We start from the raw sequence: 72,089 nt of genomic DNA, 5'->3' as shown, positions 1-72,089 counted from the left end.
GAAAGTATCCAGAGAGTTGGCCTCCACTGCATTCTGGGGCAGAACATTCCATATATCCACCACTCTCTGGGTGAAGAAGTTTTTCCTCAGCTCTGTTCTAAATGGCCTACCCCTTATTTTTAAACTGTGTTCTCTGGTTCTGGATTCACGCATCTGCAGAAACATGCTTCCTGCCTCCAGAGTGTCCAATTCCTTAATAATCTTATACACCTCAATCAGATCCCCTCTCATCCTTCTAAACTCAAGTCTAAACAAGCCCAGTCGCTCCAATCTTTCAACATATGGTAGTCCTGCCATTCCGGGAATTGACCTTGTGAACCTACGCTGCACTCCCTCAATAGCAAGAATGTTCTTCCTCAAATTTGGAGACCAAAACTCCACACAATACTCCAGTGCGGTCTCACCAGGGCCCTGTACAGCTGCAGAAGGACCTCTCTGCTCCTATATTCAATTCCTCTTGTTATGAAGGCCAACATGCTATTAGCTTTCTTCACTGCCTGCTGTACCTGCATGCTTGCTTTCATTCACTGATGTACAAGAACACCTAGATCTCGTTGTACTTCCCCTTTACCTAACTTGACTCCATTGAGATAGTAATCTGCCTTACTGTTCTTGCCACCAAAGTCGATATACCGCACATTTATCCATATTAAACTGCATCTGTCATGCATCCGTCCACTCAACTAGCCTGTCCAAATCACCCTGTATTCTCATAACATCCTCCTCACATTTCACTCTGCCATCCAACTTTGTGTCATCGGCAAATTTGCTAATATTACTTCTAATGCCGTCGTCTATATCGTTAATATATATCGTAAACAGCTGCAGTCCCAGCACCGAGCATTATGGTACCCCACTGGTCACTGCCTGCCATTCCAAAAGGGATCCGTTTATCACTACTCTTTGCTTCCTGTCAGCCAGCCAATTTTCAATCCAACTCAGTATTTTGCCCCCAATACCATGTGCCCTAATTTTGTTCACCAGTCTCCTATGCAGGACTTTATCAAAGGCTTTCTGAAAGTCCAGGTACACGACATCCACTGGTTCTCCCTTATCCATCTTCATAGATACATCCTCAAAAATTTCCAGAAGATTAGTCAAGCACGATTTCCCCTTCGTAAATCCATGCTGACTGTGACCCATTCTGTTACTGCTATCCAAATGAGTCGTAATTTCATCTTTTATAATTGACTCCAGCATCTTTCCCACCACTGACGTCAGGGTAACCGGTCTATAATTTCCTGTTTTCTCTCTCCCTCCTTTCTTGAAAAGTGGGACAACATTTGCCACCCTCCAATCCGCAGGAACTGACCCAGAATCTATAGAACATTGGAAAATAATTACCAATGCATCCACAATTTCTAGAGCCACCTCCTTAAGTACCCTGGGATGCAGACCATCAGGTCTCGGGGACTTATCGGCCTTCGGTCCTAACAGTCTATCCAACACCATTTCCTGCCTAATATAAATAACCTTCAGTTTGTCCATTCACCTGTTTCTGACTTCAAGGGCCCAATTTTAGTCTTAGCCATTTCCTTTCTTTTCACATACCTAAAAAAGCTTTTACTATCCTCCTTTATATTTTTGGCCAGTTTGCCTTCATAGCTCATTTTTTGTCTGTGTATTGCCTTTTTAGTTATCCTCTGTCTTTAAAAGCTTCCCAGTCCTCCGGCTTCCCACTCATCTTTGCTATGTTATACTTCTCTTTTATCTTTATACAGTCCTTAACTTCCCTTGTCAGCCACGGCTGCCCCCGCCTCCCTTTAGGATCTTTCTTCCTCTTTGGTATGAACTGATCCTGCACCTTCTGTATTATATCCAGAAATACCTGCCATTGTTGTTCCACTGCCATCCCTGCTAGGGTATTGTACCACTGAACTTTGGCCAGCTCCTCCCTCATAGCTCCATAGTTCCCTTTATTCAACTGCAATACTGACACTTCCGATTCTCCCTTCTCCCTCTCAAACTGCAGATTAACAAGGTATACCTGTTTGGGATAAGTTTTCATCTTTTTACAAAGAGGCATTTTTGGAGACATGCACAATATCTCACTACTTTATCATAGTGTGTGAATTGTGAATAGAACAATTTCACACTCCATTTGTCTTGGTTCACTTGAAGGACGACACATTGTTGATCATTTGCTTGGGCCAGGGGAGCAGAGCTGCAGCTGTGTTGATGGCAGGATGCAAAACCCTCCATAAAATCCAGCCCTGTGTTTTCAGATGGTGTCACTGACAGACGGCAGGTAGTTGAGCACTAGATAAGGGCAAAGGGATAAATCCTTGGACGATACCAGGGGTAAGTCCAAGAAGAGTAGCCATTGAAGTGACCCTCTGGCTGTGACCTGATAGGTGAGAATAATACTAGGTAAATTTAGTCCACCCATGTTGAATTTTAGCAGTGAGGTGCTGTAGTCAACTGTGTCAACAGCATCAATTGGAATAATTTTCTATCATAGTCTTGGTATTCCGGAAGAATTTTCATTTAGCTGATGTATTTATGTGAACAAACTATTGTGTATTTGGTGGATTGTGCAAAAATGATTACAATATGCAAAATTAAACCCAGCTATTAGTGGGTATGTTTGGAAAAATAGCATTGTTTACCACTGAAGTATCCATTACATAAATTGCAATACTGAAGAAGGTTTGATCTATTTTCTGTGTGAAGTAACCACTAAGGTACATCTTAATTAGCCCCCAAAAAATAATTTGGGTTATTTTATGCCGTTCATAATATTTAACCATATTTACTAGCATTGTCATAGCCTCCAGGACTATGAGCCAAAAGCAAGAAATTGGGATTAATGTAGTCAGATGATTGTTGACCAGCCCAGATACAAGGAGCCAAAGTTCTCCTGTGCTGCAAAGATCTCGAAGTTTAAATTAATTCCATCTCTTCATAGGTTCAGGGGCAAGAGTCAAACCAGAGTATGTGTAAAATATAAAGTACTTTTCCCTTTATCTTTGGACAGAATGTATCTTATATGTATAGTATATTAATGTTTTCTCTCCCTTCTCCTACCTCTTTCCAGATTTTTTTAGATCCGAATGCCATTACTATACTTCTATGTGCCAGGCACTGCATCTTGATTTCCTGGAATATTTGCACCGTTCTACTAATACCCTCCCCAAAACCATAGAAGTTTTCATTAGTTCTGCTCTCTTTAAATGAGTTGAGTTCAGAGTGTTATAGATTTCTGCCAGTTTTCTCACTGTAGCCACTTCGGCTGAAAAGTAATGACTCAGGTGGGTCCTTGATCACCTGGTACCTGTGTGATTTATGACTCTTGTGATTCTCAGCCATAAAAGATGTGGAGTTTCATCTCTGCAGATTTTATGTGTATATAGGCTTAGACGTTCTACAATCAAAAATAAGTTTTCATTCTGTTCAATTTGAAATAGGGCTTTCAAGGTAAGCACTAAATCATTAAATCAATTTATTTGAACTGTGGATGCACTCAATCCTTAAAAATAATTGATTATGAGAAATTAAAATCTCTATTCTTTCTTGATACTTAAGTTGTGACATACAATGCAAATGCTCTCACGGTTTTTGTTAACTTTGATATAAGAGTACGCAGGATGTTGAAAACTTAAATTACTGATATTGCAGTTTAATTAAATGGTTTGAAAACTCTAAGTGTAAATTGCTGAAAGTGCCAATGACACAAATTTCTCTCAGTGACCAAGTTTGTTACAGTGAAACATTCTGTCAAATGGATCATACCAATATTATTTTGTAGCACCAGTTTGTTGCCACAAATGCAGTCAGCCATTGTTCTTCTAAGAACTTTAACAAGTAGTTATATTTAATGCTCATATGCAAATAACACACAGGAGCTTTGGCATTCCCAGCAGGATGATTGGAGTTTGAAAAGGCATCCTTTGCTCTATTTGTTGCAATTGTGCTATTCCTGGAATATCTGGGGTTAAAAATCTTGCTGAGATCCCATTCCTGTAAACATAAATGTTCAATGCCAGCATTAACCAAAAAGCCTTGATTGATTCCTCCATTTTGCCATTTTGTTTAATATATAGTATTGACATATCCTTTCAAATGTTCCCCATTAAATGTGAATTAAAATGTCACAAACTTATTTTTGATTCTCTTTGTTCACCATTTGTTTGTCATTCCAAGTTATGAGACTGTCTGCAATTAAACCGAGAACTCATTATGCAGTTAGTTGGTACCATCACTCCATGACTGTTCAGTTAATATTTTTGAGAAAGAATAATCCTGTGCTCAATAAAACAAGAAGCATATCTGATAAAATTGTAATGCAATATATCACCAGGTGGAACAAAACAGTGGTTCTGCATTCTCTTAGTGAACTTCTTAAAATGCTATGAATTGGTTGCAAGCTTGGCCTTTCATTTGTGACTACAGTTTAAATTAATTCAATCAAGCTAGAATGCAAATATCCTATTTGATTTCAAATACATTGTGGTGTAATGAAACTGAAAGAAATGAAATTTGCAATTCTTTTACATCAGTTTGTGCCAGTAACAAACTTGATTTGCCCAGATACCCATCAACTATTACATTTCCATTTGAGTTTAATTTTAATTATGATAAAAATTATAAACTCCTGCATCAAATTAGTTAGATCAGTATATCGAGTTCACCCCTTGGCATGGAAAAAGACTTCAGCTCATTTTGGAAAGGATAGTTTGGTAAGTGGGATTCTCAAAGAATTTTAAACCTCTGCCCCGTTACCATGTGAAACAGCATATCTGATTCCCAATGTTGATTCCCTTACTGGAAATCTCTATAAGGTTTAAACAGCGATGTTCCACTCCTATGACGGAGATGAAAGCATTGGATTTCCTGTTCACCATAAAATTTCAAAGTATACAAGTAACCCTGTTTAAAACAAAGAACAGCAGATGCTGGAAATCTGAAACATGGATAGAAATTGCAGGAGAAACTCAGCAGGTCTGGCAGCACCTGTGGAGAGAAAGCAGAGTTAAAATTTTGAGTCCTGTGACCCTTCTTCTGAACCTTTTTGAAGAAGCATCACTGGACCAGAAACGAGGACCTCTGGTTTTGTGCTATTTGCTTTTACTGTTCTTTGTGATACAGTGGTGAACAGAGCACTACTGTTAAGTAATAATTAAAGTTTTACTTTCAAAATTAGTTTCCCACCAGGGTAAACTCACCATTTGAGATAATTTTTGATTTGTTATATGTAATGTAAAGCTACGTTATATGACTGACATCCTTCGGCCTTCATAAAGTCAATCATAACCTTATGCAACATTTTCTTTGTTCAGAACATAAGAATTATTTGTTCATTAAAGTTTTTAAAAAAGAAGACTCTGAACTGCTAAATGTTGCTATTTTTCAATTAATTTCACAACTCACATTATTCACTTTCTTGGCAGTGCACTTTAAAAAAATCCTCAAGCTGTGTTCATGTCAGTGATTTGTAATCTGTGTATTTCACTGAATGTCTGACCTAGACGTTGCATTTACCTGCAGTTGGTTTTAAAGGCAAAAAGCTCATAAAATGTAGCACATTGTATTCCTTATTTCCCTTGATATGTCATTTGATGGCATAGTAAGGTGTGCAGCCCTGCTCATGCCATTATGTTTCTTGTGGCACTGGGTTGGTCCATGCCAATCATGCAGCCTGACCACATTTAATAGGCAGATGTTGGTCACGATGGAAAGGTTTAAGTAATCCCCTGCCACGCCACCACACTAGTCATACACCCCGCTTAATCATCAACAAACCCCACCCCAACCAGCTTCTTCTTACTTTCAGTTGGAACCTGACATTTGGCCCTCACTGACACCCCAGTCTTGCTTCTAGTTGGGCTGGCCTCACCTCCCCTTTTTTGGGGTCTGACATTAGCCCCTGCATTGCTTGTCTCTCAAACCTGCCACTGTTGAAACTGCAGAACTACAGGGCAATTAGATTGGCTGGCAGCTCTCCAAACTGGGACTACCTGCCTGGACAGGTGGCATGTTGGCTCAGTGGTCAGCACTGCTGCCTCACAGTGCCAGGGATGTGGGTTTGGTTCCACCCTCAGGCGACTGACTATGTGGAGTTTATATGTTCTCCCCGTGTCTGTGTGGGTTTCCACTGGGTGCTCTGGTTTCCTCCCACAGTCGAAAGATGTGCAGGTTAGGTGCATTGGCCATGCTAAATTGCCCCTAGTGTCCAGTTATGGATGTGTTGGCCAGTTGGGTTAGCCCTGCGAATTGGAGGTTTACGTGGGTAGAGCATGGCGGTGGGTCTGGATGAGATACTCTTTGGAGGGTCGGAGTAGACTTGATAGGCCAAATGGCAGGATGCAATGATTCTATTCCATGAAGCTAGATGGAGGGTGGAGGGTTGGTGGGGGATGTTTCACTCAGCTAATTAATGCCTGACAAAAGGAGATCAGGCAGCTGGCTTTTTGGTGAGTGGGCAGTTGAGCAACAATGTAATTGGCAGTGAGGAACACAGTACTCAGTAAAATCTAACCCTCCATTTTCAACAGTCTTATGGAAATAATACCTAATACAATCAAGCCTACAATAAGGAAAGTAGCCATTCAGCCCACTAAATTTGCACTGACTCTTCAAAGAGCATCCCTTCTAGACCCATCCCTGTAACCCTGCATTTCCTATGGCTAATCAACATAACCTGGAGAGTGTGATGCTAGGAAGAAAAGATAATTACAGCACAGGAACAGGCCCTTCGGCCCTCCAAGCCTGCGCCGATCTAGATCCTCTATCTAAACCTGTTGCCTATTTTCCAAGGATATGACTCCCTCTGCTCCCTGCCCATTCATGTATCTGTCTAGATACATCTTAAATGATGCTATCTTGCCTGCCTTTACCACCTCCGCTGGCAACGCGTTCCAGGCACCCACCACCCTCTGCGTAAGGAACTTTCCATGCATATGTGCCTTAAACTTTTTTCCCTCTCACTATGAACTCACGACCCCGAGTAATTGAGTCCCCCATTCTGGGAAAAAGCTTCTTGCTATCCACCCTATCTATACCTGTCATGATTTTGTTTACTTCAAACAGGACCTCCTCAATCTCCATCTTTCTAATGAAAATAATCCTAATCTACTCAACCTTTCTTCATAGCTAGCGCCCTCCATACCAGGCAACATCCTGGTGAACCTCCTCTGCACCCTCTCCAAAGCATCCACATCCTTTTGGTAATGTGGCGACCAGAACTGTAAGCAGTATTCCAAATGTGGCTGAACCAAAATCCTGCACAATTGCAACATGACCTGCTAACTCTTGTACTCAACACCCTGTACGATGAATAAAAGCATGCCATATGCCTTCTTGACCACACTATCGATCTGCATTGCCATCTTCAGGGAACAATGGACCTGAACACCCAGAACTCTCTGTGTATCAATTTTTCCCAGGGCTTTTCCATTTACTGTATAGCTCGCTCTTGAATTGCATCTTCAAAATGCATCACATCACATTTGCCTGTATTGAACGCCATCTGCCATTTCTCTGCCCAACTGTCCAATCTGTCTATATTCTGCTGCATTCTCCAACAGTCCCCTTCACTATCTACTACTCCACCAATCTTAGTGTCATTTTCAAACTTACTAATCAGACCATCTATACCTTCCTCCAGATCATTTATGTACATAACAAAAAACAATGGTCCCAACACAGATCCCTGTGGAACACCACTTATCACAGTTCTCCATTTTGAGAAACTGCCTTCCACTACAACTCTCTGTCTCCTGTTGCCCAGCCAGTTCTCTATCCATCCAGCTAGTACACCCTGGACCCCATGCAACTTCACTTTCTCCGTCAACCTACCATAGGGAATCTTATCAAACGCCTTACTGAAGTCCACGTATACGACATTTACAGCCCTTACCTCATCTATCAACTTTGCCTCTTCCTCAAACAATTTAGCTATTTCGCATGGGCAATCCATCTAACCTGTACATCTTTCATCTGAGAGGAAACCAGAGCACTTGACAGAAACCTTTGCAGACACAGGGAGGATGTGCAGACTCTACACAAACAGTCACCTAAGGATGGAATTGAACCCCAGTTCCTGATGCTGCTGAGCCACTATGCCACCCACTTATTGCAATTATTAATACTTACTGCATATGTTTTCGCTGTACATTAATCCTGAACAGTTATTAAAAGTAAACAACCTAAAATGGAAAGGGACCTGGATTATACATTCAATGGCTGACAAAGATTCTATCAGTAGCTTAAGTTATTCAGAGATCTTTTCTCAGTGTGGCATAAGAGGACTTGTTCCATGCATTAGTAAACTAAACACTAGGTATGCTATGCAGGTAATGAGGCAAGTTGAGAAGATAGCATGAGAAAACTCACCAGGCCTCTCAAAAATAAACCCTTTATGGAACTCACCAAAAATGACACTTTGCTGATTTCTGGTGAGATTTAGCTCAATATCTTGAACATGATGCACAGGTTTTGGTTTCCTTTTTTTTAAGGAGACGTGTAAATGAATTGGAGATGGTTCAGAGGAGATTTACTAGATTGATACAAGGACTGACTGGGTTGTCTTAGGAGGCGATGTAGACAAGCTGGGCTTGTTTCCACTGGAATTTAGAAGATGAGAGATGATTTGATTGAAGTATACAAAATCTGGAATAGTCTTGACAAGGTAGACATGGAAAGCAGGTTTCCTCTTTGGGTGAGTCCAGTGGTAAAGGGCACAGTTTTAAAATTAAGGCTAGCTCATTTAACACAGATTAGGAAAAGTTTTGCCTCTCAGAGTTATGTGATTTTAGAACTTACTGCCTCAGAATGCAGTAGAGGTGAGGTCATTAAATAATTTTACTGCAGAGGTGAATAGATTCTTGTGAGGCAAGGGAATCAAAAGTTATCATGGGTAGATGGGAATGTGGTGTTTGTAACACAAACAGATCAATCAAAATGTCAACTCTGCTTTCTCTCCTCTGATGCTGCCAGACCTACTGAGTTTTTCTGGTAATTTCTTTTTTTGCTTCTGATTTCCAGTTCTTCTGTGTTTTTCAATGATCTTACTGAATACAAGATGGGTTGGATGCTCTATTTCTGTTCTTATTCTGTGTGTTTATATGTTTGTATGACTTGCAGCTTTCAGGGTTTTCTTCTTTATGTCTATGTAAAGGCCTATGTAAACAGAAACCAAGAAATAGTAGCTGAGATAACCATCAGCACAAAGGGCCTCATAGTCTTCTCAAAGCTAGCTTTTCCAGCAATTAAGAGCTATAAAGCCTACTTCTTATCTCTGTAGACAGGGTCAAATATCACATGACACTAGATTATAGTCCAATAGGTTTATTTGAAAATGCAAGCTTTTGGAAACAGTGGCATCTCCATATCTTATCTCTGTAAAAAGCTTTCTTTTGTTTTTCCATAGCCATTTGAGCTTCTTGAAAGAACAGTTAGATCACAAAACATGTTACACTATTGACCACATTTTCTAAGAAATCATGTGGTTAAAAACCCTTTTTCCGTGAAGAAACTGTCCAAACAGTTCTGTTGCTTACAATTTTTCAAATCGTCCATAAATATGTATTCCCATCATAATACCATTAGAGGCTATATACAACAATCTGAAATGATGACAAATTTGCAAACATGAGGGAATATTGAACTAATTTGGTTCTTGCCTTCTTCAGCAACATAACTCTACAGGTATTGAGAAATACTAAAAGGTTCTATTTAACTGACTGTTTCAGTTCAGCTTCTGTTTGTGACCAAATTCAAAAGACCTTTTAAAACTTTTTTTTTATTAGCGCATGTAATTTTTGAGTTCTTGCTGGATGCACATTACTAAACGTAGCAGCTGTAGCAATTCAGATTTTATTACAAAATATAAATATTTATAAGTGCCATTTAATTTGTCGCCCAGGTAACATGCTATATTTGACAAATAACCGATTCCTGGAATACGGCAATTATATTGTTTTGCAAGCAAAGTTACGTTGCAAAGAGTCAATCTCTGTCTTTAGGGACATTTTTTAATATTAATCAGGAATATCCTTGTTTTTGATACTTCCTGTAAAAGGTGCAAAGTTTCATCAAGTTAGTCAGAAATAATTTGCAATAAAAAAATTATTTGAAATGTTCAGATTCTTTAATATCATGAATAAAACTGATTAATTTTCTCTGTTAATGACACAAAATTCTTCTTTGTAATTTTATGAAGTATAAAAATATTGCTAAATGCCTCCTAACTATCAGTGATAATCATAAAAATAATCTATCTGGTTCACTTCTGAATTTTAGGGGAGGAAATCTGCCATTCTTAGCTGGGTCTGATCTGTGCTATGGCTCTGGAGTTACATTATGTGGTGCATCTTAACAGATCTCTGAAATGGTCAAGCAAGTGACTATGTTCAAGGGCTATTAGGGATGAACGATAAATGCAGTGGCACAAAGGACCAGAGGGCATAGTCCAAGTAAAAAGTATTGCCAACTTAAGACTGAGATGAGGAACAATTTCTTCTCTCAACGAGCTCTCTTGTTCCATGGAGGGATGTGGGGTTGACAGGCAGAGTCCTTGCCAATATTTAAAGCAGACATAGATTCTTGTTTAGTAGGGGAATCAAGGGTTATGGGGAAAAGGCAGGAAAGTAGATGTGAGCAATGTTGTGTCATCCTATCGAATGAGGAGCTGATCAGCTTGCTTCTTTCCTATTTCTCATGATCTTGCGGATGCCCACAACCTGTCTAAAGACAATGATAAAAACTTTGATGAGAAATAATCACTTAATTTAAAATTAAAATTTGTAATTTGTTGAAATGCAAAAAGAGTAGATTACTTAATTTCAAAGCACATATCAAGGATAATTATGTCTTTTACTGTGAGCAAAAACAACACAAAAAGGACCAAAAGACATTCGAAAATTATCATGGTACAGTGATGTTGGGGAAAGTTTATGTATTCAAATCCACTACTGGAACTTGTTTGGGTTATTAAGTTAATTTTTAAGAAAGACATAGAAAACCTTGGATTTATTGGGAAATTTGGAGAAGTTGCATTCTCAATGATTTGGATTTTACAATGATAGAAAACAGTGATGCTATCAGGACACACTATGTGGTAAATTTAGACAATGACTGTTGGAGACTGTTGGTTTTCAGGTCCTTGTGGAGTCAGGAATGGGATTGGAAATCTCCAAAACCTTTACTTCTAATAATTGAAATTGTACTTAGAGAAATAGATCCGTACCATCTTTCCATATTCAGGAAGAGGTTGAGGTTAGGTTGTGATCTCACATGCACTTCCTCTGAGTTGCAACTGACAACCTCACTATGCATGTTTATATTTCGCATCCCTCTTTACTTTCTTTGATTCAGGTGGTTTTGGAAGGATCCTGAAAAATCTGCCTTGTTTGAGAGTTAGCGAACCTGGGCAGAAAGCTGCTCAGGAGATAGAACATTCCAACTAGGAAGTCTTAAATATTTTGGCAATTCCAAATGCCATTATTAGATGCTGTACTATAAGCTGGAGGTGCTTTTGCTGCAATGGTTTATACATGGAAAGGAGAACAGTACAGCACAGGCATGGGCCCTTTGGTGTACCATGTCTGTGCTGACAGTGTAAATGTCTGTCCTGAAAGTTTTTTGGCATTGCATTGATCAGTGTTGAGATGCATGGTGCAATGAGTCAAGGTTCCTTGCATGCAACCTTCATTGTCTTGCTGTCGCCCATCCCAGCTCTCCACTCCTGAACTATTAACCCTGCTTGACCTTTGTGCTGCCTACTCCATCACTCAGATCACCTTTCCCCACCTTCACTAGCACTAACAGCTATGCCAGAAGCTGTCATCTCACTCAGTCCCTCCTGTTGACCAGTTCAGAAGAAATGAGCTCCCAACAGAGTGGAGAGAGCCAAGATGGGTGGTGGGTTTCAGACATTCTTCTCTTCACTCCCAATGTGTAGAGATTCCTGGGCCTGGCTAAAGAGTAGTGAGATTGCTCATTGGGTAACTCCTCACCAAGTAAGAAGCATTATGCATTTCTTTGCCACTCCTGTATTACTCTGACAGTGAATATATTCTTCACATGGCTGAAAATCTACCCCATGCAGTCTCTCTCTTTTTGCTCCTGCAGGTACAAGTGGTATCTGCAAACTCTATGCACAATGATCTCTGTATCAGCCCAAAGGAGTGGCTCTGCAACACACTTCCTCTGTCTCTGAGGAAGAAACCACAGCTGCTTCAGAGGCAGCACAAGCAAGGCTGCTTCTGACACCGTCCATTATCTCAGATACTGACACCTCAATGCCAAGAGCACATGTTGGCAAGCACAACACTGCTATGCCTCTGCAGTTGTTTGAGAGAGATTTGTCCTAACTTTTTGGCACTTGAAGATCTGTCAGAGGACAGGTACCTGCTCAACACCAGGCATGATATGACTGTATGATGTTGGGAATTCAGAACTTCATAGAAATGCACAAGCAGGCTAAGGACCAGCAGGTAGGTTTTCTGGTTGGGAGTGCTGGGCAAATTAACACAAAGGTTGGAGGACTCCGTGAACCTTATTTGCACTGTGTTGCCTGTAGCATTTGAAGGTGTGGTAGCCACCATGGGAAAGGTTGGCAACTGTCATAGACATCCAGACCCAGCACTCTCAGTTCCTACCAGATCAAGGTGTGGACCTGCATTCCATTACTCTGACCAATTAGTGCTCAGTACCAATGACAAGGCTACAGGGGTCAAGGGATCTTGACCTGACTCCAGGAACCTCTTCCTAACAAAGAGACAGGACAGTGCCATTAGGCTTCTATGTGAAAGAGGAATCATAGACACGCCCTGTCATAGTCTCCTCTCAGGACATTGCTGAGATGTCTGCACCTTCCATCTCAACTGTGCCCACCGCACTCAGCCGTTTGGGATTTTGAGCTGAAGAGCCTCTGGGCAGGACATATTCAGCAAGTCTGGGCACTGTGGAGACAAACAGCCGCTGAGTCACCCAACCAAAACTCATACGGCCAACAGTTTTCTCTTAATGGGAGGCTCCCTCCAGCCTGGCTCTGACCCAGAAATGTTCCAAGATGCAGTTGGAGAGGAAGGTAGAAGAAGATCTTCTGAGAGCACACAGGAAGCATGAGTAAAAACTTGCTCACATTTGTAAATGTTCACTGTTCATCAGCTGTGCAAATGAATGTCAGTCTAGCAACAACTACGAGATCGAAGGTATACAGCCCACTCACCCTTAGCACTGCATGAGGCTTTATGATTTGAGGTGTGAAAATGAACAGCCTTTAAACCATGTACTGACTGTGGGAATTTAGAAGGTGATTGCTTTATCAACTAGGGCTAGTCATTCCAGGCCACAATACATTGTTTGTGTATTGCATTGGGTTTAATTGTCAATTCTGCAAAATGTGGTCAGGAATGCTTGCAGCTTGGATTTGGACACCACACAGAAGGTTAACACCTAAGGTTCACATGTAACTTGTAGCCCTCACTGGGTCTTTCACCTGGGTGTCTGTGAAATGCTGGCACCCTTTGAAAGGTCTCACTCTGTTTAAAAGTGGAACACCTTCTCTCATAGATTGAAAGACTTATCCTGCCCAGTCCAGGTGCATTGGCAGGCATTTTCAGCTCTATTGTGCACTTGCTATTTGCATTATAATGGAAGTAAAAAGTGGTCACAGTGAGTCTCAGACTCAGCCTCTTATCCTTAGTGACGGCCCAGATGTACACATTCCTTTCTTTGTAGATCTCCCCATTCCCCACCCCCTCAATTGACTTTCAACTTCCTCATGATTCCATCCAACCTGCCCATGTTTAATCTTTATCTTCCCTTGCTATCCCCTCAGCCCCAGCTACACTGAGTGGGCATGCTACATATAGTAATGCCTTTTATGCTCCATCATCTCCTCAATTATGTTGTCAGTTGCCTCATTCACAACCATTGTCTCCTCTGCACCCTAGCATGCTCCATTATTGGGTTATCCAGCCTCCCTGCCACAACTGATAACTCCATTGCCTTTTAGTAGTGGACCCCAGGACTGGCCATGGTCCACTTTCTTGATGGACTATCTATTATTACATTCCTAGTTTGCCTTCCTCTCTCAGTATCATTTTTTGGAAGGTTAATAGCTGTAATATTAGCAGAATGGAGCACTGGGACAATATTTAATGAAAGCTGTAGAGATTGTGTCCACTTCTTGGAGAGCTGTTGAGAGTCTCACGTCCCCTCTTTTCAGGATGGCCCACCAAATAGTGCCATTCCAGCAGCTCAGGATTAAGGAGTCTTAACACCTGAAGCCTTGCCTGCTGAGAGCCCCTGGGCAATGAGAGGTTGTGAATTCTTCAACAAGGGCAGTGGATTGTAGCTGGTCTTGTCTTCACATTGACTGATTTGTGGGGAGAAGGGGTTGGCAATAGGTGCAGAGGAGTAGCACCCAGTGTATTTGCCCTTCCTCCCTTGCTATTGCCAGGTCTCTCGATCAGTCAGTGAAAGCCTTCGAAAGGAGGAAGCATCCTCGGAGTCTGCAACAGATTTTGCTGTGTGGACTTTTTGGATGGCAATTTCCTCCCCCACTTATTTGGGGCAGTGGCAGAAAGAAGCTGAGCTTGTCATTTGCCAAACTCTTGCCTAATTAAATGTTCCCTGCCACCAAACCCACAACAGAAAAAGAATTAAATTCCACCTCTAAGGTCGGACATTTCAATCTGAGTTTTCTTTTAGCAGAATGAAATGTTTGAAGTAGCTAAGTATGTTCACGAAAAATGCATAGATTCGATGGTGTCTGTGGTCCGAAACATCTCTGTGGAGAATAGCAGAGTAAGACAGATCTGGAGTGAGGAAAAAGCTGACAATACATATTAAGCATTCATAAGTCTTGATGTTTTTAGCCGTGTTTTTTAAAAAAATTACAATGCTGTGATGGCATCAAATCCATCGGGAAGCAAACAGACGTAAATAAATAGACAAATTGTGGATAAAAATTGGAAAAAAAATTAAAATTTTGAAGAATTAATCCAAATGTAATGTGTTGTTGCAACTACGTTAATGTAGTTTAGATCAATAAAGTATTTGAGATTAATAAAAGACAGATTAGGTTAGCAGAACTGATGAAAAAATATGCATCAAATTATTCAACCTTTTCTGTTGTGTAGAACTGATAACAATTCTTCATTGCATTGCATGCACTGTTTTTAAAGAAAATATTGTTCTGTTTTTTTGATCTGAAGAAGATTAACATTTTTATTGGATGAAGTGACTTCCCTCATTCTATTAATTTTTTCATATAGATATATGATCATGCAATAATTTATCTGGCAAGTTCCTTTGTCGGCTTAAGCATCTGATAACTGCAATGTGAAACTTCAGTTTAAATATGGCAAATACATTAAAGAATTTTAATGGCTGTGCTCCACTCTCTACGTATAGTGATTCAATTTACACAATGAAAAACTTTGTAAGATAAAAGATACTTGTTCAAATGCAGTTTAGCAAAACAGTTGCGTGTTTGCAATATATTTTAATGATTTTTTTTCATCCTATGTTTGAAGTACTTTATTAATAATTTCTAAATCCCCTCAAATGGAATTTTCCAGTCAAAATATAAAGTTTATATCCCACTTAGGTACAGGCTATGATGAAACTTCTGTTGCAATGAAGCAGGTGAAATTAAGGACAACTCCAAGATGCCAACAGTACAATTGTGTTATTTAAATAATAAAGTGACAACTTGTCCTGTGAGCTAGCATGTAACTATTTATATAGAAATAATTTAAATACTGTATAACTGAAGTCTAATGTTTTATAAAACTGTGATCTTACAAAGCACACCTTTGTGTACCAGATCTGCTTAATGTTCGGCATACCATTTTAAAGTTATCTGTATTAGTAGCTAAGTGATTGGCAGGAACTGGAGTCAATCCAGTTCATTTGTTTCAAAATGCATCATGTTGTCCATGATCTCATTTGAGAAACAATTTTATATAGAGCGACCATAAGCTTTTTATGTATTTTTAGATGTGTGTTTGAAAGGATGTATGATTAAACTTTGGAGAATATTTCTTTTATTCCTTTCTTTTGAAAAAAATCCTGCTTCATCCTCTTTTCAGGCTGTTGACCACAAAAGATTATCCTCCAGCCAGGAGACTTGGTTGTCAGCGCCAGTCAGCATGAGAGAAAATTCACACAGGGCACGCCGGATCATTTTGGTTGTTCTTTACCCTTGTGAGTTGCATGGTAGGCAATCTGGACAAGAGCCAGTCAAAATTAACCAATAAAGGTATGTGAAGTTAAGTGGCAAAAATCTTTGGAGCTCAAATCCACAATTTTTAGTCAGGGCGGAAGCATTCCGCTACTTTGGTACTAGAAAGTCCAATTTTCCAGTTTCAAAATGAATGAAATTAATGGATTATTTGGAAAATACCTTACACTGTGCATGTAGATGGCTAATATTTAGTGATGCAGAAATCATTGCCCATAGTACTAACAATGTCATGTCGCTCATGTTGTTAGTTTTCGTATTCTACAGCAAAAAGTTGCTCGGGATCATGATTATGTATAGAGGGAGATGATGAGAATGGCATTGGACTAATAATCTGGAAACTAATCCTAATGCTTTGGAGACATGAGTTGTAATCCCATTGCATTTGGTGGAATTTATATTCAATTAATAAAATCTGGAATTGAAAGTTAGTCTTAGTAGTGACGACCCTGAATCTATTGCCCGTTGTCTTTAAAAAATGTTGTTCACAAATATCCGTCTGTAAATGTGCCATCTTTTCTTGGTGTGGCCTATATGTGATTCCAGATCCACAGGTACATGGTTGACTATTAACTGGGCTCTGAACTGTTCCAGCAAGTCACTGACATCTAGTTTGGGTTCTGCCAGGGCTACTCAGCCTCCTGACCTTGGTTCAAACATGGACAAAAGAGCAGAATCCCAGAGGTGAGGTGGGAGTGACAGCCCCTGACATCAAGGCCACTTTCGACTGAAGGTGGCATCAAGGAGACCTAGCAAAACTGGAATCAATAGGTATCAGGGAGCAAACTCTCTGTGGGTTAGAGTCAAACCTGGCACAAAAGAAGATGTTTTTGTTTGTAGAGGTCAGTCATTTCAGCTCCAGGACATCTCTGCAGGAGTTCTGGCTACTGTCCTAGGCATAACCATCTTCAGCTGCTTAATCAATGACCTTCCCTCCATCATAAGATTAGAAGTGGTGATGTTTGCTAATGATTATACAACGTTTTGCACTGTTCACGACTCCTCAGATACTGAAGCAGTCAATGTTCAAATGAAACAAGATCTGGACAATATCCAGTTTGGGCTAACAAGTGGCAAGTAACATTTGCACCACACAAAAATCAGGTAATGACCATCTCTAATAAGAGAGAATCTAACCACACCTCCTTGACATTCAATAGTGTTACCTTCATTGAATTCCTGCCGTCAAAACTCATGGTGTTACCATTGACCACAAACTCAATTGGACATGCCATATAAACACAGTGGCTCCAAGAGCAGGTCAGACCCTAGAGATACTGTGGCGAGTCATTCATCTCCTGACTCCCCCAAGCAATGTCCATCATCTGCAAGGCACAAGTCAAGAGTGTGCCAGGATACTCCCTTGCCTGGATGGGTGCAGCACCAACAACATTCAGGAAACTTGACCCCATCCAGGACAAAACAGCCCACTTTATTGGCACCATATTTGCAAACATCCACTCCCTCTACCACTGCTGCTGAGTAGCAGCAGTGTGTACCATCTACAAGATGCACTGCAAAGCATCACCAAAGCTCCTCAGACAGCTCCTTTCAAACTCTCAACCTCTTCCATCTAGGAGAGGAGCACCACCCCTAAAAGCTCCTCTCCAGGCAACTCACTATCCTGACTTGGATACATATCACCATTCCTTCACTGTCACTGGGTCCAGTCCTGGAATTCTCTCCGCTAGGGCATTATGGATCAATCTACAGCAGGTGGACTGCAGCAATTCAAGAAGGCAGCTTGCCACCACCTTCTCAAGGGCAACTAGAGACAGGCGGTAAATGCTGGCCCAGCCAGCGATCCCCATATCCCACCAGTGAATTTAAAAAAATGTCACTTTAATTCATGATCAATAACGGACGGTCAATAAATGCTGCCCTTGTCCACAATACCCAGATCCATGAAAGAATTTGAAAACCCCATCTAACTGTATATTTAGGAACTAATATTTCACACATTGAAATGTGTTTTCAGGTTTAAGAAAAAACAAGAAAATGCTGGAAGTATACATTTCTTCATTCCTTAATGGGCTTCATTTTTCACTTTTGGGTATGTGAAAATTTCAGTGCATTTTGAAACTAAAAGCCATTTCCTCAGAAGTATACCATTGAACAAACATTTCACCTTCTTCAATTCAAACTTGAGCACATTTTTTGCATCATCTTTGGAACATAGTATCTTGGATCTCAGTTACCGCACCAAAATGGCACTAAAAATTGATGCACATCTTACCAAAACCAGAATTATATATAAAAAACTCATCATTACATCAAAGAAATATGGAAATCTTTCACTTTTTCTTTTACATATCTCAACTTTTTAAATTGACCTTATTTGGCCCATTTTGCAAGTTTCTTTCAGCAGGCATTCTTGAATTCATGTAAATTGATGATAAAAATATTTTGGATCAGTGTCAGTAAAAGTTAAGCCAATTCTGACTTTGCAAACAGTTCATACTTTAAGATTGTTCACAAACAGTAAGTGCACATGTGTATGACAGATGTTTGGACATAAGCTTGGCATTCTCTACGGGCCACCTAACAGTTACATGGCTATTGGTGGTTCACTTTATTAATACATAAAGGTCAATCACTAAGGGAACTATACTCTACCAAAGAGAGTAGAGAATTTACTTTGAATGCAGTTTTGTGGTTGTTACTTGACTGGTAATGTAGGGAGCATGCTCAAATGTTGTTGCACATTGATCTTTGTATGCCAAGAATCTGCCTGTTAATCTATGCCTGTTATTTAAAAAGTAAACTGATCATTCTTATTTTCTAATTTAAGATGAGAAAGAGGCAACATAATTTATGATGAACATTAAAGAATTTCAGGGTTGTTGGTTTAGTACATCTTCATAAATTGCTGTCATTTACTTTTACAAATAATGGACACAGAGAGAAGTAGATGGGGAAACCAGCTCATCATTTGTGGTGGGCTTGCATTATTCTTTTTAATATTACTGCCTTCAAAGTTATACAAAGAAATCTTTCCTGATGCACATGCTTATAATATTCTAAGGAGCATTAAATATATTCAAAGGTATGTCAGACAAGAATATCAGATTTTGCTTTTTTACAATAACTTTCCTTTGTTCACTGAAACATCAGGCATATTATTGTGCTCAACAGTTCAATTTTTTGGCTTGTCCTATTTTCGGATTTAAAGCAATATCATTTAACAAGACTGTTTGCCCTTTTGCACACAAAGCAAGTAAATGCATCTGACATACAGTGATTTTTAGTAGGTTCCTGGATTAATGTAGTTATAATGATTTTAGCTGTTATCATTGCAATATATTTCATATTGCCTGCTATAATTCAGAAATGGCAGTGAATGGGACTTTGTGTTTACATTTGATCTATTTAGTAATGAAATAAACTTTCATAATAAGAAATAATCAAGTAGGTTTTGTTGCAGTGTTCAGAAAAGCAAGAATAATTGATCAGTAGTAACTCTGACTAGCTGATTTCTGCACTTACAGGATTTAACTTTTATCTTATAAAGCTTTAAACTGTGTGTTCATTCTGTCTGAGAACGGGTCCTTTTTTCACTCCCAGTTATATGTAAGAAAAGTAAAATACATTATTTTACATCGATCTACCTGTTTCGCTCATCTTAACTTTCTCCTCCTTGATAGGATGGAGAAAACCATGTCATCAGAAACACAATACTATTTTACCCATAATTTTTTAATGAATTATTTGTTTCCATTTGGTTTGAATGTTTGGCTAGTCATTAGCCAGTTATTATTTATCATCCAATAGCACTAGATAGCATTGAGTTTTGAGTCAAATAAGTTGACAGCATGAGGATAACAATGAAAAACAAAGGCAATCATAAACAATGGCAAATCCAGAAAAAGAAATGATACTAAAATGTTAACAATATGTTTTGTACAGTGAATAAACCAAATTTGGTCCTTTTCTTGTTTGTGTATGGTGATCAGATTCTGAATGTGATGAAATTCATAAAATCTGTGTTTGGAGTCTATATTCTATCTCAGAAGACGTATGCAACTTTTGTGACTCATTTAAATCTTCCACATCTTTCTTTACACAGTGTTGCAGAAATGAATCATTACACTGGCATTGTTCATTATAAAAGCTGCGAGGAGAGTATGGCACAGTGATTCATTCTGGAATACAATAGGAAAGCAATGCTTCACAAGTATGGCACAAGTAGCTTCCTTCTGTGCTGTATAAACTTCTTTGTTTAGAAATCATTTTCATCTCCTAATAAACAGGAATAATATCAAAATAGGATCCAGCCCATGTAACTCACAAACATTAATCCCTTCTGATGTTGGATATGGACGTCATACTCCATTATTCTCACCATTATCATGAGTCTGTTCATCTTCTTTCGGATTTGTCTCCTCAAACTTCTGCAGTAACATTAGATTTTTAGGATGAATTGGGAAAACCAAACATAATAAAATGTCCACTACATTCTATGACTATATGTTCCTAATAACCATAAACATTTCACCTTAATATATTGCCTATAAAACATTGGATTTCAATGGATGCAAACATTGGATTTCATAATTCAGTTTTGTGAAATCTGCTATTGCCTGAAACTGTAAATCAGACTTGCAAAAGGAGGCATACTCTACTCTCTCAAGGGAAGGATGTGAAATCCCTCATTCACCACTGATCAGTAATGGAAATCCTCGGGCCCATGTCAACAGGGTAAAATAGCAAGCAATGCTTTTTGTACTTAACATCCAGACATTTTTGTTCAAATGTTTAAAGGGCTGGAGTGTTAAATGCCATGGCACTTAAATTTTTTCTTTGGCAGTTGTTTTTTTACAACTTTGACAATTGGTTTCAACAAGTCTATTTGAAGGTCCAATGGATCTTAATGAGTTTATGGACTTTCTACGCGCATTCATACCTACATTTCATAATCCCAGAAAGACACTTTACCCCTTCCAAAGATCAATTCATCCCTGTTAACGGATTAATGACCTTATCCAAAGGCACACTTACCTCTCCATCAAGTCTAATCGATACATGTAATGTATCACATACTTGGGTGACCAAACTCAGAAGTGAGAGAAGTTGATTTATATGGACATGTGAGAAATGTGGCCCAACCTGAAAAAAAAATAGTAAAGCTGAATTTGTGGAGTGTTGAACTTCAAACTTTTGGTTTCCTCCATTATTGCAGAAATAAGGCATCCATCCATCCATCACCACAAATGTTTTGATCCTTCTTAATAGGACAAACCACCTTGCATCTTCTTTGCAGCAAAACAACCTGGTCCCCCGCTTTCAACTTTAACATTCAAGCCACTCAGATTGCATCAGAGAAAATGGGAACTGCAGATGCTGGAGAATCCAAGATAACAAAGTGTGGAGCTGGATGAACACAGCAGGCCAATCTGCATCTTGGCCTGCTGTGTTCATCAGCTCCACACTTTGTTAACTCAGATTGTATGTTGGCAGAATCCAGAACAGATCACATGATCCCATTACTCCTCCAATTTTAAATTACAGACGCAGACACAAAATGTTACATTCTTATTAAATCTAGGAATTTCTTTTACTGTTCTTCCTGCAGAGACATTTGCTCACAACAATTATCTCTGTTTTAAGGAAATTAAGTGAAGATCTTCATAACTACATACATTTTCCCTTTCTTCTGTCACTTATGGACAGAGTTTTTCAGGTAAACAAGATTCATTTCTGAATGTGAATCATCCAAAATGCAATTGATTGTATGTAACCAAATTTGATTGAAAAGGTTTGACTTAAAAGTTACATTTATTTCCATCAGAAGTTCACATTTAGACTGTTTAGATCTAATGTAAAATGTTATACATGGTGAAATATGAAGGGAGCTGAGCACAGTTGTAATGAAGTCAAATACACATCATTGATCCGTTGTGATCTGTTTGCGGCTGATGAAAATCTGTTTCATCTTGGAAGATCCAGTTTTGTTTTTATTTGGATTGCTTCTTTGGATGACCAACTGACTTCCGAACCTAGACAGTGTGCTGAAAAACAAACTACTATTATTACAAATTGACTGCTAAAGATTCAGTATATGGTTGAAGCAGATTACGATGAAATGACCTGTATTAGAGCTGTACTGTACCATAACTTATTTAGTAAGTTGAATTCATAGCTGTACTTCAGAGTTTGTGTGCACCATAACATGATATTAATGAAGACATGCACAATGTTAACATTTGTTCTTAAGGGTTTCAAATTAAAACTTTAAAATCTATTTAAAGAAGACTACAATTAGATTAGGCTTTCTATTTTGAGCATCATGTCTTGGAATCACTGATTAATTTGAAAGTATGCAGAGAGAGAGGCATGAATAATTCAGAGCTTTTCTTATAAGACAAACTAAGGAAATATAAAAATTAATCAGAAGACAGGAGAACAACACTTTAATTTTAAGTGACCGGCCAAAGAACAATTCAGAATGATTATCTCATTCATCATTCATAATTTATGGGATATGCTTGATCAATGTTCTTCTGGTTTATTGGACATATTACCCAATTTATTTTAAACAATTAAACAGATTAAACTACAAAATGTTTCAATGACCAAAACAAGTGAAAAATCTCAGTTTGGAACTGGGTTACAAATATACATTTTTGAAATCCACTTAATACTCAAATTAGAAAATCTGGTTTGACTTCAGAATGATTTCATAAATTAATGTGTATCTGCCAAAATTACAATTTGCAAAAGCACGAACAGATTAGAAATTTATTGACAGCTCTATTATTCTTAATTCCTTGAAAGTTTAAAAGAAAAGCATAATATTTTGACATGATGACAAGAATTGTCAATGTGAGCTGCAAAGCACAAGTAGTTTATGGCTGTCATCTGAACTCTGAAGTGTTAACTGCAAAATGCTTAAATAATCTTTAGCTTATGATTTATCTCTTGACCATAATAATATCAGTGCCATCAAGCACAATTCGATCAAAAGGCTTCAATCTTAATTTTTTCTTCTTAAACAGAGTCTGTTGGTGCTTCCAATATGCCATTTTGCTGAATAATTGGACATAATACCACCCCTAAGATTGATTAGTTAGACATTCCAATTTCACTGGTAATGAAATGTGAGGCTGGATGAACACTGCAGGCCCAGCAGCATCTCAGGAGCACAAAAGCTGACGTTTCAGTCCTAGACCCTTCATCAGAGGGTCTAGGCCCGAAACGTCAGCTTTTGTGCTTCTAAGATGCTGCTGGGCCTGCTGTGTTCATCCAGCCTCACAATTCATTATCTTGAATTCTCCAGCATCTGCAGTTCCCATTATCACCTGATCCAATTTCACTGGTGTTATGAGGACAGACCTTGTAATTTTACACAGGAGATGAACCTCATTCAGATGGCAACTCTCACCTCTCTGCTGCATTATTGTTCTAAAATCAGAGTTGGAAAGAAGCTGAACATTTTGCCAGGACAAAGTCAGAGGTTACAAGAATTGTGAAGAAAAGACAGTTTAAAAAAAAACTAAAAATTTTCAGTTGGCAATAGAAAGAGGTGAGTAACAAATGTTTTTGTCTCATAAAATTTGGGGGACTTTCTAAAATTGATGCAACCTGTGATTTATGTTAGAGGTCAAGCCATGTTCTAATGTGTAGTTCTTCTGCAATGTTTTATTTCATCAGTTCACTTGGACCAAGTTGGTAAAACAGTTACATAGTACACAAAATGGGGAAGCCAGGCAGTTTTCCATGGGAACAGAAAATCAATGTCTTCTTTCACACAGTTTCAAGTGGCCTACTCAAGAGTAGCATTGCCAAAAGGATGTTAGATTACTGACTGTCATCTCTCCCACAAAATAACACCTCTTACTTATCCACGTTAGGGCTTACAACCCTTTATTTCAAATGGGCAAACAAAAATTTATGTGAACCAATGTAACAATTGACGGAGTTAAAATTATAACGCAAAGCAATAAGCAGCTGTCAAGGAAGCCAATTAAATTTAAAAACCTGGGAGATGATTTAATTTTTATTGCCAGCTGAGAAAAGGGTGATAGTAAGCAGATTTACATCTCACTTGATCTGCTCTGCCATCTACGCGAGGTGTGAAACAAGCTACATATTTATTGTTGACTGTTTAATCCCGGAGTGATAGAGCAAAACAAATTAAATCAGTGAAAGAAAAAAAATCAAAATAAAAAGAATGAATGTATGGTATCCATTTTCCCCAGTGTTTGAAGTATGCCTCTGTATTCAAGCTGAACGATCAAGATTGTTGGAAGGTATTGTGGTATGAAGTCAGTTGTTGGAAGCAGGGTCTAATCAGGACCTGGAGATGGATAGAGAATTCATCTGGATAAAGAAGAAACTGTCTTCTCTGCTCATGTGGGCTAAATTAAACCAGAATCCAGCAAAGATTTCAGAGCAATAGTGAGTTAACATAACTAACTTATGGGATAAGAAATGTCTAGGATTGCAGCAGAAGTACAAGATTGTTCAGAATGCCAAAGGACCTTAATGCCAAACTGACCAGTTTCCAGACACTTGTCATCAGGCAGTGATAGAAAGAGTACCTATTATGTTACAAAGTAAACATGGACAGAGCATCTATCAATCTTCTATGGAAAGTCTCTTACTCAGGCTGGAGTTCTGTAAATGCACTCTCAGAGTTAAACTTGGTGCCCCTTTTAGAATTTGAAGTGTTTGGAATCACAGTTATTTTACTGCCCTGAAGAGGGGGCAGTTAGGAAAGAGAAGATACTGAAGACTGCAGATTTGATTCATCATATGAAATGACCCAAATTTTTTGGTATCCAAAAGTTGTGTTTTTGCACATACTCAGTACATACATTGCCTCTCACTTTCAACCATGATGTGCTGCACATGCAATAATAGTCAGTGTCAATTTTTATTCTACCAATATTGTTTATTTATCTTATAGCTGGACACAAGTGGTTAAGCAAGCACAGTAGATTGTGTGACAAAGATAAGTGGAGTTTAAGACAAGGCCACATAGAGGAAAGACCTGTGTGGCGGATGAATATTTTTACCTGCTAAGGCAATGCTTATATTGTCCCTTGTAACCTTTGAAATTAGGTGAGCATAATGTTGTTTTGAAGGATTCAACAGACACATATTACAGACGGATATTGCAAGCAATATTACATTGACAGAAGCACGAGCATCTGTGCTAGTAATGAGCTATTCAGTTACAGTGGAATAGCCTGCTCCTAGTAGTGTGTCATGCTCGAAGTTAACCAAGTTAGGATGCAGTCTGTAACTTTTATACCATCAGATCACCTGCTATGATACGATGATGATGTCATGAGCATGTCTCGTAAAGGTATGCTAAGTAGACTGAGACTTAATATGGCAGAGTTCTCTAAAATCAATGGAATGAATGTATCATCACCAGAAATGCATTGCTCATAAATTAAATCAGAATCCAGCAAAGATTTCAGAGCAACATTGGGTTAATAAGACTAATTTATGGGATTACAAAATGCCTAGGATTGTAGCAGAAGTACAAAATTGCACAGAATGTCAAAGGACCTCAAGGCCAAAATGACCAGATTCTAGACACTTGTCATCAGGCAGTGGTAAAAAGAGTGCCCATTATGTTACAAATTAAACATGGACAGAGCATCTATCAATTTTGATGAGCAGGAAACCAACTGAGCTGTGGAAAGATTTCAAAACTGTTCTACTGCCAGTTATTGGGCAGAGAATGTAAAATTCAATGTGGTGGTAATCTGCATGGCAGATAAAATTGAAGGATGTAGTAATTTTCAAACCATATTGAAAGTCAAGCTCCTTGAAGGAGTTTTTGTGCTTCTCTATGAGCAATATTGGATGCATGAGAATAGATTGAAGTTATGGATTGATGGTATGTGGTGGCCTATGTAAATAATGCAGTTTATGAATGTTGTTCATGTTCAAATCTCATCTAACTGATGTGATCAAGATGTGCTGGTAAATAAGTGTCATCCAGTTTACAGATAGGCAAAGGTCCATCATTTGGATGTGCACTTGCCAAGCCATTCAAGGATACTGCTCATGCTAAATGGAACAGATGGATGTTTGAAAAAAAGCCTCCACAAACAGTCGAAACATGCATGCTGCACCAATCCAACACCATTCACGACCTCATCACCTCAGGGGACCTCCCACCCACAGCCTCCAACCTCATTGTTCCCCAACCCCGCACGGCCCGTTTCTATCTCCTTCCCAAAATCCACAAACCTGCCTGCCCTGGTCGACCCATCGTCTCAGCCTGCTCCTGCCCCACCGAACTCATCTCCACCTATCTGGACTCCATTTTCTCCCCTTTGGTCCAGGAACTCCCCACCTACGTCCGTGACACCACCCACGCCCTCCACCTCCTCCAGGACTTCCAATTCCCTGGCCCCCAACACCTCATATTCACCATGGACGTCCAGTCCCTGTACACCTGCATTCCGCATGGAGATGGCCTCAAGGCCCTCCGCTTCTTCCTGTCCCGCAGGCCCGACCAGTCCCCCTCCACCGACACTCTCATCCGCCTAGCTGAACTCGTCCTCACACTCAACAACTTCTCTTTTGACTCCTCCCACTTCCTACAGACTAAGGGGGTGGCCATGGGCACCCGCATGGGCCCCAGCTATGCCTGCCTCTTTGTAGGTTACGTGGAACAGTCCCTCTTCCGCACCTACACAGGCCCCAAACCCCACCTCTTCCTCCGGTACATTGATGACTGTATCGGCGCCGCCTCTTGCTCCCCAGAGGAGCTCGAACAGTTCATCCACTTCACCAACACCTTCCACCCCAACCTTCAGTTCACCTGGGCCATCTCCAGCACATCCCTCACCTTCCTGGACCTCTCAGTCTCCATCTCAGGCAACCAGCTTGTAACTGATGTCCATTTCAAGCCCACCGACTCCCACAGCTACCTAGAATACACCTCCTCCCACCCACACTCCTGCAAAAATTCCATCCCCTATTCCCAATTCCTCCGCCTCCGCCGCATCTGCTCCCACGACAAGACATTCCACTCCCGCACATCCCAGATGTCCAAGTTCTTTAAGGACCGCAACTTTCCCCCCACGGTGATCGAGAACGCCCTTGACCGCGTCTCCCGCATTTCCCGCGACACATCCCTCACACCCCGCCCCCGCCACAACCGCCCCAAGAGGATCCCCCTCGTTCTCACAAACCACCCTACCAACCTCCGGATACAACGCATTATCCTCCGACACTTCCGCCATTTACAATCCGACCCCACCACCCAAGACATTTTTCCATCCCCTCCCCTGTCTGCTTTCCGGAGAGACCACTCTCTCCGTGACTCCCTTGTTCGCTCCACACTGCCCTCCAACCCCACCACACCCGGCACCTTCCCCTGCAACCGCAGGAAATGCTACACTTGTCCCCACACCTCCTCCCTCACCCCCATCCCAGGCCCCAAGATGACATTCCACATCAAGCAGAGGTTCACCTGCACATCTGCCAATGTGGTATACTGCATCCACTGTACCCGGTGCGGCTTCCTCTACACTGGGGAAACCAAGCGGAGGCTTGGGGACCGCTTTGCAGAACACCTCCGCTCAGTTCGCAAAAAACAACTGCACCTCCCAGTCGCAAACCATTTCCACTCCCCCTCCCATTCTCTTGATGACATGTCCATCATGGGCCTCCTGCACTGCCACAATGATGCCACCCGAAGGTTGCAGGAACAGCAACTCATATTCCGCCTGGGAACCCTGCAGCCATATGGTATCAATGTGGACTTCACCAGTTTCAAAATCTCCCCTTCCCCGACTGCATCCCTCAACCAGCCCAGTTCGTCCCCTCCCCCCACTGCACCACACAACCAGCCCAGCTCTTCCCCCCCACCCATTGCATCCCAAAACCAGTCCAACCTGTCTCTGCCTCCCTAACCGGTTCTTCCTCTCACCCATCCCTTCCTCCCACCCCAAGCCGCACCCCCCGCTACCTACTAACCTCATCCCACCTCCTTGACCTGTCCGTCTTCCCTGGACTGACCTATCCCCTCCCTACCTCCCCACCTACACTCTCTCCACCTATCTTCTTTACTCTCCATCTTCGGTCCGCCTCCCCCTCTCTCCCTATTTATTCCAGTTCCCTCCCCCCATCCCCCTCTCTGATGAAGGGTCTAGGCCCGAAACGTCAGCTTTTGTGCTCCTGAGATGCTGCTTGGCCTGCTGTGTTCGTCCAGCCTCACATTTTATTACCATAGTCTTTTGACTGGTTTTGTCTTGAGATCATGACAATGTATGGTATGCTAACCTCCGAGCTGGTAAGAGGCACAGAAAAAAAACAGTGTAGGCTAGGAAAACAGTAAAATCTAACCCCACTGGGATGAGACAGAAACCTTTGAGAAAATGGCTCTGTGGAACAGTGTTTTAAAATAGTCACTGATTGTGGATGCCGTTGATTAGACCAGCATGTATTGCCCATCCCTAACAGCCTTTAAGGTAGTGGTTTTCTTGAACCACTTCAATCCATTTCATATAGGTACACCCACAGTGTTGTTAGGATGGGACTTCTGAGATTTTTACCCCGTGACAGTGAAAGAGTGGCCATATGATTCTAAGTCAGGATCGTGTCTGACTTGGAGCAGAGCCTGTAGGTATTGCTCTTGCAATGTATCTTCTGCCCTTGTCCTTCAGGAGGTAGAGTTTACAGGTTTGGAAGGAAACATTGGGTGCATTGTGTGTACTATCGTGGTTTGTCCTGAATAGTATTGAATGTCTTTCAAGTTGCTGGCATTGTATTGATCTGGACAAGTGGACAGTATTCCAGCACATTGCTGACTTGTGTTTTATAGATGATGGGCAGATTTTGAGGGGTCAGGAGGTGAGTTACTTTCTGTAGAATTCCTAGCTTTTGGCCTGCTCTTAAACCCAAAGCACATATATTCAGTTCTTGGTTTTTAAAAGCCCTGTATCTTGTTCATAAGAGACTTGATGATGGAAATGCCATTGAATCTCAATAAGTGCTGCTGAGATTCTGTCTTGTGGGAGGCAATCATTGCCTGGCACTTGTTGGCATGACTTTTGCTTGCCAGTTGTCAGACCAGACCTTAGTGTTATCCAGCTCTTACTGCATATGGGAACAGATTGCATCACCATCTGGCGTTTATGATTTAAGTCATAACATAATACAATGCTTTGGAAATGTGTGTTTTAAAGTAGAGATAAATGAGTTTCAATTCTGTGAATGTTGCTAGTTTTTTTAACAGTCAGATATTTGCTTAATGTTTCTTCTCATGTTTTTGTGCCAAATGCTGAGATCCACGCATGGCAGTCTGTCACCATGCTGATTATGGGCACTTAGGTGCAGCTTAGAAGGAACTTTGAGCTCCTCCCCATTCCCAACATTTGCTGGACCTAAACGCCCAGGCCAGAAATGCATCCATCTTGGCCTCTGCCAGACCTGATTGTTCCCACCTCCCCTAAATATAGCATCACTTACCTTGCCACCTTTCACACTAGAACCCTACCAATTGTCACCCTACTCTTTTTCTACTTGATATCCGATTCATCTGTACCCAGCAAAGATTACTACTACTCTGGAAAATCTAGCCCCTTAGGCGTGCTTGGTGCTGTTCTTGGCATGCCCTCCTGCACTCTTCATTGAAGCAGGATCGATGCCCTTGTTTGGTGGTAATGGTAGAGTGGGGGATATGCCAGGCAATGAAATTACGGATTGTGGTTGGACACAGTTCTGGTGTTGCTGATGGCCCACAGCATCTCATGCCCAGTCTTGAGTTGCTAAAGCAGTTTAAAATATATTCACCATGTAGGTATAGCCACACAACACAGTGAAGCCTCAAAGTAAAGGTGGGCATTATCTCCCCAAGTACCGTGGGATGATAATTCTTACTAATTCTGTCATAGACATGTTGCAATGGTACAAATTGGTAAGGATGAGATCAAGTATGTTTCTATCTCTTGCTGGCTCTCTCACCACCTGCCACAGATCCTGTCTACAAGCTGTGCCCTTTAAGTCTCAACAGCTCAGTCAGTGGAGGTGCTACTGAGCCACTTTAGGTGAAGAACATTGAAATCCCCCCACCTCTCCTATACTGTGTCCCTTTAATGCTCAGAGTATTCTTCAATTGGTGTCCAACATGAAGGGAGATTAATCAACTGAGATTTTTGTAATCAGCAGGAGGTTTCCTTGCCAATGTTTGACCTGATACCATAAGATATAATGCAATCTAATGTCAATGTTGAGGACTCCAAGAGACTTCTCTCCTGATTGAGTATGATCTGAAATTTGTGGTCCAGTTGTATACAGAGTTGGTGATGTTGGTATCTGGGACATTGTCTGTTAGGTGTAATTCCAGAATGTCTTTGTCAAGATGTTGCCTGCAATGTCTATGGGACAGCTCTCCCAGTTTTGATATAAGCCCTTAGATATTAATAAAGAGGGCATTGCAGGGCCATCACTGTGACTACTGTTCTTATTTACAGTGTTTCGGCCCATTCTGGTGGTCCGTTTTTTTCATTTCTTCTATGAGACTTTTTAGCAGTCACATACAACTGAGTGCCTTTTCAGAGTGCATTGAAAGTCAACCTTAGAGCTATGGATCTGGACTCACATGTAGGCCAGATCAGGGTGGCAGGATTTCTCTCCTTAAAGGACATTAGTGAACTTGATGGGTCTTCATGACAATAATGGTTTCCTCATGATTTCCTTGAGACTATATTTCAATTCAATTAAAGATTCATTAATTGAATTCAAAATACACATCTGTTTAATGAGATTTCAAATCCATTTTCCCAGAACATTAGCCTGTGTTTCTGGAGCACTCAGCATTGACAATGCCACTGTGCCGCCAGCTGTCTCTATTGGGAGCTTTGGGAATCAAGTTAGAGATTCCTGAGGGCAAAAGGGGAAAAGTTTACAATAACTGAAGATCAGTTTGAGAAGGAAAGAAAGGAATAAGGCACACTTATCCTTCAAAGCAAGCATTACTGCTATTGCGTGCAGAATGCACAAGATACAGACTACAGTAGAGAACAGAATAAGGATCAAAAAATTAAATTATACTGAAGTCACATTTTGGATAACCTTCAAAATTTATTTAAGGCAACAAAAGAAAATTTAGGAGATTTCTGAAAACAGATCTAACAGAAGAAGGAAGTTAGCAGAACTTCAGTACATTTGGAAGATCAGGGCCCTCAAGGAAAACAACAGCATTCAGACATTTATTAATACTAAAGCCGCTGGTATTTGTTTTTAAAAAGACAAACTATACAAGGAGACATGCATTTTGTTTTGGACCCTGGACAGTGGGAATTACCAACTTTACCTGGAAAGAACTTGATAAACCTCCCATTTGACTGCAGAAGATAAACAAACCATTTAGAACATGGGAAAATCATTATAAAAGGCTGAAAAACTCCAGCATGCAATATAGAAAGACAAAATTGCTATTACACACAAGTTAAAACTTGAAAAAAGTAATATAGCATATGTTTGCTGGTTATCTGAATTGAAAGCTTGGTTGAAAGAATATCATTCAGTCTTGCACAGATTTTGAAAGCTTATAGACAAAGAAAGTATTGCGATGATGCTCTAATAAATAGTTTTAAAGTGTGGAGGCATTTTAAGACAAAAGAATTTAGAACAGAATTGATTTAATGCAAGAAAAAAAAGCTTGAAGACAGCAAATTACAAACAGTATTGAGGTGCTTGACAGAAATATGTCCTAAGAAGAAATGAAAATATTAATAATATTTATCAAAATGTCAGAGATTGGAAAAAACAGAACTCAGGATTCGATATCTTAGAGAAAATAATTCTTGAGATAAAGCATCACTTCAAAATTAAACACTAAATCTGAATATGAATGTATCAATACATTATTTTATTCAGTAGGTCCAATAATGAACAATGTCATAAATCATCAAAGAAGGCACAGATTTTTCATAGAAATTCTAATAGTTTTCGCAATTACTTGAATCTGCGAGAAAACAAAACTCTCAAATGTGCAAGATTTAACAAACAAGTTCCAGGGAATTCATAGATAATTAACTTAATGACCTCTACACATTAATCAAAAATTCAGAACTTTAAAATCAGAATTTATAATTGCGAAGACATAATTATTTTTGGAATTATTTATTAGTTTTTGTCAGATTTCTAACTGCCCAAGAAAGATTCAAGTGTGGAGAAAGCCACTCAAAAGTGTAATTAAAGCAGAAAGCATAATGATATACGTGCACACTATCCAGGAAGGTAAATAGCCACCCAATCCCAGGAGAACAACAGATTCTATTCATATTCTGGGTATAGACACTTCAAGATATGCAGAAAACAAAATATAGAAAGCAATCCAAGTAACAAATGGGAAGAGTCAGTTCATTGTAGAGCAACAAAGCATCAAAAGCTCAAGCATGGCATTGTGATGAGAAATGTTTTTTCTTAGTCTGTTCAGAAGATATGGGCATCATTGCCTAAGCTAGCAATGTTGTCCAACCTTGATTGCTTAGATGGCAGTTAAGAACCAATCACCTCTGTGAATCTAGAGTTACATGTAGACCAAACCAGGCAAAGACAGCAGGTGTCCTTCCCTAGAAGATATTCAGGAACCAAATGACTTCTTTTTAAACAAGAAATTACAATGATATATGGTCCCCATTAGGCATGCTCTCTATTCCAGATCTTTCTATTGAATTCAAATTTGCCATTCACTGCACATCCCCAGATGCCAATGGACAAATCAGCAGCCCAGGCCATTATCGCGACCATTTCCCCTAATCTTACGTTTATGAAACTTTAAGTTCCTTTCAGAAAATGTGCAGATGTAGGATAAATTTTCACAGCAATATAAAGCTAAGTGCTTATTCATCCAAAGAGGGTAATGCAGTTTGACTGCCAACTTTCAGAAAAGATCCCTGCCAGTGAGCAATAAATGTCTCCATAAGAAAAAAATAAATAAGGCATTCTTAAGGAGATCTTATCAACCAACTGAGACTAGTGATTCAAATAACTCACATTTAACACTGTGATCAGAGATAAGGGAACTGCAGATGCTGGAGAATCCAAGATAACAAAGTGTGAAGCTGGATGAACACAGCAGACCAAGCAGCATCTCAGGGGCACAAAAGCTGATGTTTTAGGCCTAGACCCTTCATCAGAGAGGGGGATGGGGAGAGGGTTCTGGAATAAATAGGGAGAGAGGGGAAAATGGACCAAAGATGGAGAGAAAAGAAGATAGGTGGGGAGGTAGGGAGGGGATAGGTCAGTCCAGGGAAGACGGACAGGTCAAGGAGGTGGGATGAGGTTAGTAGGTAGGAAATGGAGTTGCGGCTTGAGGTGGGAGGAAGGGATAGGTGAGAGGAAGAACAGGTTAGGGAGGTGGGGACAAGCTGGGCTGGTTTTGGGATGCAGTGGGGGGAGGGAACAAGCTGGGCTGGTTTTGGGATGCAGTGGGAGAAGGGGAGATTTTGAAGCTTGTGAAGTCCGCATTGATACCATTGGGCTGCAGGGTTCCCAAGCGGAATATGAGTTGCCGTTCCTGCAACCTTCGGGTGGGATCAGCGTGACACTGCAGGAGGCCCATGATGGACATGTTGTCTGATCTGCACCAGGAACATGGGTGTGATTCCAATGAGATCTATGTGGAGTTTGCACATTCTCACTGTGACTGTATGGGTTTTTATTTGGTGCTCCAGTTTCTTCCTGCAAAAATTGATGGTGTAGAAGTCAGTGAAAACGTTTTTCTCAGAACACAATGGGACCTTGATCAGATGGACCAATGGGCTAAGGAATGGCAAATAGTGTTCCATAAGAACATAAGAACTAGGAGCAGGAGTCGGCCATCTGGCCCCTTGAGACTGCCCTGCCATTTAATAAGATTGTGGCTGATCTTTTTGAGACTCAGTGCCACTTACCCACCCACTCATCATAACCCTTAATTCTTATACTGTTCAAAAATTTATCTAACCTTGCCCTAAAAACATTCAGCGAGGTAGCTTCAACTGCTTCGCTGGGCAGGGGATTCTACAGATTCACAACCCTTTGGGTGAAGAAGTTCCTCCTGACCTCAGTCCTACATCTGCTTCCCTTTATTTTGAGGCGATGCCCTCTAGTCCTAGTTTCACCTGCTAGCAGAAACAACCTCCCTGCCTCCACCTTATCTATTCCCTTCATAATCTTATATGTTTCTACAATTCTCCCCTCATTCTTCTGAATTCCAATGAGTATAATCCCAGTCTACTCAGTCTCTCCTCATAATCCAACCCTCTCAACCCTAGAATTGACCGAGTAAATCCCCTCCACCCATTCCAGTGCTAATATGTCTCTTCTCAAGTAAGGAGACCAAAACTGCACACAGTACTTCAGGTGTGGCCTCTCCAGGACCCTATACAGCTGCAGCATAGCCTCCCTGTTTTAAACTCCATCCGTCTTGCAATGGCAGACAAAATTCCATTTGCCTTTTTAATTTCCTGCTGTACCTGCAATCCCATCTTCAGCGATTCATGCACAATTCATTTAGATAAACATGAGGTTTTGCATTTTGGTAGAGTGAGATTTATACAGTTAATTGTAGGGCCCTGGGGTGTGCTGCCAAACAAAGAGACCTACATGTCCAGGTGCACAGTTCCTTGAAAGTGGAGTTGCAGGTGACAAAGTCATTGGTCAGTGCATTTTGTGTAGGAGTTGGGACACCATGTTGTGACTGTACAGGGCATTGGTGAGGTCACTTTTAGAATACTGCATTCAATCCTGGTTTCCCTACTACAGGAAAGGGATAGTGTTAAACATGAAAGGATTCAGAAAAGATTTACAAGGATGTTGCAAGATTAGAGGTATAGCGAGAGGCTGAATAGGCTGGGGCTTTATTTCTTGGAGCATTGGAGACTGATGGGAAATTTATAAAATCATGAGGGGCATGGATAGGATGAATAGTGAATGTCTTTTGCCTTGCGTAGGGGAGTCTAAATCTAGAAAGTGTAGGTTTAAGGTGAGAGGGGAAAGATTTAAAAGGGTCCTGGGCGTAACTTTTTCATGCAGAGAATGGTGCATGTGTGCAATGAGTTCCCAGAGGAGATGGTGGAGGTTGGTACACTTACACCATTTAAAAGACATCTGGATAGGTACATGAATAGGAAGGGTTTAGATATGAACCCTTTAGATATGAACCAAACGCTGGCAAATGGGACAAGATCAGTTTAAGATATCTGGACTGAAGAATCTGTTTCTGTGCTGTATAACTCGATAACAGTATCTGCAGTTTAGGCGAACTGGCCATGCTAAATTGTCTGTAGTGACCAGGGACGTGTAGGCTAAGTGAGTTAACCATAGAAAAAATGGGGTTTCAGTGATAGAATGGGGGGCCAGGTTTGGGTGCGATGCTCTTTGGAGTGTCAGTGCAGACTTGATGGGTCAAATGGCATCTTTATGCACTGTAGGGATTCTATGATTCTTTGATTCTATTCCACTTATGGGTAAAGACAGCTTGTTAATTTTAAACTTGAGTGTCACCATCCTGTTTTATCAGGCACCAGGGCTGAAGTAAGAGAAAGATTAAATGATTTGATTCAGCTGAAACAACTCCTGAGGATGACGTTATACTGATGACTCTGCAGTGCAAATAATATATGAGGGGTAAAAACAGTTGGAAAAACAGTTCTTAGGTTCCTATGTTTTGAACCTTCATTCATGACTTGGCCTTAACATCCTTGTGTAGCAGGAAAATTTTGACTAGTTCCTCGAGAACAACTGATTCAGAAACATTCTTCTGTTGAGCAACCAGTCAAAAATCCTCTGGTGGAGATGTCATCCGGCTTTCTAAACCCATGGCAGAACCCAGACAGAGGAACGGATCTCATAAGATGTTGGCAGAAGGGGATTATTTTGTACTGCCAACATTTAAACAGTTAGAGATTTTACAGGACTGGTGGAAATCTTTTCCATTCTTGTTATCACTGAAGAACATTTCAATCTATTCATAGACAAAGGAGAATTAGCACTGTCAGTGACAAAAATATTGCTGAGTGAGCAATAATCTTCCAGTAACAAAACTGAGGATTTGAAGACATTTAGCTTAATAGAAAGACGTCCACAGAGGACAAACAAAGACACCGAGTGCAATCCAGTAAACCTCAACTCAGAGATATCAACAGTTTGAGAGTAAAGCTTTGCTTGAATAAAATGGAAATGGGCTGTTTACAAATCCATGGAGGCCAGACTAATGATCACAGATTCTGAACATGGTCAAAAAGAAATTCCCTGCTTTCAACATCCAATAGATTGCAAAAAAACGAATTTTTTAAAAAAATTCATTTTAAAAAAATACCAGGAGCAGAAATCTGGGAAAGCACAAGAGGAAGGTATTTGTTTCAACAACCCAACTGTTGCCTCTGCTGACCATTCATGAGACGCGCAAGTTCAGAAAGGTATGTCTTGGAGCCATTACCTAGTTAGCAGGGAACAGCTTAGGAAGGAAATTCAGGAGATCAGAGGTCCTTCAGATAAGATAATGGACCAACTGCCAGGTATAGCTTGAATGACATTTTCCTTGGAGGACATCCAAGAAACAAAAGAATCAAGGACATCAGTCTTTGTGCAAAAGTACGTCCAATTTTCCAAGTCAGAAGAAAATACCTTCCAGGAAAAATAGTGCGACCTCCAGAGAGTTAAAAGACCAACTACATCTGTGTCAGAGACTGGACTGTGGGGCGTAGGAGTTTAGAGAGATGAAATTGTCGTAAATGTGGTAGTGATATATATGATTGCATTATTGTTAACACTCCCAATCTCCTTCCTGTGGAAAAGGCTTGGGTTGGATGTTGTAAATGGTAATGATCCTGAATCAGATGCCCAATCTGATAATGTCAACAGTGTTTGGGTGGTGAATCAGCAAGTTTAGCATGAGACCCTGATGGACATATAAACATATTAATCAGCAGCAAAAGAATGGTGAGCATGCTCCACCATTAAATATGATCATGACTGATTCAATTTTGCCGCAGTTCATCTGACCGACAAAAACTTTGCTTCTCAAGAATACGTATGACTATCTGAAAAATATTCAAAGACCCCGCTTTCATTGCTTTTTGAAAAAGACTCCCAAAGATTATCATTGAGACCATCAAATACAGGAATCAGAATTAGGAGGCATGTTCGAAAAAAAAAGAAATTGACAAGCTTTTTCAGCTTTTGAAGTGGACAAAGAAGTTACAAAGTGAAGAACCAAACAGTATGTTACAGAGTGGGGTGAAAAGCTGATAACCTTTCCACGTGTAAAAACCTTTCACATGATGATCCCTGGAATGATAGGTTTAACGTATGATGAATGGCTAAGGATCCTGGGATTGTACTCACTAGAGTTTAGAAGGTTGAGGGGAGGTCTAATAGAAACTTACAAGATAACGTGGGGCTTAGAAGGGGTGGACGCTGGGAAGTTGTTTCCGTTAGGCGGGGAGACTAGGACCCTTGGACACAGACTTAAAATTAGAGGGGGTAAATTTAAAATTGAAATGAGATGACATTTCTTCAGCCAGAGAATGGTGGGCTGGTGGAATTCATTGCCGCAGAGTGCAGTGGAGGCCGGGACGTTGGATGCCTTCAAGGCAGAGATCGACAAATTCTTGATCTCAAAAGGAATCAAGGGCTGCTGGGAGAGTGCAGGGAAGTGGTGTTGAAATGCCCTTCAGCCATGATTTAAATGGCGGAGTGGACTTGATGGGCCGAATGGCCTTACTTCCACTCCTATGTCTTATGGTCTTATGGTCTAAAATGGAAGTGAGAAGGAGAAAGCAGCCAGAATCAAAGAGCGGAAGATAATTACTGGAACATGTGCTTGCAGAGCATATGTCTACATCCAGCCAACTCTGGACAAAGGCAAAACATCAAGACCCATTATATGAATATGGGTGATAATGTTTTTAAAGTCACGTCATTAACTTCCAATAAAAGATCTGAGAGGAGAGGTAAAGTTGCATTATTAGCTTAAGAACATTTGATTATCCTACTGAGATAGCACATAAACCTCAAATTCCCTTTTTTTTACATGACAGAGGTCTGAAGGTGGTTATTTGCTTATATGTGCAAATCTGGGAATCTAGGACTCCAGGGTGTGTTGGAAGCCTCCCTGCCCCACATATGTTTCCATGCGGAAAACGAAATCAGTCTCTACCTTAAATGGGTGACCTCTTACCCTAGGACTAAATTCTAGCTTGTCCAACCTTTCTTCATAACACAACCTTCCCATCCCAGGTATTGATCATGTAAATCTTCTCTGAAGTGTTTCTATCTATTATCACCTTTAGGAGACTAATGCTGTACACAACACTTCGCATGTGATCTAGGCAATGTTTTGCTTAGCAGATGCATAACCTCCCAACTTTTGAATTCAATTCCATGTGTGATAGGCAAGCTTGTTCTATTAGCTTTCCAAACTATTTAGTATACCTGCTTCGAAATCATCAGTAAATCATGCAATGGAACATCCAGCTCAGAGCTTTGCAATCTCTCATTATTTATCCCTTTGTAGTATCCTGATAACTTCTTTATTACTTATGTTCCTACCTATCTTGTGCTATAACTCAATTTAGAAACGAGTTCAGTTATAATCTAAGTCTTTAGTGTAAATCATAAAAATGTTTAGGCCTCAGCACTGATTCTTGTCATACACCCCTCATGATGATGTGCCAGTCAAAAAAAAACCATGTTATTCTCTGTACAAGAGACTCCTATTTTCCTCAATAACCTTTGACATGGTACTTCATCAAATGCATTCTGGAGACCCGTTCTGCAGACACCATCAGGGAGGGTAAACTTTATATTGTCAGCCCCTGCCTCCACTTCTGTCTCCTGCTAGTGTCATCCATGGCACAGGTGAACATACATGCTGCTTGTGGCCCATCATGGCCTTGTCTGTGTGTGCGTGGGTGCCATTTTTGTCATTGTGGATAATCAATCCAACTACTTAAATAGCCAGCCGTATCCTCAAAAACTGACCTCTGGGCACCAGTACTGGCACTTCTAGTTTGCTGACTCTCATTTACTCCCAACGTCAGGATCAGGACCCAGAAACAAAATAAATGACCCTTAATGACAATGTTGATGACCATTGTACTGCTCAACAATCATTTGCTTTAAATCATTTGGTTTGCAGTTATTACACTTAGTGAAACACTTCTGAAAGAACAGAAGGGCAGAAAGCTCCCCACATATTATGTGCAGTTGGACAATGTGGCCTGCTGGATCTTCAAGTACAATTTTATAGTTGATCACAATATTATTTACCAATATATTTTATAATTGATGAGTGCTTCAGAATTATTAGAAAAAAATCCAGTGAACTTAAGTGAACAACAAAGATATGAATTGTGATTTTGCCAATATTTTGCAACAACTGTTGTGTTTTAAGCTTGTTTTCCCCACTGCTACGTGCAGTTCATATTCCACTCTCTTGGTAACTGTGTAATCCTTGATTTTCATAAACATTACTTGACAACTGGCTCTGCAGTCTGTTATGTTCTTCTTGTATTTTTTTTGTCTAACCTTTCCCTACCCACCAACCTATTCTGGCACTGATGGCTTATCAGAATTGTGAGTTCACTCTGGAAAGGGTCACACAGCTGCAAACCCTGAACCTACCATTCTGCTGTGCTGTACTCTCATCCTGCAACTAGTCCCGCAATCAAATGATTTTAATGAACGAACTTTTGTTTAATTAAAAAAAAAGTTGCTCAGTCATGGATCTAATTAACTCCTCCCTTGTGGGAATCTAACAGCCTAAATAGTTTATCCTAAATTTACTCTTAATTTTCACCACAGCAACCAAATATCTTCAAGGAGGAATGAAAACTGGTTAATATGATCATGGGTGTATATAATATAGAACTCTATGTACTTACACTCCTACTCTGCTATAATTAAGTCAAAGTAACTTTTAAAATAAGTGAATTTTTTTGTGAATAAAGTGAGTGAATGCAAAGAATAAAGAGAATGCTCAAGGAAATAAGCATCTTTTTGTCACAGACAAACAGGGAATGGGCATTAATTTAACTTCTGATTGCTTTTTTCCTTTTAGCAAATGACAGCAAGATATCTTTCTTTACTTCTTCCCATTTTACTCCTGACCCTTATGGACGCAGGCCAAAGGATGTTTCTCATACCCTGATTGTTGAATTCCAAGTTTTGAAATAAATCCACAGCATGCTCTCTTCTAAGGTGAAGTCAATGATAGGCTTTGTTAACAGAACATTCAAAATACAGGGAAATGTTTCTCCCTCCACACAAATACTCATGAAATTAAGAAGGCAGGACTGGAGATAAGGTATTATAAGTGACTAGTTTTTGGTAAATCCAGAGATAAAAGATTTGTTCATGTGAATTACAACTTCTGGGATGTGAGTGTATGATAATAGATTTGCTGGTGACCTGGGCCCAATAGCTTTTCCTCTTTCAGGCAAAGTGTAGACTTGTTTCCTGGTGCTGACTTGGAGACATATGTGCGGCAGGGAGGCTTCCAACACACCCTGGAGTCCTGCTGCTCCTCTGAAGGTCAAATAGCAACTGATTTAGATTCCCAGATTTGCACATATAAGCAATTAACCAAGCTCAGACCTCTCACGTAAAAAAAGAGGGAATTTGAGATTTATGTGCTATCTCAGTAGGATAATCAAATGTTCTTAAGCTAACAATGCAACTTTACATCTCCTCTCAGATCTTTTATTGGAAGTTAATGACGTGACTTTAAAAACATTATCACCCATATTCATATAATGGGTCTTGATGTTTTGCCTTTGTCCAGAGTTGGCTGGATGTAGACATATGCTCTGAAAGCCCATGTTCCAGTAATTATCTTCTGCTCCTCTGATTCTGGCTGCTTTCTCCTTCTCACTTCTATTTCCCGTGTGGAAAGGTTATCAACATTTCACCCCACTCTGTGTAACATTCTGTTTAGTTCTTCACTTTGTAACTTATTTCTCCACTTCAAAAGCTGAAAACAAAGCTTGCCAATTTCTTTTTTTTCTAACACGCCTTCTAGTTCTTATTCCTGTATTTGATGTTCTCGATTTTTATCCCAGTAATGGCAGCATTCAAGTGGGGTGAAGACAGAGGCTGTCAATATAAATACCATATAAATGCTTAATGTCACTGTTGCTAACTGAAGATACTGTAACTGGTTTAAATGTGTTAAAGACCATAAAGGGAGGTGTAAGCATCAGGTGTAAGCATCAAGTGAGCAATGCTTGAAAATGAGGTACTTGAACCAGGTCATGTACACATTATTCCATCCTCTTTTAGTAGTCATATTTCTCCCAATTTATTATGAAGTATCTGTTTGTTTTAATTGGTCATTGTAAAATGTCAGCGAATTTGAGAACTGGGCAAGTTGGATTAAGTGCTTACATTTCACTTGAATACCAGTAGAGAAACACAGGTGTAGGAATGAGCTGCATTCAATGCCTCCAGCAGTGGGAGAGTCTAATACAGTATGATAAAGTTACATTGTTAAAATATGGTTATGAAAGTCATAACCATTCAGGTATTTGTTTTTCCTTTCGGTCTTTCAAGCAATGCACTTATATAACACTTTTGTTGACCATCTTTGTCTCAAAGAACTTTTGAGCCAAAGAGGTACGTCTATAACAAAGGAAAAATGGCAGGCAAGTTGTATACAACACACAGCAAAGGAGCAATGATCAAACAAACTGTTCCAGTGATGTTGAAAGAAGGGACAATATTAGCTGTGACAGAGATATCTCCCCTACATTCCATGATAGTTCCATGGGATCTTTGAACTCCCAGTTGAACAGGCAGATGAGGGCTTGGTTTGAGATTTCATTTAAAAGACAGCACCTCTGACAATACAGAATGCCCTCATTGGTGTTTCTGACTTGATTTTTGTGCTCAGGCACTGGTGCAGCAAGTGAACCTGGAACCTAGCAATTCGGAGGTGCAGTTGTCACAAAAATGAAGTAATGCCCTCAAATATGTGATTAAGTGAATCTCTGCAAAGCAGTTCAATGCTGTGTTGTGTGCCATTCCAGCCAGTTCTTGCTACTAATGCAGTTTTTATGTCACAATTGTTATATTTCTGTAATATGTTTGATCATAAAAAATTAGTCTCTTGACTGACCACTTTCCAATCAAGGTATATCAAGTCTAGCGATATTTTTAGGAGGGCAAAATATTAAGTTGGTCAATGATTTCAATGCCTGAAATATAATAAGGATATATTCTAAGCTGATTATTCCCATAATTTCAGATCTTACATCAAAAGAGTTCCAGCAGGTTGAGTCGATAGATTGAACGGTAATGTAATTTAAAGTGTGAAATTTTCTATGCATACTGCAGGTCCATGAAACCTATTTGTGAATAATTGCTGGGTTACCCTTCAATTACCTTAATGGTCATTTGAAGAGAGACTCATCGGAGAGTTCACAGCTGAAACATTAAAATCAAAGGAACCTAATTATAAACCTAGATTATTCTTAACCTGTGTTCTTTTTGCCTCACTTATATTTGCTTTACAATGAAGTAGTAAGATACATATTATCCATTCATAAAAAATACCTTTTGCATATAATTTTAGTGAGGTAGGATCAACACAATGGAGACTGAAATATCAGGTAACAGACAATTGGTTTAACTCGCTTTAAAGTAAGATGCTGGATTCCATTATCAGTACTAAAAGCAGAAGTAAATGTGTGCAGATTTCTGTTGAGGTTTTATAATATTTAGCATTAAAACTGAATCAAATGAATGCCAAGGCACTTAAGAAATCAGAGCAGGAATTGAGTTTGTGGGTCTTCTTTGCCATTCAATAAGATCATGGCTGATCTTCTATCTCAACTGTGCTTCACCACATGGTTCTTGTATCCTTTAATCCTTCCTGTATTCAAAAGTCAATTAATCTCTTTCTTGATATATTGAAAGATTGAAGATCTCCGGTCTCTGAAGTAGAGAATTCCAAGGACTCTCAGCCATCTGACCAAAGGAATTTCTCCTCATTTTGGTCCTGAAATAACTGCACAGAGGCTGGTATCCCACGTTTTATTTACATTTGCCAGTACACTGGCTATGGCCAGCCAGCTCAAAGTCAGTCCCTGAAGTGGGAAGATTCTGAATTTATATTTGTTGCCAGGGTTCCCTGATTGGCCCAGGTTAAAAGCTGAATCAAGGATCTCATAGTCAATAAGATCCACCTGGTTCCAATCACAACAGGTCCTAAATTGCCTCACTGAACTCATCTCCACCTATCTGGACTCCATTTTCTCCCCCTTGGTCCAGGAATTCCTACCTACATCTGTGACATCACCCATGCCCTCCACCTCCTCCAGAACTTCCAATTCCCCTGTCCCCAACACGTTATTTTCACCATGGACATCCGGTCCCTATGCATTCCCCATGCAGATGGCCTAAAGGCCCTCTGCTCCTTCTTGTCCTGCAGGCCCGACCAGTCCCCCTCCACCGACATCCTTATCCGACTAGCTGAACTTGTCCTCACCCTCAACAACTTCTCTTTTGATTCCTCCCACTTCCTACAGACAAAGTGGGTGGCCATGGATACCCGCATGTGCCCAAGCTATGCCTGCCTCTTTGTAGGTTACGTGGAACAGTCCCTCTTCCGCACCTATACAGGCCCCAAACCCCACCTCTTCCTCCGTTACATTGATGACTGCATCAGCGCCGCCTCATGCTCCCATGAGGAGCTTGAACAGTTCGTCCACTTCAACAACACTTTCCACCCCAACCGTAAGTTCACCTGGATCATCTCCAACACATCCGTCACCTTCCTGGACCACTCAGTCTCCATATCCGGCAACCACCTAGAAATCGATATCCATTTCAAGCCCACCGACTCCCACAGCTACCTAGAATATGCCTCCTCCCATCCACCTTCCTGCAAAAATTCCATCCCCTATTCCTAATTCCTTCGGCTCTGCTGCATCTGCTCCCAGGATGAGGCATTTCACTCCTGTACATCCCAGATGTCCTCGTTCTTCAAGGACAGCAACTTCCCCTCTGCAGTGGTTGAGAAAGCCCTCGACCATGTCTCCCGCATTTCCCACAATTTTTCCCTCACAGCCCATCCCTGCAATAACCACCAAAAGAGAATCCCCCTTGTCCTCACATACCACCCCACCAACCTCTGGATCCAATGCATCATCCTCCGACACTTGCGCCATCTACAATCCGACCCCACCACCAGACATTTTTCCATCCCCACCCTTGTCTGCTTTCTAGAGAGACCACTCTCCTCATGACTGCCTTGTCCGCTCCACACTCCCCTCCAACCCCACCACACTCGGCACTTTTCCCTGCAACTGCAGGAAGTGCTACACTTGCCCCCACACCTCCTCCCTCACCCCCATCCCAGGCCCCAAGAAGACTTTCCAGATCAAGCAGATGTTCACCTGCACATCTGACAATGTGGTACACTGCATCTGCTGTACCCGTTGTGGCTTCCAGTACATTGGGTAACCAAGCGGAGGCCTGATGGACCACTTTGCAGAACACCTATGCTTGGTTCCCAATAAACAACTGCACCTCCCAGTTGTGAACCATTTCAACTCCCCATCCCATTCTTCAGATGACATGTCCATCCTGGGCCTTCTGCAGTGCCATAACGATGCCACCTGAAAGCTGCAGGAACAGCAACTCATATTCCGCTTGGGAACCCTGCAGCCCAATGGTATCAATGTGAGTTTCACAAGCTTCAAAACCTCCCCACCCCCAACGGCATCCCAAAACCAGCCCAGCTCGTCCCCGCCTCCCTAGCCTGTTGTTCCTCTCAGCTATCCCCTCCTCCCACCTCAAGCTGCACCTTTATTTCCTACCTACTAACTTCATCCCGCCCCCTTGACCTGTCCGTCCTCTCCGGACTGACCTATCCCCTCCCTACCTCCCCACCATTATCATGTATGGTTCTGAAGTTAATTCCAACAATTCTACATAAATGGATGACCTAGAAATAAGACCAGTGAGCTTGCATGGTATTTCCTCAAAGGCAAGTATACCACCCTCGGGTAGGGTGACAAAAAATGTACGTAGTACTGCAGATATGATCACCAAAGCCCAATATGATTGCAATATGAATTTTTTTTATCCTTATAAATCAATCCTGTTGTATTCAGAGCTAACAATTATTTTACTAATTATTTGCAGTGCATGCATATTAACATTCTGTGATTCATGTATGAGTACCAAAGTCCTTCTGAATAATAATATTTTCTAGTTTCACTGTTATTAAAGTGGTCAAAATTTGCTTTTCAATTTTTTTCAACCAAAGTAAATGATTTCAGATTTCTTCACATTATTTTCCATATGGTTAAGCACTTAGTTAGTTCATACATTTTCGAAGTGGTTTTCTGCTCTACTTTGCAGTTTACTTTCCAAGACTATTTTCCTGCTAACTTTGTAGCACTAGTAATTTTGGATATATTGCACTGTTTTCTGTCTGTTAAATCATCCTTGGTCTATTTTAATATATTACCCTGTTCCCACCCCACAGGCCTTAATGTTGTTTGATAACATTTCACGTGGCATCTTTATAAATGCTTGTTGAAAATCCACATACATTGCATTTTTATTCTCTCCTGTGATCTGTGCATCTCTGGCTGGATTAGCATTCATCGACCATCCCTGATTGCCCTTGAGAAGACTATAGTGAGCTACCTTCTTGAACTATTGCAGTCTGTTTCATGGGGATATGCCCACTGTGCTGTGAGGAAGGAAATTCCAATATTTTGACCCAGGGAAGATAAGGAACAGATTACATTCACTGGTTCCTCTTTACCTGTCCTGATAGCTACAACTCATTAAACAACATTAATTTCCCTTTGTTAAAATGTATAGGCTCTAGCCAATCACATGAAGGTTTCCTGAGATCCCTCTTGATATGTTCCCAACAACGATTCAGTATTTCTCTCCTCTTAATGTCAGGCTAACAAGCCTATAGTTTCTCCACCCACTTTTTTTTCTTTCTCTTTTTGATTGATTATGCTTACTGCCAATAAAAACTAGAAATTTTGAAATGTCAAAACCAATCTTCCCACTATTTTTGATTATGGATAAGGCAGTTAATACTAAAAGGGTTTACTTTGTTTTCCTCCCCCTTTCTGTATCCCTCACTTTCCCTGATATTTCTCTGTCTCTCTCTCTTATTTTATATATATATATAATATATATAATGAACAAAAGGTTGATCCATCAGGGTATAAAGGTCCATTCCTGGGAGATCTAACCGGTGGTGTAACATTTCTCCATATACCAGCTGTTGTATTCTTAAGTTGAGCTTGATTGCCTCACAGGAGACAATCATCGATCTTAAGTGTAGTGTAACTAATTGCTAAATAACATGTGATAAACCTTTATTGGGATAGAGCTTATTTTCAGTTTGAGATGTAATATGGCCATTCTGCTACACATGTTAGCAGTATTATGGCTAATACCAGTAGGACACATTGATGATAAATCTACAGAAAGTATTCCAGATGTTTCATCAGAAACTAACATTTACTGTACACTAGCATTCCACATTACAAAATGATATCAATAGTGGCCATCTGAAGGTTTCATTCGGCCTTACATTACAAAATCTGAGACCAGGTTTTATAAAACAATAGGGTACAGGTCATCAAATCCCAATAATTTGTCAAGCACTTTATTTTATTGATTATCCATTTAAATATTTGCTTCTCACGAGTTGATATCCCACTATTTCTGAATTTCAGTTTTGTGAAGGCCAACACAAAATATTTATTTCATCTTTCAGCTATACCTTCCATTGTAACTTCTGCTGCCTCTGTCTGTAAAGGACCCACATTTACTTTTGCCAATCCAATAATTTATCCATATTTGTAAAAGTTTTATCAATCTGTTTAAATGTTTAGGTGTCATATTCACATTCTACTTCAATTTCATGATGATCCTTTGCTGAATTAGCAACCGTTTTCATTGTACAGGTTCGCAACTCTTCTGGGTAACCTTATAAGTTTCTTCCTTTAATACTTTACCTTTTCTTGTTAAAGATGGTTTGATGATTTTTCTCTTTTTTTTACCTTAAGGGAGTTAATGTTCATTGAACATTTTGCATACTGCTAGTCCAAGGAACCTATTTTTGAATAATTACTGGGTAGCTTTCATATCAGTTTGTACATTTATTACTACAGGCAAGGTTCAAATTGAATTATTGGTCCAATTTAAAGTATTTTAGGACTGAAAAGTTGTTTTCGTTGAAGATCATGACCATAATATGTGAATGATTAGTTGTGAAAATTTGATTTCCATATATTTTAGTTTAGCAAAAGTTTAGAACGTATGGATGAAAATATTTTTCCTACAATATTTTCCTAGTAAGTACCCCTTACAGGGTGAATACTTTCTTGGCCATGATACCTTAGAGTATCATACATTCAGCATCTTATATTTTGGTAAGTTTTACTTGCTTGAGCTTGGATAAAACTAGTTGTATAAATTTAAAGAGAAATGAAAGTAGATTCTGGAAATGACCACCAAAATGTAAACCTTTAGCTTGTATTTTATCTAAAAGGTGGTTTAAAATTCTGCAAGATCACATCATTAAAAAAAGCATTCAAGTAACATTGCAAATAAAAGATCCTGGTTATTTGAATGGTAGAATTCCATACTTTAAAAAAGATATTCAGAGCTTTTGATTGCCTCAGGTTCTATAGCGCATTTTCTGAAGAAATCTGTTGCATAGATTGTTGTGTACTTAATGTTGAATTGGGCTGCAAAAATATTTTGCTGATTCAACATTTTTTTCTGCCTGTTCAGCTCGATATATGATTAATAGAGAACATCATGTGCTGTGCACCGTCTCCCTATAATGTCTTCGGGTGCCAAACAAAATAATGTTCTGTGGCAATATATGCGATGTAAACCAATATTCCATAATCAGTTTTCAGCAACTATGTAAAACCTTACACTTGTATCAAGTACTGGGAATAATTCTCAATTGTCCACTATTAAGTTTTGTATTTTGTTATATTTATTACTTATATTGCATTTTATTGTGCACGTGTTATTCACACTTTATTGCTTCATACACATTTGACTGTAATTCCTTAAAAAATCTGTTATGGGCATATAAAGGGCCTACTGCCCTTCCGCTGAATAAAGGACATTAGTCTGACTTTCCACTTGCTCCACTAGTACCTCCAGTGCAATGTCCAAAATCCTTCGGCCATGCTCTCTGCCAGGATGTGCCATTCGTCACTCGTTCCCAGGTCAAATTCCATTCCTGCACAGCTGCCAGCACCTGTGTCAACTATAACACACATCCTCTATTCGAGGTGGAGAGTAGCTTTAAGCATCACTACGTAGATGGAATTATGAAGCATTTGCTGAAGCACATGGCCAAAGAACATTTCATGGTTAACACTGGCTTGCCAGAAAAATTGTTCAAATGAGCCAAGGATTCAGATTTGGTGTGTTGCATGCATCACATGTGTTTATTCAAGTCCCTGTGCTTATTTTCAGGTTCTATCCAACTTGACTCCAAATGTGCTCTTCAAAAGGCAAGCTATCAAATATATTTCAGAATTATTATTGTTAACTTGTACTGATACATGTATAACAGCTCATACCCATCAACTGGGAATAAACCCAATTTTAAAAACTGAAAATTGCTTTGTAAAGCTTTACAAAACCATTTACTATTTAGATTGGTGTGTTATGACCAATGTCTTCATAAATAAAATCAGTCGAAAGCTGAAACTTATGGGGGCCTGAGTAATGAGGGCTGCGGCAAAAAGAATCATGCAAGAGGTCTGGTGAGACATGTCTCAACATTGGGAACAACTCTCTGCATCTTTTGTGCATTTGCTGAGCAGTGATTTTCTTGCTAGGTATCAGTACTGCTATGCCGACATGCTACTTTGCACAGTCACGCAGAAAGGCTGCTTATCTTGCTTGTCAGTAGGGATTTGTCTAGTTTGGGGGATCATCTTGCTCTACAAAACACTGAGACATCATCTAACATTTACAGTATGTGCCATCTGCTTGAGTGGCAAGCTCACACATTTATTTAAACAAATGATTATGTAGCAAAGTGAAGGGAACTGGTCATCTATCCAAGAGGTAGTGCATATCATTAGGGATCCCAGTCTGGTCAGTCACAGGCACGGTCCACACACAGCCCAGGATTTGGCTGTGATCAATCATTTCCTTGTGCCGGGCACATTCGTGGATATGTCCAACTGCAGACCAGTGAGTGGGCAGCGTTCTGCCCTACAGTGCCATCACAAGCAGCCAGGAGAATTGTGTATCATCAGTCAGGAAGCTGCAAAGGCAGTGGTCAGGGGTCTGGACTGTCATGTCTAGGTCTACTCGTCAATGTCAGTCTGGGGCTAATACATTCCTGAGTGTCGAATGGCAGCGATACCCCAATGCACAAAACCAGGGTGGGGGGAATGGGCATGGAATTTAGGCTGTTCAGGGATCTGGGGGTGCTGGGGTATCAGAGGTATCTGTAGGTGGTAGGCACAGGAATGGTGACAAGGAGATGTATTGGGGGTTGGGAGGACAAGCATGGAAGCCATGGCAGGCTACAGGAAGGGTGGTTTTTGGCAGTGACCACCACCTTAGTCTCCATTGGGAGAGTATAGAGGAGCATTGTTACGGTATAATGTCAGGGCTAAGGGACAGGGAGGACTGTTGGAGGTAAAGTTCAATTTGATGGATCCCCGCATTGAGCAGTGGGTGAAAATGGGCTATCTAGGTATTGTGGGGTAAACGGAGAAATGGATGCCCTGATATGGTACCTGGATGTAATTTGTACTGAAAATACTTTGATCTTTTGTGCTAGTTTGGACACTTTCAGATGAATTGACTGAAGAAAAACAAGTCACCCTAGCAGAAACTGCAGGCCATTGCACTTTCTTTTATCCCATGACTTCTTCAATAATAAACTAGAAAATAATTGGTTGTCACAGTCAATAAATTAGCAACTGTATACTTGTGAGGAAGACTTGTACAATGCACTTTGATATGCAGTTATTTCCCATTGTACAATAAGGAACTCTCCAAGTTACATGATCAATATCTAAGTGTTCACTGAGTCAACCCACAAGGATTTTTAGTTCCAATCATTGCTAAGTTACTGAGTGTACAGATTTCATATTTAAAAGTAAATGAACACTGCATTAAAGCTTTACTTGTAAGAAGTCAGAGTGGTTTCATTTTCATTATGTATATTCACTAATTTGTATAACACCTTGAAACTTTGTTCTCGGAGTTGCAGAATTGCGATGTTGGAAGAGGAGATTATCTGCCCTGTTGTACCCATACTAGCATTCTGAGCATTTTCAATTTGTGTCTATCTCCTGCCTTTTCCACATGTCTTGCAACATTGTTTTTAATTAAATAATCATCAAATGCTCTCTTGAGTGCCTCAATTGAAGGGCTTGATTTTGACAACTCCCTGTATGAAAATTGTTTTCTCACCTCGCATTTTCTCCTTTTGTGAAATACGTTAAAACTAACCCGTGATTCTTAATAAAAACCAAAAGAACAGCGGATGCTGTAAATCAGGAACAAAAACAAAGTTGCTGGAAAACTCAGCAGGTCTGGCAGTATCTGTGCAGGAAAAAACAGAGTTAATGTTTTGGGACTGGTGACCCTTCCTCAGAACTCTGTCATTCTTGATCATTTTACAAGCAGCAATAATTTCTCCCTATCAACCCTATCTAGACATGACATTATTTTGAAAATTTCTGTCAAATACCCTCAGCTTTCACCTTTCCAAGGAAAATAGTCCCAATTTCTTCATTTTCTCACAATAACTAAAGTTTGTCATCTCTGAAACATCTGGGCAACCTCTTCTTCACTCTCTCCAAGCTTTCACATCTCCCTATAGCATGGCACCTAATCTTTATGCAATACTCAGCTGAGCTCTGACTGATGTCTGATATAAATTCACCATAACCACCCTATTGTTGAACTCTATGCCTCTATTAAGCCAAGAAAGCTATATACTTTATTAACAGTTCTCTCTACCTGTCCTGTCACATTTAATGGCTTATGGATATATGCACATAGATCTCTGTGTTCCTGACCGCTCTTAGAATAGTACAGTTTATTTTCTATTGTCTCCCCATATTCTTTGTGTTAAAGTGTATCACATCAATCTTCCCTGTAATGGACTTGGCCTGCCACCTAACAGCCTACTTTACCAATGTGTCAAAGTCCTTTTGAAGTTCTGCAGTGACCTCCTGATAATTTGCATGCTTCTAAGTTTTGTATCCACCTTAAATTTTGAAATTGTCCTCTGTACACCAAATTTTAGGTTATTATAAATATGTCAGGAAAAGTTTTATTTGCATAGTTAAGTTTGGTTTGCTAATTTTTAAGAAAACTGATTGATCATATTTTTTGTTCAAATTAAAATATTATTGATGAACGAAGCTCTGTGAAAGTATGTGAAAGTGCATTTTATATGTGGCTATGATATGATGGTGGACCATGAAGTCACTTGATGGAGGAACACTGACCCCAATCTACACATTTTTGGTAGATAGTAATGAATTAGATTTTATTTCAACATGATTGTACTTGTTTCAAAGCATTTACTGAATAATTGTGCTTATGGGTCAGTTATTTAAACTGATTATCCTTTCACAGAAAGGTGAGTTACAACTCCATGGAATATTATCTGAAAGCACAACTTGCATATTATGTGATAACTATTAGGAAATCAATGGATTTCAGATTTTATATGACTTGTTACAGTCTGTCCTTTGTCATAAGTTCAATAAAAATCCTTGAGGAGTTAGTGATCAAAAAACATAAATCTCACTACTTGAGGAAGTCACTGAATTTAAAAAAAATGTATGTCAGACAAGATGGCCAGCAGGAAAAATCATTTTGCTTGCGGAGAGACTTTAAGGATACAAATCATTACATTTTCTAACAGAAAAGGAAAAGAAATATAACTTCAAAAATAAACCTGGTGTTAATTTATTGTAAATGGATGAACAATAATATTTTTCCTGTTTGTTCCTGGTATTTTACTAAAAGATAACATTTGAACAATAGGATACAGCCAGAATAGAGCAAGTTTATTTTAGAATGAGAATGCCATTGGACAAATAATTATCTACTGCAAATTTTCAATTCTTGAAATTTAATTTGAGCCTTTCAGGAACGATTCAGAAAGATGAATTTCATGACAATGTAACTGCTGTGCTTTGGTAGTTTGTCTTTTTGATCACTGAACCTGCTTCGTTACTTTGGCTAAAAGTTTGTATTCTAAGTTTAATTTTTCCACAAAACTGCGACATTGATAATTACTCTACTTGAAGTAAATTATAGCTGCCTATCTTGTGACAATTGATGCATTTTGATCTGGTCGTGTTGCAATTCATGTCAATTAATCAATTCTTTTTTGCCTTTTATAGCAACAATGATGTTACTTTGAAACATAAAGTTAACAAAGGTATGCATCCAGAATGCATTTTTCCAATGTTTTGTATTGCTTTACAATTATTGTTAAAATGTTTTATATTAGTGTAAGGAAATTCACTAAAGGTCATAGCCCAACTTAATTTTCAATTTCTGTACTGTGTTACATGTCATAATCATGAAGAAACTGCACTCTAAGGCAATTCCTTTATAAATACATATTTTGCTGAATGACTCGGTCTGAAATTGCACATGTTTGAGGGTTTTGTAAACTTTACAATGAAGACCAACAAGCTTTCATTAAATTAGAAAATTCATTGTTTTCATGCAGGTGCTTCTTTTGATGTCACTGCTGATTATGAAAAGTTACTTTTCAGATTTCACAATAGAATTTGCTGAATGAGGACAGATCTGTCACATTATGACAGATTTTTGCATACACTATGCTTTGACTTTTTAAAAAAAATCTGTTGACTCAATTGAAAAGTGACAGGGCAATATTTAACCTGAATAGAGGCATGTTGACTCCTCTTATTAAAAGTGACAGTTAAGGACATTTCCTTCTTTGTTTTCACTGATGTACACAGACAACCGTGCTCCACTAACAAGTACGTAAGTCTAACAAACACACAGACAGATGACTTTTTTAAAACAATTTTATAAACAATTTCTTTTGAGTGCCTCTTGCTGGTTTAATGTAATGAGGCAACATTTCTTTTTAAGTATCAAGTCTTTTCCCCCCCCCCACCCTGGGTTGGGCTTTAGTAGATGAGCTTCAACAGACTCACTAATCTTCCAGGGGTCAGGAATGACAAGCCCTGAGGCTCTTAGTTTTGCATGTCCTATTTTCCACAAGTAATTGTTGACGATCTCATTTCATTCTGAGACAACCACTTGAAAAGGTTTGAATTTACAAATCTCATTTCAAATTTTTTTCCTGGTACAGCTAGTCTTCATTTTTTATATTATTAGTGATTTACTGGTCGAGTTCCATATTGCCATCCTAATTAGTCTTTCTTTAAAGAAAATATAGCAGCTTTTATTATTTGACGTACAAAAAAAATCACAGGAGTGTCTGAGGCAAATTAAAAGTAAATTATCCTTCACAAACCATTTCCTTCTGTTTTCTGATTACCCCAGTACTTTGTTACCAGAAGGCATTAAGAATAATTTCAGTGGTGGACGTAGCCATTCTTCTCTGTAGCAAGGTGAAAATAATTTTATTTTCATCACCCTTTTCTGTGATGGATTTACTTGAAAAAAATAATGACAGGCTTCCTCACAGCAGCTGACAATCCTGATGTTGTGAGTGGGCAGACTGAACAGACCAGAGAGGTACCTCTGTACCTATTATGGCAAAAATCGATAATGCACTATCTAAATTGCACCTCCCATAGGAGCAGAACAAATCCAGAAGGGGGAAGTCATCATTCTCTGTGAAAGCTCCCGCAAATTCAACCAGCACAATTATGAACAGATTTTCAGAAAAAGAAAACTCATCCACCATAAAATTAATTGTGCACTCAGATGCTGTGAAGTGTGCAAGAACACATGTGCCTGATTCCTAGGAAAAAAAAATCACGAGCAACTTTAGCTGCAAGTTATTTCTATGCCTTGTAAAATATACAACATACAATTCTAAGAACTACTGTACTGTAGGAGTGGAGTTAAAGACCAATATTTTATATCATGAAATAACTCACAAAGCCTCAAAATGGTGTTTTTATTTTTGCTCGGTGAGTCTGTAATTAAGGTTGAACAAATGCCCTCATCCTTCAACATTAATTTCGGTTACATAAAAACAATACAGAAAATTTACCAGGAAAATAAAAGGCGTGTGTGTGTGTGTATTAAATTTAAATTGCTTAAGGTTGTAAAAAACTGCATTGATGATTATTGGCAGTGAGTAAAACTCCGTGTGACATAACACACTGTAGCTCGGAAGGGGCATCAGACAAGGTGTCATCCATCAAGCAGCTGCCACCAGCTGGATATTGGCGATCTGTTTCCGCTTGCAGTAGTTATCCTACTGAAGGAAAATCTCTAAACAAGGCTGTGAATTGGTTTTCATGCTTGCATTGACAGATTGGAAAAGCAGTTTGTTCTACCAAATTTAACAATGATATATCATTATCACAACTTTGGGAGAAATCTATAAAATCAATAAGTTTGTAGCCTAACTAGGATTTGTATTGCTTACATGCTGAGCTTCTGTCAAAGTAAGAGTGTATAGATTGAGTCACAGGCAGATCAATGGCATTTGTGGACACTAAGCTCAATAACAACCCTTCTGAAAAGAAATAGATGTAAAAAGCAAATTTACTAGGAAAAAAGCTAATATCCTTTCTGTTTGTAGCTGAAGCACTTTTCTGCCGCTATTGGCGCTGGCAGCTTTCATGCTCGCATGGTATGTGCTTGCCATGCCGAGTGCTACTGCTGTTTTAGATTCTTGCTCTGTGTGTACAGTTGAATGCTCCCATTTGCAGGGCTTGTAGGAAACTGGCCAAGAGAAAAAAGGGCCTTTATTGTAAATTGAATAAAAACCTCAATCACTGCTGTTGCTCAAGAAACTAGGCAGCTTTTATTTACTTTGTACTGGGATGGATTGCTAATGGAGAAAAATAAAGACACGTAATTAAATAGTTTAATGAATTTGTATGTCTTTTGTTTGAGTGAAACGTGGAATGTGTGTGGCTGTAGGGCTATACAAAGAGCTTGGCTGGTACTAAGTAATGTGGAAATTCATTCTTTGAATGATACTAAAGGTTTTTATACTTCATTATCACAGCATGCGAAATTGCTCGTAGTAAATGATTTGGATTTTTTCTTTGATTAAACAAAAGAACCATTCAGTCCATAGATTGTATTTTTCCGTATTCAGGAGACAATAAATCAGGATTTTATAAAGGTGCCATGACTATGAATGTTGGAATTGTAGTTTCTTTAAGCTTTCCAGAGAGAATACTGTTTATCTTCAATATCATAAATATGGATTATTTATACTTTTTTATTCTTAGCTGGATTATTTCACTGGCTCAGAGATTTGTCATAAATTTGTTGTATCTTGAACAAGATCTTTCAGTATCTGAGCAAAATTTTAAAAATGACACGCTGGCCTTTAAATGATCAAGCTAATTTTACTATCAGAGGAGTGATCGTCTTGTATGCACCCTGTTCAAAGGTTTTGTTTGAGTCTTTTGCTTTTCATTCAACAACATTATTACTTGTAGAGATCACTGATTGGCTTGGAGTCATTTGGTACTGGCTGCATTCTCTGACCTACATCTTATAATTAGTGGATAACACTGTGTTCAGACCTAGAACATAGAACAAAGAACATTACAGCACAGTACGAGCCCTTCGGCCCTCGATTTTGTGCCGACCTGTCATACCAATCTGAAGCCCATCTAACCTACACTATTCCATGTACGTCCATATGCTTGTCCAATGTTGACTTAAATGTACTTAAAGTTGGCATTATAGAACAAACGTCAAGATATTTCAATGAAACTAGAAGGAAATGCACTCCTATTTGGGACAAATTTCCTTATTCCTTCTTGAGCTGCTCATGGAGACACACTCCACCATGAGTGCTGACAGTGTGCAGAATCCCCTAGTTCTGAGCGGGCAACTTAAAGGCAGGTTTAAGTATAATTTCTGAAAATTGTACATCAGGTCAGCAGCCTCATGCACTCCTGTCCTTGAGCAAACTTCCTGATGCTTGATGGCAAATTCCCTCCCACTGATACCTTAGGGAGCCTTAAGATGAGAAAACAGACCCAGCTCTCAATGTCAGAGATAATGGGAACTGCAGATGCTGGAGAATCCAAGATAATAAAATGTGAGGCTGGATGAACACAGCAGGCCCAGCAGCATCTCAGGAGCACAAAAGCTGATGTTTCGGGCCTAGACCCTTCATCAGAGAGGGGGATGGGGTGAGGGTTCTGGAATAAATAGGGAGAGAGGGGGAGGCGGACTGAAGATGGAGAGAAAAGAAGATAGGTGGAGAGAGTATAGGTGGGGAGGTAGGGAGGGGATAGGCCAGTCCAGGGAAGATGGACAGGTCAAGGAGGTGGGATGAGGTTAGTAGGTAGATGGGGGTGCGGCTTGGGGTGGGAGGAAGGGATGGGTGAGAGGAAGAACAGGTTAGGGAGGCAGAGACAGGTTGGACTGGTTTTGGGATGCAGTGGGTGGAGGGGAAGAGCTGGGCTGGTTGTGTGGTGCAGTGGTGGGAGGGGACAAACTGGGCTGGTTTTGGGATGCGGTGGGGGAAGGGGAGATTTTGAAGCTGGTGAAGTCCACATTGACACCATTGGGCTGCAGTGTTCCCAAGCGGAATATGAGTTGCTGTTCCTGCAACCTTCGGGTGGCGTCATTGTGGCACTGCAGGAGGCCCATGATGGACATGTCATCTAAAAAATGGGAGGGGGAGTGGAAATGGTTTGAGACTGGGAGATGCAGTTGTTTGTTGCAAACTGAGCGGAGGTGTTCTGCAAAGCGGTCTCCAAGCCTCCGCTTGGTTTCCCCAATGTAGAGGAAGCCACACCGGGTACAGTGGATGCAGTATACTACATTGGCAGATGTGCAGGTGAACCACTCTCTCCGTGACTCCCTTGTTTGCTCCACACTGCCCTCCAACCCCACCACACCCGGCACCTTCCACTGCAACCGCAGGAAATGCTACACTTGCCCCCACACCTCCTCCCTCACCCCTATCCCAGGCCTCAAGATGACATTCCACATTAAGCAGAGGTTCACCTGCACATCTGCCAATGTGGTACGCTGCATCCACTGTACCCGGTGTGGCTTCCTCTACATTGGGGAAACCAAGCGGAGGCTTGGAGACCGCTTTGCAGAACACCTCCGCTCAGTTCGCAACAAACAACTGCATCTCCCAGTCGCAAACCATTTCCACTCCCCCTCACATTCTTTAGATGACATGTCCATCATGGGCCTCTTGCAGTGCCACAATGATGCCACCCGTAGGTTGCAGGAACAGCAACTCATATTCCGCCTGGGAACCCTGCAGCCTAATGGTATCAATGTGGACTTCACCAGTTTCAAAATCTCCCCTTCCCCAACTGCATCCCTAAACCAGCCCAGCTCTTCCCCTCCACCCACTGCATCCCAAAACCAGTCCAACCTGTCTCTGCCTCCCTAACCTGTTCTTCCTCTCACCTATCCCATCCTCCCACCCCAAGCCGCACCCCCATCTACCTACTAACCTCATCCCACCTCCTTGACCTGTCCATCTTCCCTGGACTGACCTATCCCCTCCCTACCTCCCCACCTATACTCTCTCCACCTATCTTCTTTTCTCTCCATCTTCGGTCCGCCTCCCCCTCTCTCCCTATTTATTCCAGATCCCTCACCCCATCCCCCTCTCTGATGAAGGGTCTAGGCCCGAAACGTCAGCTTTTGTGCTCCTGAGATGCTGCTGGGCCTGCTGTGTTCATCCAGCCTCACATTTTATTATCCAGCTCTCAGTGTGACTGCCAGCCTTCGAAGGCTGCAAGTCTTCTTATTACACTTCTCTTCTATTGCATGTATTTGGGTGGTGGGCCTGCGGTAGCTTTTTCATTGTGTATCTCTGGGAAAATTTCTGAGGATTGAGTAACCCTGTAGGCACTGACCTTTGCTTGTTTGTAAAGTACACAAGATTCTGACCAGTGTGTATGCCGTAACATCAATATGCAATTTCCTGTACTTGATTCCATAGTTGGGAAACTCACTTCCACCCATTTGAATAAAGAGTCATGAAATCGACCATTAATGTAAAACAAACATCTACATGTGCTGGAAGTCTAATCAAAAACAGAAATTGCTGGAGAAACTCAGCAGGTTTGGAAGCATCCATGGAGAGAAAGAAGAGTTGACAGTTTGAATCAACTGTCCCTTCTTCAGAATTGCTATTCAGCAGATCTCGAAACTGGGGTTAAAACATTATCACTGCTATCTCTCCAGAGAAGCTGCTAGACCCACTGATTTAGCAAGGTGTAGAGCTGGATGAACACAGCAGGCCAAGCAGCTTCAGAGAAGCAAGAAGGCTGACGTTTTGGGCCTGGACCCTACTTCAGAAATGGGGGAGGGGAAGGGTGTTCTGAAATAAATAGGGAGGCGGATGGAAGATGGATAGAGAAGAATATAGGTGGAGAGGAGACAGACAGGCCAAAGTGGTGGGGAAGGAACCAGTAAAGGTGAGTGTAAGTGGGGAGGTAGGGAAGAGATAGGTCAGTGCAGGGAGGACAGACAGGTCAAGGGGGTGGGATGAGATTTGTGGGTAGGAGATGGGGGTGGGGCTTGAGGTGGGAGGAAGGACAGGTTAGGGAGATGGGGGCAAGCTGGGCTGGTTTTGGGATGCGGTAGTGGGAGGGGAGATTTTGAAGCTTGTGAAGTCCACATTGATACCATTGGGCTGTAGGGTTTCCAAGTGGAATATGAATTGCTCTTCTTGCAACCTTTGGGTGGCATCGTTGTGGCACTGCAGAAGGCCCATGATGGACATGTCATCTAAAAAATGGGAGGGGGAGTGGAAATGGTTTGCGACTGGGAGATGCAGTTGTATGTTGCAAACTGAGCGGAGGTGTTCTGCAAAGCGGTTCCTTAGCCTGCCGTTTGGTTTCCCCGATGTACAGGAGGCCACACCGGGTACAGTGGATGCAGTATACCACATTCACAGATGTGCAGGTGAACCTCTGCTTGATGTGGAAACTCTTCTTGGGGCCTGGGATGGGGGTGAGGGAGAGGTGTAAGGGCAGGTGTAGTACTTCCTGCGGTTGCAGGGAGAAGTGCTGGGTGTGGTGAGGTTGGAGGGGAGTGTGGAGTAGACAAGGGAGTCACGGAGAGTGTGCTCCCTCCAGAAAGCAGACAAGGGTGTGGAGGGAAAAATGTCTTTGGTGGTGGGGTCGGATTGCAGATGATGGAAGTGTTGGAGGATAATGCGTTGGATCCAGAGGTTGTTGGCGTGGTGCGTGAGGATGAGGGGGATTCGGTTTTGGTTGTTATTGTGGGGACAGGGTGTGAGGAATGAATTGTGGGAAATGCGGGAGACATGGTCGAGGGCATTCTTGACCACTGAGGGGGAGATGTTGCGGTCCTTGAAAAACGAGGACATCTGTGATGTACGGAATTGCAATGCCTCATCCTGGGAGCAGATGCAGTGGAGTCAAAGGAATTGGGAATACAGAATGACATTTTTGAAGGAAGGTGGATTGGAGGAGTTGCATGCTAGGTGGCTGTGGAAGTTGGTGGGCTTGAAATGGATATTGGTTTCTCAGTGGTTGCTGGAGATGGAGCCAGAGAGATCCAGGAAGGAGAGAGATGGTCCAAGTGAACTTAAGGTTGGCGTGTTGGTAAAGTGGATGAACTGTTTGAGCTCACTTACCATCCCACCAACCTCCGGATCCGACACATTATCCTCCGACACTTCCGCCATCTGCAATCCAACCCCACCACTAAAGACAATTTTCCCTCCCCAAGCTTATCTGCTTTTCAGAGGGACCACTCTCTCCCTGACTCCCTTGTCCGCTCCACACTCCCCTCCAACCCCACCATGCCTGGCACTTTACCCTGCAACCGCAGGAAGTTTTACACCTGCCCCTACACATCCCCTCTCACACCCATCCCAGGCCCCAAGAAGACTTTCCACATCAAGCAGATGTACACCTGCACATCTGCTAATGTGGTATACTGTATCCACTGTTCCCGTTGTGGCCTCCTCTACATCGGGGAAACCAAGTGGAGGCTTGTGGACCGCTTTGCAGAACACCTACGCTTGGTTTGCACTAAACAACTACACCTCCCAGTCACGAAAAATTTCAACTCCCCATCCCACTCCTCAGATGACATGTCCATCCTGGGCTTCCTGCAGTGCCACAACGATGCCACCCGAAGGTTGCAAGAACAGCAATTCATATGACACTTGGGAACCCTGCAGCGCAATGGTATCAAGTGGACTTCACAAGCTTCAAAATCTCCCCTCCCCCACTGCATCCCAAAACCAGCCCAGCTCATCCCTGCCTCCCTAACCTGTCCTTCCTCCCCCCATCCCTTCCTCACACCTCAAATCCCACCACCCATCTCCTACCTGCTAACCGCATCCCGGCCCCTTGACCTGTCCGTCCTCCCTGGACTGACCTATCACCTCCGTAACTCCCCACCTACACTCACCTTTACTGGCTCTTTGACCTGTCTGTCTCCTCTCCACCTACCTTCTCCTCTATCCATCTTCTATCCACCTTCTCCTCTCTCCCTATTTATTTCAGAGCCCCCTTCCCCTCCCCCATTTCTGTAGAAGGGTCTAGGCCCGAAATGTCTGCCTTCCTGCTCCTCTGATGCTGCTTGGCCTGCTGTGTTCATCCAGCTCCACACCTTGTTATCTCAGATTCTCCAGCATCTGCAGTTCCTACTAATCCAGACCCACTGATTTTGTGTTTTTGTTGATGAAATTGACCATATTTGCTTCATCAAAGAAGAGGGCAACAGAGTGACCTCATGCTGGCTCATATAACACTTTTGCCGATTACCTTCTTGCATGAAAGATCCAGTGTAGTAAGCGGCACCAAAATCTCCTTTAGAGGATAGTTTCACGTTAGGTTGGATTTCATGATTTTCACAGGGTGAGAGAAGCTATTTGGAAAATGAATAGACTATCCATTCCCACCTCCATCTGTGTGGGGCAGCTCAGTATTGGAAGGCCAAATAGCAGCAACCTGATGGACAACCAGACAGTGTGTGCCAAGAGCTTAATACTAGGCTGGGACATAAGAGGGTTTGTGCCATGAACAGAAAGTCAATCACAGCCACTCACTTAAAAACCCCTTTCTGCTCATGTTTTCCTTATTTCTGATGACACATTCAAAGCAATGCATATTTGAAGCCAATAAATATGTAAGTTATGCCACTTTCACTTGATCTGTTGCTGTTACATGCAGCCGTGGTTTTACTTGAAGACCTTTATTGCCCCCCATATGCTATCTGCTCATATTTGACATAAACAATTCTCAAACTTTTTTATACAATGTGTACAATTTAGTCACTAACAAGCTTGATATCTTGTCAATTGGTTATTTCAAAATGTTGAACAGTTTTCAAATTCTATAATATCAGAGGCTGGTTTGATATCGCCAAATGCTGACCTGGTGTGTTTGTGTGTTATTTTGTGTATGGTAGTGGGGGGATAGAGATTTGCAACTTGCAGCCATATAATCCAGCCCTTTCTGTCCAATGGCAAAATACTGTCATAATTAAAGATAAATAACTGCCCCTGGAAACACAAGGATCTGGTCAGTTGTTAGCTTCTACCTGCAGATGGGTGAGTTCACAACCCACTACAGGCAAACAATATACTGGTGTGTGAAGATCTTCTTACTGTATCAGGGAAAATGTGCAACTTGTGTTGCATTTTATAAACAGCAAGTTAATATAAGTATGTACTAACACATAAAGGCCAGCCACCTTTGTGTACCATCCTTTTTTTTTGTATGTGATAAGGCCTTTTTTAATCTACATTTTACTCCAAACCCATACCTTTCTATCCTTTAATAAGTCAAGAATTGATCCAACTCCCTCATGACTGCTTCAATTGAGTCGGTATTTACTGCATAATTTGGCAGTGTATTTCACAAGGTGATGTTTCTAATCAAAGTTATTTTGTTGCAAAGTCATACATGGAACTTTCTCAATTTTATTCATATTGCCTGCTTCTGCTATTTCAATTGTACACAAAGTGCATCTCCACTTCCATTTCTTTCTTTACCTGTTTGAGTGAAGGTATTTTTTTAAAAAAATGATTTAGCTAGTGCAAATTTCCTCAGAGTCTCCATCACTCAGGTGTAAAGCATGCAGTTTCTTGTTGCTGTCCTTGTAATCATTTTCTCTAAGGCCATATGTTGTGTAGTGGCTGCACCTGCAGGCAATATTTCATCTGTTCCCACAAATACTGTATAAACACCATCAATAAAGATTCACCATACTATTGAAATAGTCCTTATCAAATTTACAGATTGCAGTTGATTTGACTGACTGTGCTAAAGCTATCACTTCTCATTCTTCTTGACCTAACCACAACCTTCAAAACAGTTAACCACATTGTTCACTTCCATTATCCAGATGGGTGTAGTTGCCTTTGTCTGGTTGCATTCTTATCTACTCAATCAAAGCCAGGGGATCACCTGAATACTTTCACTACCTGCACTTGCTCCACAGCATCTCGAGCACCTAAGAATCTGTCCTTTCCTCCATTGTTATGCACTCTCTTCTTTCCGGTATCATCCAGAAACACATTAGGTTCCATGTGTATAGTGATGATCCTCGGCTCTATCTTAACTCTCCATCCCTCTCGCTTGTCTCGCTGCTTGTTCAACACCAGTGCTGAATAAATAGTGATCTATTCATGACTAGAATTAATTTCAATTAAATTTTGAGGTGATGGAAACCACTGTATTTGCATGTCAGCTTAATTTCCATTCTCCGGAAACCATTTTCATAAGTAATAGGAACAGGAGTAGACTGTCCAGCCCCTCAACCTGCTCCACAGTTCAATAGGATCTTGTTTGGTCTGGCATTCCTCACGTCCACTTGCCTCATTTTCCCTGTAACCCTTGTTTCCTCTCCTCGTCAACAGTCTGGCTACTGCAGCTTTTTATATTCATGACAACTCTGCCCCCACTGCTGTCTCTAACAAGGAGTTCCAAAGACTCTTAACCCTCTGAGAGAAAAAATTCCTCCTCATCTCAGCCTTAAATTACCACCCCTTTGTCCTGAGCCAGTACCGTCTGATCTTGGAATAAATGCTGAAGGGACAGGAGAGTCTATCAAGTCCCTTAAGATTCTCAACTGTTGTAGCTGCTGAAGCTGAGCCAGTTTGTGATTACAAATGTATGATGCTGACATTCAAATATGCTGCATCAAATTCAGTTCGTTTATTAATGATTAATATTTAGCAATGTTATACTATGCTGCTGTGGCTCAAGGAACACCTTCATACAAATAAATGGATTGTACAGTAAACATAGTAATTGGTATTTTATATACCATTCATATACCATTCCGAAGGTCTCTGAACTCGAAATGTTAACTCTGTTTCTCTCCACAAATGCTGCAGGACATGCTGGGCTTTTACAGCAATTTCCATTGTTCTTTCTGATTTCTAGCATCTGCAGTTCTTTTGGTTTTTATTTGGTATGTTGTTCATGTTAGCTATAGCTCATGTTTGCTAATGAAACATGAATTGATCTGTTAGCCATAATCTTTGTGCCTTGCCTTAATATTTTTGTTGGTTTTATGTGTGGGTAGCGATCTTTTCATTTAAGGAAATAACAATTAAAATAGGCAGCAAGATATGGCAAGATTCAACAAATGCAAGTTTAAAGTTTCAATTCTTGATCAAATTCGAAGTGAAAAGTCTTTTAAAAATTTCCTAACACTGTATTTTAATTTGACAAAATATCCCGGAAGACTCAACAGTGATTAAGTTCATTTTGAAAACCTTTATGTAATTAAAAGTTATTTTACATAAAATACTGAAAAATCAATATTTTCTTCTGCTTAAAACTTAAACTGTAATTTAGTAGTCACTTTATAATTAGTCTTCAACTAAGGAACATGAACAGGCGTAATCACCTGCATGGAATTGGAATTTCCCAAAGTAATTTCATGAAGGTTAGACTGTTTTAGCCATTTTTAAAATTGAAGTATTATTTATCTGGCTCAATTCATAATGTTTTCTAAAATTTCTTGTTGGTTCTGCTTACCTTTTGAAAACAAGAAATAACAAAGAAACAGTGTAATCTAAAACAATGAAACCGTTATCAGGTAATTTAGAACATTTGGCAGGGCATGTCTACCTTCTGCTGAGTAGCATTGAAACACCGTGAAAGTGACTGGTCTTATTGATTATGCTGGCCGCAGAGACCCTCACCTCTGCCACTTAAGTGGGCAGAAAACCCAAATTGACCAATAATAAAGTGTTGGAGGTTGTATTAGCTGGCTCCTGGGGACTGCTGCACCAGAAGGGAAATCTGTCAATTACGCTTGTTGGACGAACTCTAACTGTGCATACTGAAACAAGTGCAGAGATTGGGGAATCCAATGCAATTGTAATCAGTTAGTGCATTGAAAAAATCTTAAAATAAAATTGACAGCTTATAACATTGAAATTACTTAATAATGTTGGCCTATTTACATATGCATTGGTTGGTAAGTAAGACAAGAATATACATAACTCAGATTTACTATAGCTTAGGTGTTTCTGTTGCTTAACAGTTTTAGTAATATGGTACTATACTATATGCATAGTACTATATTACTGGAGTAATACCTAGTTTTGTGTCTCAGAGCATGTCTGAGACAATGCTTTTAAGATAGCAGCACAACACATTCTTTTGATCAGTGAATCATTTTGCTTTAAACCAAAGTGAAACAAAGTTGACCAGCAGTATGAAAATCTGAAGTAACTGTAGAAAATAGCATGTCTGTCTTAAAATTGGACATAAATGTATCAATTTTTTTAATGATAATCCTGGAAAGTGCAAGGTTGGCCAAACAAGGAAATGTAGATACTTTGGAATAAATTACAGTGAATGAAATTAAGATCTTATCAGAAGGTGGGGTAACTGTAAATTAGTTTATTGCTTTGGATATGACAAGTTTCCTTTGCCAACACTTTTTTTTCTCTGAGATGGCAACTTTATGGTTTCTTCTAAAGTATGCTTTGCTAATGGCATCAAAAAGAATCACATGAGAATTCAGTGCCTTGAGGAAGAATAATGAGCACAAGCTAGTAAGTATGATGCTTCTCTTGTCACAATTCTACTTAAAGAACTAATGAATTACTCCCCTGATACCTTACTAGGTAATTATACTCTGTAATATGTTACTTGAAGAATCAAAAAGGTTCTTTTTAACTTCAGTATTATTCAGCAACCACGAATGACTCCCCTAATGCGCTTCCTATAATAACTAATTTATTGCTATGCAACGTAAGCTATACTTTTATAAAATTCGAAACGCATGGGCATTCATTGGTGAATAAAACAGAGAAAAATATAAGACGGTTTGACCCAAATACTATGCATTGGAAGAATTAGACAAGAAAGAGACAAACTCTGTTGTCCAAATTTCAGACCACAAGGGTCTCGAGTTATTTTTCACAGTTCTTTTTATTTTTGCAACAACGACTTGTTGTTATCTGCAGAGTGATGGTTGATCTTTGATTCAAAACTGATCGGTTTACACAATGTCTTTTCGTGAATTCAAATTATTTCTTTGGAGTCTCTGGCTTTTTTTTTTACTCACAAAGAGAAACGATGGGAGATGCTTCTTATTTTTAGGCCTGTGGATGTCTCTGAGAGCACTGCACTCATAGTCTGTAACAAACTGCAGCTGAACCAATTTGAAAGCTGTTTTGAGGCAGTTTCTCTTAAACTCAAAGATTTCTGGTGACACTCAGCCTTGAAGTATCTACCTTGCTGTTCCAAAAAAGTAGCATAGACTTGTGTAAGCAAAGTGTACACTATGTTTCAAGTTGGGGATGGGGTAGGATTTATTGGGGCAACTCTCCTGGTACTTTTCAGCTATATAGCAGTGTTCAACTTTCATTTTTCAGTTTGTAGTCTAAAAGGAAAATAGGCGATATCTTTAATATAAAGTGCAAATGAAGGAGGAATCTAATCTGCATATTATGAAAGTAAAATAATGAATGCACAATTAATTTTTTTGTGTTTGTTGCAATCAGGATGTAAGAAGTCAGCTTGTGTGGGTCACTCACAAGGCAGATTTAGCACAGTCAACAGCAAAAAAGTAAAACTTCCATCATACTTTGCCAAAATGATGGCTACAATTTGCAAATTCCTGCATGACATGTTTTCGGCAGGCAGGGCTGGGGACGCATGCAACAGCTGATGCCTTTGCATTCACTCCAACTCTGTCCCCATAAAACAGTAGGCAGCCTGACAGCCCACTCATCATTCTGAGCAAATAATTAATAAGCAATTGAGCTTTCCAGCAAGCCAGTTGACCTGAATATCGTGTTATCTATGCCACATTGTGGTTGGTATAGGCTAGTTGGCGTAAGTGAGAAGGCTTTTCAAAACAAAACCTTTGCAGGAAAGAAGGATGGCTCATTTGGAGCATTCCAGTGAAAGTCGGGAGCACCTCCTGAGGTTTTACTTGTTCCTCACTGTGCATTCCACAAATCCTGCTGTCATCCCACTGACCCCCATTCCTGGGCTCCTTAATCCCTCTCCATTCAAAACCCCAGACTTCTGTCTGTTTGGATGCCAATGCTTTCTTCATCTCAGAACTTGCCTGTAGTCTGGGCAGCACCAAGTCAGATTAGCTGACTACTCTTGAGGATAGGGCCTCCTCCCACTGAAGATTGATGTCTCACACTCGGTTTAGAACTTGCTGGTACATTATGGCTGTGGGCTTTTCACTGCCACCACATCCTCACCTCATATCACCACCCCTATCTGTGTCACCTTGTATCTCATGCTTCCTGCTTCTAGCATCCTCCCCAACCCTGACCATTTGACATCTGTGCTCTTTATAATCCTCCTCTACAAAGAAGTTTGTGTGACATAAACAATTCTTCCTACAATCAGGAGTATTCGTCAGACAAGTCACTTTTCTAACCCTTTTAAGTACCTTGCATGGGCCACTGAATCACCCTTTCAGAGGTTCACCCTTTAAAAATAAGAACACTAACTCGTTGTCCCATTTTTGAAATGTTCTAGTTGTACTGTGTTTGTCTGACCAGACTATCTTCTTTAGCTATGATGTTTTTAAAAACTCTTATGCTACTTTACATGCTCCCACAAGTATCTGTAGAAACATAGACCTATAATCCAACATTGAGAATTTGTCTCTTTGTCTTAAAAACATTTCCTTTATCAAAGTTAGTGGACCTATTATCTCATGACCATAGATCAATTAAAATGGACTAAGCCCAGTACATTCACAAGAGGATAATAGGAACTGCAGATGCTGGAGAATCTGAGATAACAAGGTGTAGAGCTGGATGAACACAGCAGGCCAAGCAGCAGTAGAGGAGCAGGAAAGCTGACGTTTTGGGCCTAGACCCTTCTTCAGAATTGCAGGAGGGGAAGGGGTTCTGAAATAAATAGGGAGAGAGGGGGAGATAGATAGAAGATGGTTAGAGGAGAAGATAGGTTGAGAGCAGACAGACAGGTCAAAGAGGTGGAGATGGAGCCAGTAAAGGTGAGTGTAGGTGGGGAGTTAGGGCGGTGACAGGTCAGTCCAGGGAGGATGGACAGGTCAAGGGGGAGGGATGAGGTTAGTAGCTCGGGGATGGAGGTGGGGTTTGACGTGGGAGGAGGGGATAAGTGGGAGAAAGGACAGGTTAGGGGGACAGGGACAAGCTGGGCTGGTTTTGGGATGCGGTAGTGGGAGGGGAGATTTTGAAGGTTGTGAAGTGCACATTGATACCATTGGGCTGCAGGGTTCCCAAGTGGAATATGAGTTGCTGCTCCTGCAACCTTTATGTGGCATTGTTGTGGCGCTGCAGGAGGCCCAGGATGGACATGTCATCTGAGGAATGGGAGGCGGAGTTGTAATGGTTTGCGACTGGGAGGCGCAGTTGTTTATTGTGAACTGGGCATAGATGTTCTGCAAAGTGGCCCCCAAGCCACAGCTTGGTTTCCCCGATGTTGAGGAGGCTCTTGTCTGCCCCACCAGCCCCACCACACCGGCACTTTTCCCTGCAACTGCAGGAAGTGCTACACCTGCCCCTACACCTCCCCCCTTACCCCTATCCCAGGCCCCAAGCAGACCTTCCAGCTCTATACTGTGTTATCGGTCTTCAAAGTTTCCTTTGTTTGTGAATGTTAGGTGCTGGACTTCAATTGTTTTATACTCAAATTACTTATATGTCCTGCAAAGTTTTAGGTGCAATGTTGGAACCATGATCTGGCTGTATTTATGTTGGAATTCCATAACAAGTTTAAAAAAATGCTATGTTAATTTTTCCACCACTACCTTAGCTGTAATTGCCTGTAAAGAAATAGCTTTCAGAAATCAGATTGACATATCCATAATTGTAAGGATATACTGCTGTTCACTTTTACCTTTGGCTTTGGGGTCTTACACTAACACTCTGAAAAGTACTGGTGTGTTTAAAGATGCTGGTTTGATGTTAAAGTTTTCTCACTATCTGTATTACATATGACATGTTGTACAAAAGACACCAAGCGCTTGTGAATTCTTGACCAAGTAGGATTCCTATTTATCAATGCTTGACTTCTCTGTATTCCCATGTTTCTTGCCATATCTCATCACAGTATCTGTACAGTACAACTATCTAGTCAACAACTGCCTTTTCCTCATCTGCAGGTGTGTTAGGATTTTCCCCTTCCTCATCAGAACTCTGGTTTTAATTAAATAATGGTCTGGAACTCTATCAACTTCAGCTTCAGTGTGAGCTGACTTTGTTAACTTGTTTAACTCTGGATCTCCTTTCTAAGCCTCAATTTGAGAGCAAATGCAAAACAGTTCTTTTGAATCATCTTCACCCTTAAAGAAAGTTTTGGCTACTCTAACATCTACACATGGTACTGTTTTGACCTCTGTTGATAGACTTCGTTTAACCATTGATCGGTTCACTACACACAATGGAGAAATACTGGATTGTATTCCAATCTTCTCCATCTCTTCAATCCCACATTGACTTTCCATCATTATAGGGCAGCTAGAACTTTTATTCCAGCTAACTAATTACATAGGAGTAAGCCAAACCCATCCACAGGCAATTTCCTAACAATTCCTACTACCACTGTTTTGGATAAGCCACACGACAATTGCACTTTGTACAATGGATCTGGGATATTTTCTCCAATTATCCTTTCACTTAATGGTAAAAACAAAGTATCATAATCCTGAAGAGCCAGATGGTTGCTCTATCATTAGATAGAGAGAGAGAGACTGGCAGTAGTTTAACCTGAGGATCACCATGTCTCAGGCAAGAAGGAAAATCAAAAAGGTGGTGGAAATGATGGCTTATGATCCTTTGGATATGGAGGCTGATGGAGTAGCAAGTGAGAGCCAGGGGCACCCTGTTGTTTTGAGAAGGAAGGGATGTGGTGAGGGCAGAAATACAGGAAATGGATTGGGCACAGCTCAGGGTCTTGTTAACCGTGATAGCAGGGAATCCCTAGTTGAGGAAAAAGGTGGACATTTCAAAGCACCCCCTGTGCAGAGAGTGGCATCATGAGGAGATGATGAAACTGGGGAACTTGACCTTGAGAGGGGTGACTGCAGTCCATGTAAAATCACAATGCCATTAGGGAGGGAATTCCAGGATTTTTACCCGACAGGGAAGGAATGACGAAATTTTTTGAAATATTCAGGATGGTGAGCAAGGTTCTTGCAGGTAGCTGCATTCCTATGCAGCTGCAGTTCTTGTCCTTCTTTGCTCCTGGTGATTTGAGTTTGGAGGATGCTGATGAATTACTGCAGTGCATCTTGTGAACAGTACACACTGCTGATATTATGCAATGGGGATGAAGGAATGAATGTTCATGGATGTAATGCTAATCAAGTGGGCTACTTTGTTGTGGGTGGTGTCAAGCTTCATGAGTATTCTTGGAGTTGCATGCAACCAGACAAATGGGGACTCTTCTAGTACACTTCTGAATTGACCCTTGTAGATGGTGTGCCAGGAGTCAGGAGGTGAGTTACTTACTGCAGGACTCCTAGCCTCTGATCTGCTGTTAGAGCCAAAATATTTATGGGTAATTCAGTTCAATTTCTTGTCAGTGATAGCCCTCAGGATGTTGACAGTAGGGGTTTCAATGATGGTGATACCACTAACTATCAAGGCAAAGGTTAGATTGGCAACGGTTATTGGAAATGGTCGTGGCCGGGCGGCTGTGTGGTGCAAATGGTAGGTGCCACTTGTTAGCTCAAGTTTGGATATTGTCCAGGTCTTTCTACATCTGAACATTGACTGCTTTGATGTCTGAGAGTTTGTGAATGGTGCTGAATAGTGTGCATGCCAGTTTCAGATCTAATGATGAGGGAGAGTCATTGGTGAAACAGCTGAAGATTGTTGGGTTCAGCACACTATCTTGAGAAAGTCCTGCAGTGGTACCCTGAATTTGTGATGGTGGATTTCCAACAGCCACAATCATTTTTCTTTGTACCAAGTATGGCTCCAACCAGCAAAGAGTTTCTTACCTGATTCCCATTGACTATAATTTGTTAGGCCTTCTTGACATCACACTTGGTAAAATATGGCCTTGTGTCAAGGGCAGTCACTCTCATCTCACATCTGGAGTTTATGTGTCTTCAGTTGGTAGCCTTTATCTAATTCCCAATCAATTTAATAGTTCTTTTGTCTGATATTCAAGACAGCCCTTATCATTATTTAGGGTTTCTTCCATTGTAACAGATTCACAAACATGAGCGCTCTGTTTCCTAATGCAGTGTTCAAGTCTTTCCCATTGTATGGTTACTGTTGCAAGATTGACGCCTGGATGTTCCCGATCAGATACTATTTGCTAATGACAACATTTCATTCTCGAGTGAAAGCTAACAACATGTTTTGTCTAAGTTGCTCTAGTAAATGCAGTTTGGTAGGAAGAACACTGAAAGACAGTACAAAATAGGGAATACAATACTAAAGAGGGTGCTAGAACAGTGAGACATTGATGTGAATGCACACAGACCATTTGAGATGGCAGGATAGATGGAGACCACATTCAGTAAAGGACACAATATCCTTGGCTTTATGAAGAGGGACATAGAATTCAAGGGCAAAGAGATGAAGTTGAACTTGTATAAGACACATGTTAGACATCAGCTGGAGCATTGTGTTATGTTCTGGCACCAAATTATAGAAAGGATCTGAATGCTTTGGAGAGAGTGCAGAATGATTCCAGGGATAAATAACTTCAGTTATCAGGATAGATTGAAGAAAATGGAATTGTTCTCCTCGGAGAGAAGAAGGCTAGGAGGAGATTTGATGGAGGTTTTAACAATCATGATCCTTCTAACAGAATATATTGGGAGAAACAATTCTTACGCGTTAAAAAAAATGAAAGAATGAGAAGGGATAGGTTTAAACTAGCTTGCAAAAGAAACAAGGTGATCTGAGCAAAATCTTTTTCACTCTATGAATAGTTAAGATGTGGAATGCATTGCCTGAAAATTTGGTGGAGGCATTCAAGAGGGCAGTGGACAATTGTTTGAATAAAAATAATATATGAAGATATCGAGGAATAAACCAGAAATTGGCACTCAGTATTGCACTCATTTGAACAGCCAGTCAGACAAGATGGACAAATGGCCTCACACTGCACAGTAAGATTTCAGTGATTCTGTAAAGCCATTGCATTGGCAATGTAATCTCAAAAGATATATGATTCTACATTATATTCAAAGGAAATCACAAGAATACTAATTCTTGACAAATACCAAATCATATGACGTAGAAAAGAGCCATTCAGCCCTTCATATCAGTAATGTGTCTTTAAAGAGCTGTTCAATTGGTTGCCTGCTTTCAAAT

Source organism: Stegostoma tigrinum, chromosome 16, assembly GCF_030684315.1.
Source record: "Stegostoma tigrinum isolate sSteTig4 chromosome 16, sSteTig4.hap1, whole genome shotgun sequence".
Lineage (NCBI taxonomy): Eukaryota > Metazoa > Chordata > Chondrichthyes > Orectolobiformes > Stegostomatidae > Stegostoma > Stegostoma tigrinum.
Note: the sequence above shows the minus strand (reverse complement) of the source record.